Source organism: Tasmannia lanceolata, unplaced genomic scaffold, assembly GCF_043159265.1.
Source record: "Tasmannia lanceolata isolate RefF3 unplaced genomic scaffold, GAP_Taslan_0.1 ptg000008l, whole genome shotgun sequence".
In the NCBI taxonomy this organism is placed as follows: Eukaryota; Viridiplantae; Streptophyta; class Magnoliopsida; order Canellales; family Winteraceae; genus Tasmannia; species Tasmannia lanceolata.
The window spans coordinates 36,358,144-36,430,232 of record NW_027518685.1 but is presented as its reverse complement, the minus strand read 5'-3'; the positions used below and the strand labels follow the sequence as shown (position 1 = coordinate 36,430,232).

General features: G+C 39.8%; 1 protein-coding gene across 1 annotated transcript; it reads right to left on the bottom strand.

The window, feature by feature from the left end:
- Nucleotides 1–30,056: 30,056 nt before the first annotated feature.
- Nucleotides 30,057–56,720, bottom strand: LOC143885297 (D111/G-patch domain-containing protein). Its single transcript, XM_077389403.1, has 11 exons — nt 56,565–56,720; nt 55,143–55,227; nt 54,959–55,038; nt 54,742–54,766; nt 54,038–54,125; nt 53,852–53,918; nt 50,058–50,154; nt 41,706–41,875; nt 33,646–33,873; nt 33,450–33,566; nt 30,057–30,310 (listed from the first exon to the last, which is right to left on the bottom strand). The coding sequence occupies exons 1-11, from the start codon at nt 56,640–56,642 to the stop codon at nt 30,257–30,259; spliced, it is 1,089 nt and encodes a 362-aa protein (XP_077245518.1). The 5' UTR covers nt 56,643–56,720; the 3' UTR covers nt 30,057–30,256.
- Nucleotides 56,721–72,089: the final 15,369 nt, after the last annotated feature.

Sequence of the window (72,089 nt, the reverse complement as noted above, 5' to 3'; positions counted from 1 at the left end):
GGGAGCGTGTCCTCCAAATTGCGAAGAAAATTCAGAGTAAATCCTGGTTTAGGTATCAGAAGGGGCGGGAGACATCTTGTTCAAACCTACCCGAGACCTTAAGCCTCCAAAAGTGAGCCATGCGAAAGAAGAGATTTTCAGACTCAGCCATCATGGTTATTGTCCTATTCTCTCCATACAAAAAAAAAAAAAAAAACTTTGCATCCTCAAGCCTTCATGAAACGAAACATCTTTTCTTCAACCATCATTGTCTTGCCTTCTTAAAACTCCTGTCATGGAAACACAATATACTAGGGGCATCTTTTATGACTTGCGTCATAAAAGATGTCAAGCGCACAAAGGCAATCAGTAACAATGTCTCAAGCAAGTAAGGATAAGAGGGGTACAAGCACATCTCAAGCCTAACCTCTAAACTCCTCAGTTGAGTCCTCTCTTCAGAAGAGTCAATTCTCTAAGAAAATCAGTTTCCCAAGCGGAGTCTAGAATTTGCTCGCGCAGCCTTCAATCCCCGGCAAAATCAGAAAAAATGGTCAATATCCAAATCCCTGCAAGTTATCTGAGTCCAATTCTCAGCAAGGAACTCATACTCCCAATTTCCTCGGCAAGAGGCAATCAGTCTAAAAAAAAAAATCATCATTCGAAATCAATCAATTCTCAGCAATATCACTGTCCTTCCAAGGCTCTTCGTGGTTTGTCAGGCAGGCACATCATGGACCCTTGCTCCCTGAATGGCTCTTCGTGATCTGTCCTTTAGGATATATCATGGACCCGCTCTCCATGCTCATTTCATTCATCTCCATTACTTGTTATTCTTGTTGGGCTCTTCGTGGCTTATTGTCATGGACCCCAAATTTCATTCTAGGCTCTTCGTGGCTTATTGCCATGGACCTTAGATTCATTGCGTGGCTCTTCACGGTTTGTTGCCGTGGACCCTCGATTACTTCTTGGCTCTTCATGGTCTACCATTCAGGTATACTACGGACCCATGCTTCCCGATTGGCTCTTCGTGATATGTCCTTCCAGAAATATCATGGACCCACTATTCATAGTCATTCCATTCATATCTTTTACATGTCATTTGTTTCTGCATGTTGGGCTCTTCATGGCTTATTGTCATGGACCCCAAATTCAATGTTTGGCTCTTCACGGAGTATTGCCGTGGACCCTTGATTCCTTTCTGCTGGGCTCTTCATGGTTTCTTGCCATGGACCTTAGATTCATTGCGTGGCTCTTCACGGTTTGTTGCCGTGGACCCTCGATTACTTCTTGGCTCTTCATGGTCTACCATTCAGGTATACTATGGACCCATGCTCCCCGATTGGCTCTTCGTGATATGTCCTTCCAGAAATATCATGGACCCACTATTCATAGTCATTCCATTCATATCTTTTACATGTCATTTGTTTCTGCATGTTGGGCTCTTCATGGCTTATTGTCATGGACCCCAAATTCAATGTTTGGCTCTTCACGGAGTATTGCCGTGGACCCTTGATTCCTTTCTGCTGGGCTCTTCATGGTTTCTTGCCATGGACCTTAGATTCATTGCGTGGCTCTTCACGGTTTGTTGCCGTGGACCCTCGATTACTTCTTGGCTCTTCATGGTCTACCATTCAGGTATACTATGGACCCATGCTCCCCGATTGGCTCTTCGTGATATGTCCTTCCAGAAATATCATGGACCCACTATTCATAGTCATTCCATTCATATCTTTTACATATCATTTGTTTCTGCATGTTGGGCTCTTCATGGCTTATTGTCATGGACCCCAAATTCAATGTTTGGCTCTTCACGGAGTATTGCCGTGGACCCTAAATTCCTTTCTGCTGGGCTCTTCATGGTTTCTTGCCATGGACCCTAGATTCATTGCGTGGCTCTTCACGGCTGGTCACCGTGGACCCTCGATTACTTCTTGGCTCTTCATAGCTTATGGCTATGAACCCTTGATTCTCAGTTTTTCTAATCCATTAATCACTCAATATCTTTCTTGCAAGGTTCTTCGTGGCTTATTACCACGGACCCCGGATTATGGCTTGGCTCTTCGCGGTTTGTTGCCGTGGACCCTCGATTTCTAGTTTCCTAAAAATAAAAAATATAAATAAATTTCGTTCCGCGAGGCTCTTCGTGGCTTACTACCATGGACCCTCGATTCCCGTTTGCTTGGCTCTTCACGGTTCACCACCGTGGACCCTCGTTTTCTGCAAGGCTCTTCATGGCTTATTACCATGGACCCCTGATCAAAATTTTCATTCAACTGTTGTTCTTCCTTGTCTAATTTGGTGAAAAGCTGGACAACAACTCTCTCTAGTTATTTTGTTGTCAAGTCATGGTCCGTCGTTCCACAGTGTGCCGTCACCCAAGTGCGGAGTCAGGAATACCTGTGTGACCGATGTGTTACTCGAGTGTGACCGATGTGTTACTCGAGTTATTTCTCTGGTGGGAGGCTATCTCACCAATATGTTTTGAATGCTGAGTTATGTGTCCCGCCTTTTACCAAATTACTCATAAGTCATGTTGAGTGTTGAATTTCAAAACCAAAATCCATTTTATCCTTGTAAGTATCGTTCTTAGAACCGAAAAATCCCAAAAAAATTTCTTTTGTTTTCGGGTCGATCAAAATGCGTTGTCTGTTCAGCTTTGCCATTCGCGTGTTACACACGCTCTGCCAAAGAGGGGCATCTGTAGACACCCCATTTTGACCAGACCCAAGTTTGCGTTGTCTGTGCGAGTCTCGTCAAATCAGTGAGTTGGGGTCCCAAATTGCACCCTGAGCTAGCTTAGGGTCCCACTGAGGTCCCTGTGAAATTTCGTCAAGATCCGACCACGTTTGCCTAGCGAACGAGCTAAGTGTAGACACCCCATTTTGACTGGACCCAAGTTTGCTGTGCTTGGGCGAAGCCCCATCTAATCACCAAGTTAGGATCCCGAATTGCACCCTAAGCTAGGTTAGGGTCCCCCATAGGTCCCCGTAAAATTTCATCAAGATCCGAGCTGATTTGTCAAATAAGACGAGCCGGGAGAGGGTGCATAGTACAAATCCAAAGGGGGGTGAATTATCTGAAGAATGGGATATCCAGTTGAAGAGGGGGGTGAGTTATCCTGTGATGGTCACGCCCAGGCCGAATAAGACAAAAATGGCGGGCGCGACTCATCCATTTTTGTGCGCCCATCAAATGGGGGTGCGGATATCAACAGGTTATTTTAACATATAAAAAAAAAATCAAAAAATCAAAACGAAAGGGGGAGGGGAGGAGCTCATTGGTAAAAGACAAAAAAAGATAGAGAGAGAGAGCTTCTCCTCCGGCAACGGTGCCGGAGCTCCGATCGGATCGGCCACCACCTCATCTTTGCCTCCATCCTATTTCTGCAACCCAACTCCTCCGACCACATCCCACCGGAGCCGCCCATATTTTCCCTCATCACCACCTCCGATCGAGCTTTCACCCAATCACAACCACCAACAGCCACCACCTCCATTGATTCCGGCAAGCTTGCCGGAATCCGATCACCACCGTCGAACCATCTCCACCTTCTCCTTCATTTTCCCCTTTTCTCCTCTGCAAAACCCAAACCACCACTATTCGGCCATTTCCAGCCCTACCACCATCTCCTCCACCCCACTTCCAACTTCTTCTTCTTCATTTTATTTTATTTTATTTTTTTTTAAAAAAAAGAAAAAAAAAAAAAAAGAAGGAGAGATCTGCAGAGAGAAAAGAGAGAGAGAGAGAAGGATCTTCTTCTCCGACAGAAATTTCGTCGGAGTCCGATCATCACCACCTCCGACCGGCTGTGCCGGAATCCGGCCCCAACTCCGGCCACCCTTACGCTCAGGTATTTTCATTTTTTATGTTTACTTATTTATTTATTTTTAATTTTTTTTTTTTTTTGTCGTTTCATCATTGCATGTTTGACTGTTCGTTGATTATTAATATTAAATTATCGAGAATAGTAACAGCTGTTTGAATAGTAATAGGATTAAATTTTTATTTTCGTGAATAGTAAAGGTTGCGTGAACAGTACCAGGTCGATTAATATTATTAAATTATTATTTTCGTCGATTAATATTATTAAATTATTATTTTTGTCGGTGAGTAATTATTGTTTTTTTGACCGTAATGATTATTTTATTTAAATTATTATTTTTGTCGGTTATTAATATTATTAAATTATTAATTTTTTTGACCGAGATGATTACTATTAATTAAGTATTATTATTTTTCTTTCGGTGGAATATTTAATTGTTATTTCTTTTCCAATTACCGAGGGACCCGCTGATGTGGGACCCGCTGATGTGGGGCCCGCTGATGTGGGACCGCTTGTGTGGGGCCCGCTTGTGTGGGGCCCGCCGATGTGAGACCCGCCGATGTGGGACCCGCTTGTGTGGGACCCGCTTGTGTGGGACCCGCCGATGTGGGACCCGCTTGTGTGGGACCCGCTTGTGTGGGACCCGCTGATGTGGGACCCGCTTGTGTGGGGCCTGTTTGTGTGGGGCCCGCCGATGTATGAATAGTACTTGGTAGGTCCTACTGTGAATAGTAGTTTTGAATAGTAGTTTTGAATAGTAGTTTTGAATAGTAGTTTTGAATAGTAGCTTTGAATAGTAGCTTTGAATAGTAGCTTTGAATAGTAGCTTTGAATAGTAGCTTTGAATAGTACTTATAAATAGTAATTATGAATAGTATTTTTGAATAGTAATCTTGTATAGTAATTATAAATAGTAATTATAACAGTCTTCAGCACAGGAGTCAGTCCTTCAGTCAGTCCAGGAGTTTTTCCTATCATCATAGGGGTTAGGATTCTGTCCATCCTCTCATCAAGTCGTGATCTTTACCCGCTCCGGCAAGGTATAGGATGCTGTCCAACCCTTGCCGAGTTATTTTCCTGTTCGTTCCCCCGCAAAGTATAGGATGATGTCCAACCTTTGCGGGATTCCAGAAGTCTCCCTACCCTTATGATGATAGGATTTTATTCTCTGGTGTCAAAAAAACAATAAAAACATTTCAAAAATACTTGAAAACAACAAAAACATTCCAAAAAACAATTCAAAATCCAAAAACATTTTAAAAATCAAAATTTCAAAAAATCTTGAGTCATGTGCAGAGTAGTTAGGAATTCAGTCCGAACTACGTTGGCTTGATCCCTTTCAACAGGGTACGTAGTGCAGCTTAGGATCCACATCCCAGGTCCAGCCAAACCTTTAAAAATAAACATTTCAAATATTCCAAAAAAATACAAAAAAACTTCAAAACCTTTTCAAAAAAGATCTTCCCCTAGAGTTAGGAGTCTGTCCTAGATATTTAGGGTGTTTTAGAGTTAGGAGTCGGTCCTGATTTGTATTGATATGGTGTGTCCTGTCGTGTGAGTGTCCCTAGAGTTAGGAGGCCTCAAGTCGATCGGTTAGACATTTAGTCGAACCGATGGCTAGACTAGGAAGCATATAGTCAACCCATGGTTTTCCTTAGAATGCACAGCCTAGATACACATAGGATATAGGGCCCACCTGCATTAGCTTAAGGCTAATCAACTTGCATTAGTTAGGGCATATAGAGTCCTAAAAATTACAATCCACTTGAATTTAAGCAATCGCACAAAAAGCTTTAAACATCAGTCGAGTCTAGTGGATCGAGTCTAGGATAGCGGTCCTAGAGTTTTAGGCATCGTAGTTTAGAATAGGGCACCGAACTACGTTGGCTCTGATTCTTCCCGAGGCCGGGATACGTAGTGCAGCTAGGATGGATGGCCATCCTGGTCCGAGTCAAGTATTGCATTAGAGTCTAGGGTTTGTCGTGTCGGGTCGTGTGTCGAGTCGTGTTGTGTTGTGTGTTTTGCTGTGTTTTCTTATTTTTATGTACAGATCCTATACCTTTAGCTGTAACATGCATGTGCTTGTCCACCAGAACTTAGACACCAATCAGGCATGTCACTCATAACCTAGCTATTCTTAGGCGACATATCTTTCATTTCTTTTGTGTGTGCTTCTTATTCATCTCCGAGACATGCATGATTAGCTAGACGTTATCTCGGAGATATTCGTTCTCATTTCGCATGATTTTCGCCCAAAACTCTTCAAAATTAATAATAAATGGCATAAGAGACCAGGTGCTAGCACTTGGGCGAATTGGGGGCGCCTAATCCCTTCCCCATTCGTCATCAGGCACGAACCCTATTTTATATCTCTGGTTATCCGTTGCAACAGAGCACAGCATGGGATCCAGGGCCCACTTCCTTGGATGGCGACTCTTCTTTGTTTAAGGTACGCCTCGAATCTGGGCTAGTCCCCGAATCGAGAGGTATCTCACTTTACATCGCCGCTCATGCTGTGAGGGGCACTCTTTCGAGAGTTCCTTGGTGGGGCTCTCCTTCACGTGGACGATCTAGAGAGACTCGCGCGGGGGCCCGTCCTCCACGCCCGTCCCGGATCTGGTTCCACAGGTACTCGCTGCTTGGTTCGCCCCAGCTCGTCTCCACAAAGACCGGGAGCGCACTCCTGGTCAGGAACGGGCCCGGGCAGAAAAACCAAACCGTCTCAGAAACCCAGTTCACTAAAACTTGGGTACTCGCTGCTTGGTTCGCCCCGTCTCGTCTCCCAAAGACCGGGAGCACACTCCTAGTCAGGAACGGGCCCAGGCAGAAAAACCAAACCGTCTCAGAAACCCAGTTCACTAAAACTTGGGTACTTGCTGCTTGGTTCGCCCCGGCTCGTCTCCACAAAGACCAGGAGCGCACTCCTGGTCAAGAACGAGCCCGGGCAGAAAACGGTCTTTGTGGAGAGCACTCCTGGTCAGGAACAAGCCCGGGCAGAAAACCAAACCGTCTCAGAAACCCAATTCACTAAAACTTGGGTACTCGCTGCTTGGTTCGCCCCGGCTAGTCTCCACAAAGACCGGGAGCGCACTCCTGGTCAGGAACGGGCCCGGGAAGAAAAACCAAACCGTCTCAGAAACCCAGTTCACTAAAACTGGGGTACTCGCTGCTTGGTTCGCCCCTGCTCTTCTCCACAAAGACCGGGAGCGCACTCTTGGTCAGGAACGGGCCCAGGCAAAGGCACACAGTGTTGAGTTAATCGATACTAGGCAAAGGCACACAAGCGAAAACAGTAGACAGCAAAATGTAACTTCTATTCATAAAAAGTTGGGCCTCTAAGGACCATTACAAAAAGTTTGGCCTCTAGGGCCATTACAAAAAGTGGGGCCTCCAAGGGCCATTACAAAGAGAATTTTGAAACAGTGCCAAAATGGGAAAAGTGGTAAGCTCAAGACACCCAGTGACCCCCATCCCCCAGGGAGTCAGATGCTGCAGGGGCGTCCTGCTCGTCATCGTCCCTAGCCACCGGCGGATCAGGAAGGACAATGCCCATCAGAGCGACATTCGGGTTGGATCCCTTGACCTGCTCAAGGCAATCCATGAACCCCAATTTGTATGATTCGGTGGACAAACTGATGAGTTCGTCCTCTTTCCTCTGCTCGACCTCTGCCACGGCCCCTATCTGCCTCTCCTGGGCTCTCTCCCTCTGTGCATTGAGGGCTTCGGTGGCCCTCTGCTTCTGGGCGACCATCTCGGCCTTGAGCCTCTTTATCTCCTCGTTCCTCTCCCCGATGGACCTATGGAGCTCGGCAGCCTCCTGCATCAGTTTGCCGTTCTCCTCCTCGAACTGAGTGATTGCGGCAGAGAACTTCCGACTCTTCTTGCGGAAGTCATGATAATACAATCCGATCTGATAAAGTGAGGAGAAAATGGCCTCATCGGCCGCATCTGGAGGCTCATTCAAAACCCGGAGCTGGTCCTGGTTCACTAGGCCCTTGGTGACGATCTCCATAGCCACATGGCTGTCACCCAAGCCAGTGTCGCTCTTCTGAACGGCCCAGTTAGGCCTAAAAACGTTGTCCCCTGACCTCGCGGGGGTGGGACGGACTCCGGTAGCTGCGTCCCCTGGCTTAGATGTCCCCGCTCCCCGGCCGTAGGAGCCAACCAGCTTTACTGTGGGCTTGCCCTTGGGGGGCGGTGTGTCCTTAGTTGGTGCAGGACTTGAAACCTCGGGGGTTTTCCTTTTCTGGCCCTGGCCCCTGCCAAAGGCCCCTTGCCTCACCTTCTCCAGCTGGGACTGCGTCTGCATTTCTGACATTCAACAGGACAAACAAAAACCGGTCAAGGACAAAGAAGAGAAAAGAAGAGCTCAAAAGCAAGACTAGCCACATACATGCCGGGGTCGCAGTATTAATGCCGAGCCCAACCAGGACCTCTTCCCTAGAAAAGTCAACACAATGAATCAAGCCCTCCCGATGCAACTCCTCATAGACTAGAGCAAACGTTCTCATATCCTCGCCCTCCAATAGTGGCTTGCGGCTCAGCGCAAGTGTATTTGGGGTGTCCCACTTCAAAGGAACCGGCCAGGGCTCAGTGGGCTCGCCGTCCTCGACATAGAAGAACTTGTTCTTCCATAGATGTATGGAGGATGGAATGCTGGTAATCATTTTCACCTCAGGGTGTTGGCTGATGTAAATCCACCCTCCGTCCTTATGCCTCTTCAGGTGCGCACACATCCGAAACAGCGGTACCGACAAGCTTCTTTGGAGCCGGCCCTGGACAAGGTATATGAACCCGATCAACGTCCTCCATGAGTTCGGCGCAACCTGAGCCGGAGCCAGGCCGTAATATCGAAGGACTGCGACGAAGAACGGATGCAAAGGGAACCTGAGCCCGGCTCATAACGACTCATCATATATACAGATGTCGGTACTGTCGTTGCAAGCCCTATCTTCCTCTATCGCAGCCCTCAGCCTGAACCTTTGGGGAATACAATACATATCTCTAATGTCCCCTAATCTGGACTCATCAAGGATATTCTCCTCGTAAAGAGCCTGAATATTATATTTGGGATCGGCGCCCATGCGAGTCCTAGCAGTGACCTCGACGGCCCGGCCCAGAAGGAATGTGGTGGACACCTCGGCGGCGTCACTACCTGCACTCACCTCTGCCCGGAAGTAACTATCTGTTGGGGGCGGGGTGTTATTCAGATCCAAAATCACCTCGTCCCCACTATCTACTACGTCTACGCTAACATCAGGACTCGCCATATACAGGCCGGGAATCCTGGTCGGATTAGTATGGGTCCTCTCCGACGAACTAGACCCTGAGCTACTAGAAGATGCGGACTCCCCTGATGAGGACCTAGAACCGGACTCAGAACTTGAAGCACTACCGGACATAAAGAACGCTGAAAGAGAAATCAAATAGATACGCGCTAAAAGAAGATTACCGGCCTGAGGAGGAAGGCTCCTAAGCTTGCGGACGACCACAACCACAGGCTAGCAGAGCCGAACAGGCAGAGAAGGCAAAGTGAAAAGTGAAAGTAGAAGTGAATATGAGAGGTGAAAACCTCATTTTATAGCCTTGAGACTGAAGGCGGTTCGCATTCGTGAACCAGATTATGCCACGTGTCCCTCATTAATGAAGGGCACACACTTTGAGGCAAGGGCATGAGTAAATGCGCGCGTAAAGACTACGCGCGTACGATATGGATGCAGGAAAAATCTCCAAGAGGTTAAGAGTTGCCCAATGAAGTGCTTGAGTACGGGATACCTTCTAAGTGATTGTGCCCGTCTAGAAAATGTGTCCGTCCCAAGCCGGCCAGAATATGACGCATTCGCTACAAGACAAAAATGTGTCCGTCCCAAGCCGGCCAGAATATGACGCATTCGCTACAAACAAAAATGTGTCCGTCCCAAGCCGGCCAGAATATGACGCATTCGCTACAAACAAAAATGTGTCCGTCCCAAGCCGGCCAAAATATGACGCATTCGCTAGACGTCAAAAATATATTCGTCCCAGGCCGGACAGACGGCTTGACCGGACAGATTTCACAACTTCAGCTTCTTGTCGTCCCAGGCCGGACAGACGGCTTGGCCGGACAGATTTCACAACTTCAACTTCTGGCCGTTCCATGGCGGACAGATTTTACAACTTCAGCTTCTGGCCGTCCCAGGCCGGACAGATTTCACAACTTCAGCTTCTGGTCGTCCCAGGCCGGACAGGCGGTTTAGCCGGACAGATTTTACAACTTCAGCTTCTAGCCGTCCCAGGCCGTATAGATTTTACAACTTCAGCTTCTGCCCGTCCCAAGCCGGACAGATTTCACCCCGTTTATCCCGGTCAGCCCCAGCTGGACCTCTCCATTTTATCAAGTAATCCCGAACACTGACTGGCTCGCTCTACCGTTCAGGGGCATAACTCCTCGTACTTCCCCAAATCACTACAATGACTTGGAGAACTGGGGGGCAACTGATGGAGTATGAAAAGCAACGACCAATTGGCTGTCGACACGTGGCCCTTAAAGGGCCCACCACGAATTAATCCGGTAATTACCTGAGAGTAGGTAAACCTAAACCCACAAATGGGCCGACACCTGTCCTGGGGTAGGTAATCCAACCATCCCAGGCCTCCCTCTATAAAAGACCTCTCAAGGCTCAAAGCAGGGAGGAATAACTTCTAAGGGACCACTCTGAAAGCTTTTTGGCTCTGCACTCCTGCTCATACTGACTTGAGTGTCGAAGGGCCCGTCCGGAGCAACGACTCCGGGTTGGTCTTCTGACCTCGTGCGCTCTTGTGCAGGACTCAATTCCTTCACCTATTGTAGACACCCACATTTTGCTTTACTTTAACCAACAATAACCTAATATATGTTTTAGGTCATTAATATCTTGATCTGACTTTACGGATCATCAATCGGGACAAAATAAGATAGGGTCACTTCATAGCCCGAACCCTGATTCCATTCCGAGACCCGATTTCCGTAAATCGTTAGATCAATGGCAGATCTTGACCTGGGTCTAACCATCCAAAACCACCTAACCTCTCCTCTCATCCTAACCATCCAAACCTCACCTAACCTCACCTAACCTCTCCTCTCATCCTAACCATCCAAACCTCACCTAACCTCACCTAACCTCACCTAACCACCTAACCTCACCTAACCTTACCTAACCTCACCTAACCTCACCTAACCTCCTATCCCATTCTCCTATAAATACCCTCTCATCCCACCATCCAACAAAAAAAAGAAGAAAAGAGAACCCCTCTCTTAGAAAATTCATCTCTCTCCCTCATCTCTTCAAGGGTTCGGCCATCCTTGCCGGATCGGGTGATTTTATACGTTGGGTGATATATATCAAAAGCAGTCATTATCAAGCAAGGAATCATCTTCAAAGAATTAACATCAAAGAAAAATCAAACACAAAGTGGGTTTTCAAAGAGGTAGGCATTTATTTCAATTTTATGTAGGGTCTGTTTTCATGCATATCTTTTACTTTAAAAGAAAAACCATGTTAGGAAGCATCTAGGATCAATCTTTACTCATATTCTTCTTGATGGTAGACTTTGAAGTTATACATGTTTCCCTCTTCTCTTAACCCATCTGATCTTCATTTTTATTTTTCCCTAATGGTTCACACCCTGGTTCCCCCTGGTTAGCCTCTGGTTAGCTCCTGGTTGCACCCAGGTTCGCTGCTGGTTGCACCCAGGTTCGATACTGGTTGCACCCTGGTTCCCTGCTGGTTCGCACCCTGGTTCCCTGCTGGTTCGCACTCTGGTTCCCTACTAATTCGCACCCTGGTTCGCACCCTGGCCAGCCCCTGGTTGTACTCTGGTTCGTACCCTGGTTCACACCCTGGTTCCCCCTGGTTAGCCTCTGGTTAGACCCTGGTTGCACCCAGGTTCGTTGCTGGTTGCACCCAGGTTCGATACTGGTTCGCACCCTGGTTCCCTGCTGGTTCGCACTCTGGTTAGACCCTGGTTGCACCCAGATTCGCTGCTGGTTGCACCCAGGTTCCCTGCTGGTTGCACCCTGGTTCCCCTGCTGGTTCGCACCCTGGTTCCCTGCTGGTTCGCACCCTGGTGCACCCTGGTCCGCACCCTGGTTTGTACCCTGCTTCCTCCTGGTTAGACCATGGCTAGTCTCGGGTTTGCTCCTAACTTAGACCCAACTCACTAAACCCCATACCCATAAGCCTTAAACCCTATAACCGAGTCACATCAACCCAAGCCATACCTTTGTCCACTCACTGAGGCACACCATTTATCCATAAATCTGGTTACATTAAATCTAACCCAGCCAGGCCACCTGCAGCTTAAGTCAAATCGCCCCAATACAATCCAACCAAGTGGGATCCCAACCCAGCTCAACTGAGTCAACTCTAGCCAACCTCCCTAGTCGAGTTGACCCAACTCTCTAGTCGAGTATGCTCAACCTCTTTAACCGATTGGACTCTCCCCTTAGTTGACTCAATCCAATTCCTTAATCAACCCATCCCAATGCAACCGAGTCGCATTCGACCAAGTGGCGGCCTTCCATGTCACAACCGAGTCATTCCCCTATTCTACTAATGCCCGTTTACACCTAATAGAACTTCCTCCCTTTTGCCTAACCAAGTCATACCCCAACACAATCTGAGTCGCATGTCTGAATCCATTTGGCCGAATCTCATAAGCCCGCCCATTTTGAATTCCCAAAATTCAAACCCTTGATGATTCCTATATGCTCAATTCTTTGATGCAAATTCCCAATTCCAAAATCCCATTGCTAAATCAATGTTTCTGAATCTCAAGTCCAATGCTCAAATACAAACCCGATTCCTGATCCAAATACCAATTCTGTTTTCCAAAATCCAAGTAACCTCCCCAGCGGAACTACGTGTGGCTTGATCCCCATCGCGGGGTACGTAGGCAATTTGGCACTCCCAAGTTCAGTCGCACCTTTCTCTATCTTTCTCATTCCCTCACACTATTTCATCATCTCTTCCATCCCTTTTTTCACTAACCTCAAGAACTGAAATCGATTCACCTCGTGTCTCTCGGAACCGTTGGATTACGGTTTCCGTCGTAAGGACCCTTAGAGCCCAATTTAGGAACACCGGTGTCGTGTCGTGTCCTAAGTTTTAGGGAGTCTTAGGTTTTAGGGAGTCCTAGAGTTAGGAGTCCAGCCTCATCACGGACGTTTGCTATGTATAGCAACCGTGCCATAGGTCTAGTTACACTAGTCACCCAATCGTTCCCTAGGACAAGCCTAGTAAACTAGGATGTAGGCAAACCTGCATTAGTCTAAGGGACCATTTGCATTTAGATGAGAATCATATAGCATCTTAGATGAAATCTTAAGATAATAAAATCCTCAACTTGAATTAAATAACTTCTCCTAAAACTGTTGAAACAGTCAATCCCGTCTAGGTCGGTGTCCTAGTTGAGTTAGGCATAAGTAGCTTAGCTTAGGTGCACCGAACTACGTCGACTCTGATCCCAGTAAGGCTTGGGTACGTAGGCAGCTTGGATGTCTGATGGCATACCACCCGCGAGTCGGCACCACAAACAAATTGTGGTGTTTTGTATATTAATTTTCTTGTAAATGCTTAATCAAATCACTTAGGATTTTCCATGAAATTAGAATTCTAGGAGAACTTTCACTTAGAATGAATCCAGACAAATTAATAAATCAAGATACACATCTAGGATTCACATTAAAATTAGATCATAGGATGCATGTCACTTAGTTCGCACATTAACATAGAGTTGAATGAGCCATTTAAAATAAATTTAAAAGAATTAGCTTTTGGAATCGAAGACCGATTATCGGGCAGGAATGGTGCATGTGGCGGATAACTCCCCATACCTTCCATTCTCGTAACCAGGTAGCGAGTCTAGATTTCTGGTTAATTACGGGTCCTAGATCCCACATCTAGGTGGCGACTCTGTCAGTCTCTTTCGTGTGGAATTCGGATTGCCTTAGTGATCCCAAGTTCACAGGAAAGATTAATTCAAATCAACATTAAAATGCACACGCCAATCGCGTGGGTACGAGAGACCAAGAGAGAGAGCACGGCGGCTCGCGCCCCACCCCTCTCGCGGGATCATGTCCCACAGTCTGGCGACTCTGCTGGGGATCACCTAACTTCATTAAAATTCCAAAAGATAATTCATTTGAATTTAATTTAACTGGCTCATAAGAACTCTATCTCTTGTATACTTGTCAGATTAGTTTGTCTTGTTTTATTTTCTCATCACATTTTACTCAAACTTAATCTAACAAAACCTGAAGGCATCATAGATCGCGCGAACTTATTGCACACACTTACATCACTTGCATCTAAACTCTTGCATCTCACGTGCACACACGTCCTATTTTAGGAACCCGGAGTGTTATCTAGCATGGTTGACTGGGATTTCATCACCTGGTGCCTCTGTGCTAGAGAAGCATTCCACCCTTAGCCTGGTACCTTTATGGTACGTAAACGGATCTCTTGTTCACGTACTGATACGTCGGACACTGGTACAGTATATCGAGCAGGGATTCGCGCTAAGGGAACTCTTGGCCTTACCCCTAGATTAACCTACACATGCATGTAGTATACGAACACATGTGCATCACGTGTGTGAGCCTAGTTTAGGATATCCTACCCATTGGTGTCTAGATTAGGCCGTGGTCCATCTTCCAATGGTCACGATCGGTCCTTATATACACGAACAAAGTCATGAGTCGAGATTCTCTCTCCACTCCGATAGATTAGGATTAAGGTTGATGCCTTCAGGTAACACTGATAAAATGTGAAAAAAAAAATTCCCTTTGGGTTAGGATATAAATCCCATCATTTCCAAAGATCTCATAGGATTAGTCATTCATGATCTATCCGTTGAAAGCAATTTTATGCTATCTCATCTAACCTTTTGATCGTGCGCCTTTCGTTCTTCTGTCATACGATTCGATCGTATCTTCATGCCATCCCCTAACTGGCAGATGCAGAATCTCACAATCTTTCGATTATGCGTTCTCATGATCTGATCATGCCTGGTCCAGATAATCCAATCTTGCTTGTACCCCTGGTCTGTTCCTCCTCTAGGGGCTACCTTTTTCAAGATTATTTTGCTAAGTCCTTCAGAGTTCACTCTCAGAATCCTTGAGCTAGGGGCATTTCCCTATGCGAATCAGTCATCATTGTCCAAAATTGAAAGTATCAGCCATGATGATGTTCTGAACGAACCAGCCTTCGCCGAGCCTTCAACGCCAAACAGTTGCAGCAGTTAAAGTTTTAGTCACTTACTATTTTATGTTGAGTCAGTCATCATGGTCAGTATAATTGTTGAGTCCGGTCTTACAGTTAAAGGTCAATGCCTAGTCCAGGCAAGTTATCTTCTGTTTCCCTTTCTTATTTAGAGTTGTGAATCCTGAGCATGTTCAGGATAGGTCGTCTGATGTAATAGCTTTTCTTTAAATAAAATTTCAGTCAGTTCCAAAAAGTTCACTTGTGTCTGTTCTTAACTGTGCTTCTGATCTTAAAATAAGACTCCCTCTTCAAATGAGGACAAAATTGACGAAACTCCACTTGAGTCACAGCAATTACTTGAACGAGAGGAGGAGCGCCAATCCCAACCTTTCAAAGATGAAATTGAAATGATAAACACTGGCACTGAAACTTTGATTCAGTGAATGCCGATTGAAAATACATTACCCTCTAAAGAGTGTGAAGAATTGATAAAATTATTTCAAGAATAAGAAGATTGTCTAGAAAAGCTACAACCGATACCAGGGGCAAGACATAGATGGAAAGCTCAAAGAAAATGAAGAAAGTGAGAAGATATATGCTATACAAGGGGCATAGAGTGGAAACAACTTTCATATTTCCAATCAATGACCTTGGTTCTCAAATTCATAACATAAAGCCAACAAATTCAAGATGAAAAGTTCAAGAGCAAACAATGAAAAGTGATCATCAGATATCGAGAGTACGAATCCATAGATGGAGGATGTCAAAGAACAAGTTTCACTCTATGAAAATCAAAAGCACGTATTAGAATCTTGGAAGAAGAAGATCCATTATCTCTTACCTGGAAATGCCGTCAAATTCTGTGAAAAAAAAGAAAAGAAAAAATAAATAAATAATCAGTACCAGAGGGACCCTAGTAACCTAGATCGATTCCCAATTTGAACATCGGAAGGCCTCCTTTGGCCGAATAAATCCCAAAATCAGAACCCAACGTCAAAAGAATACCGGTTTGCAAACCCTTCGAGCCTGAATCAAATTTTCTTGAAAACCCATCAAACTAGGGGCATCCGCCCCGAACTACGCGAGACCTGATCCCTACACTGGGGTACGTAGGCAGCTCGGTTAAACCGAGTTCGGTCGATTCAAAAAAAAAAAAGAAAAAGAAAAATCAATCGTTCCAGAAAAAAAAAAGAGGGACAAGTTCCAAAAGAAGAGAAGTTAATTGTTCCAGAAAGAAAAGAAAAAAGGAAAAAAATCAATTAACCTTCAAACAATTGATCTTCAAACTAGGGGCATTCGCCTTGACCTACACACGACCTGATTCCTACCTTGGGATATGTAGGCAACCTGTTCACAGGTTCGGTCGAAATCTTTGTTGAACCTTAAGCCATTCTTTGAAAAGCCCTATCCTACCTATAAAGTCCTTCTGGTGTTCAGAACTAATGAGCTAGGTCCCGAGACACAATAAAAAAAAATGATGAATAAGAAAACGAACGGAGTTTGAAGATCTGCTAGACTGAAAACCTGAAAGGGCGGTCTAGGCAAAATTTAAGATCATTCCCCTGCTAAGTTGAAAACCCGAAAGGGCGGCTTAGGCAAAAGCTAAGGGGATAGCCTGCTGGATCGAAAACCTAGAATGGTGGTTCAGGCAAAAGTTAAGGCTAGCGCGGTCCGCCAAGTTAAAAACCCCGAAGAGGTGACTTGGTCACGGTAAGAGAATCATTATAAGAAGGCTACAGCTGGTATCAAGACTGAAGATCAACTGAAGTTCAAGCAAATTCAAGTGATATCCTCAAAACTGGGGGCATTGAAGCTAAGCAATCTTAGGGGGCGTAATTAAATCCTTGAGGCATTACTGTTTTAAGGAAAAAGTCCAGTGTTTACCAATTGAAAAACTATTCCTCGAAAGGATAGACTTACCAAACAAAATATTAACTAAGTCAGAAGCATCACTGTGTTTGTCAGTATAGTCAGTCAATCTTTGTTATTCTAAGTTCACTCCTTCAGGGCTGCTCAATCCTTTGAGTAGTGCCTTTCATCTAAGTTTTCTCTTTAGAAAGAGTCAATCGTCGTTCCTATGTCCAAATGATGTAACTGTCTTGGTGAAGGAGGCCCGGCCTAGGCAGCTCCCTGCAATTATACCTGAAAGGGTTCGAGAATCTAGTCAAACAGCTACATTTCAAAGAAGATCAACTCAGAAGAGTTCAGAAGTAGAAACATCAGAAAGCCCAGCTTCCGTAAAAAGATCATACCCCAGGAAGGCACCTTAAGCTTGGAAGAGCCCCAGATGCAATGGTGGTTGAGCCAATTTCTCAGAAAGATGAACCATTAAAATTCAGAATTTCCTTCCGGTTAGTTAAATACTATCCTGGTCAAGAAATGTTCATCTAAGCACCTGTCAAAAAACAGATCCCGCTTTTCCATGTTAGAGAGCCGTTGTTCTAAATTACCAATTTCAAGTATCTTGTTCAAGGTTTCAGTTATCAAAATCCCCAGAAGACAAGACCAACAGTCTCATTGAGAAAAATCTTGTTGAAGTTTCATAAAAGTGTTCCTAATCCATTCTTGTTACTAATGGTTCTTCGTTCATAAGGTTGGTCGTCTCATCATTCGTCAAAGTCTTGGTTTCCAATATCTTTACTGGGCACGATCTATAATGTCCCCGATTTCATTGAGTTCAAAAAAAAAAAAAAAAAAAAATCCAAAATTCATCAAATCCAATCCCCGATTCAAACAAATCCAATCTTACGTCAAATTCAAGTTCATGAAAAATCTCATGTCCTCTTTGAGCCCTTTTGTGAAAGGTGCCTCATTTCTCGAGTCCATTTGTGAATGGTCTCGTCTTCTCCTTGAACCCGTTTGTGAACAGGTTTCTCATTCTCTGAGTCCATTTGTGAATGCTCTAATGTCCTCTTTGAGCCCGTTTGTGAACGGTGCCTCTGTTCTCGAGGCCATTTGTGAATGGTCTCATCTTCTCCTTGAGCCCGTTTGCGGACGGTACCTCATTTTCCAAAAATAAAAAAATTTATCAAATCCAAATCCTTAATTAAAAAAAAAAATAAAAAAAAATCCAATCCTACGTCAAATTCAAGTTCATAAAAAATCTCTAAATTCTTCGAGCCCGTTTGTGAACGGGGCCTCATTTCTCAAGTCCATTTGTGAATGGTCTCGTCTTCTCCTTGAACCCGTTTGTGAACGGTGTCTCATTCTCTGAGTCCATTTGTGAATGGTCTCATCTTCTCCTTGAGCCCGTTTGTGAACGGTGCCTCATTTTCTGAGTCCATTTGTGAATGGTCTCGTGTCCTCTTTGAGCCCGTTTGTGAACGGTGCCTCATTTCTCGAGTCCATTTGTGAATGGTCTTGTCTTCTCCTTGAGCCCGTTTGTGAACGGTGCCTCATTTCTCGAATCCATTTGTGAATGGTCTCGTCTTCTCCTTGAGCCCGTTTGTGAATGGTGCCTCATTTCTCGAGTCCATTTGTGAATGGTCTTGTCTTATCCTTGAGCCCATTTGTGAATGGCGCCTCTTTTCTCGAATCCATTTGTGAATGGTATCGTCCTCCTTGAGCCCGTTTGTGAATGGTGCCTCATTTCTCGAGTCCATTTGTGAATGGTCTTGTCTTCTCCTTGAGCCCGTTTGTGAACGGTGCCTCTTTTCTTCGAGTCCATACAACTATGGTCTCTTATCCTCTTTGAACATCATACATCTATGATGTCTCATTTCCTTGGAATCCGTACAAATACGGTATTTCATTCTCTTCGAGTCCATACAACTATGGTCTCTTATCCCCTTTGAACATCATACAACTATGATGTCTCATTTCCTTGGAATCCTTACAAATACGGTATTTCATTCTCTTCGAGTCCATACAACTATGGTCTCTTATACCCTTTGAACATCATACAACTATGATGTCTCATTTCCTTGGAATCCGTACAAATACGGTATTTCATTCTCTTCGAGTCCATACAACTATGGTCTCTTATCCCCTTTGAACATCATACAACTATGATGTCTCATTTCCTTGGAATCCGTACAAATACGGTATTTCATTCTCTTCAAGTCCATACAACTATGGTCTCTTATCCTCTTTGAACATCATACAACTATGATGTCTCATTTCCTTGGAATCCGTACAAATACGGTATTTCATTCTCTTCGAGTCCATACAACTTTGATCTCTTATCCCCTTTGAACATCATACAACTATGATGTCTCATTTCCTTGGAATCCTTACAAATACGGTATTACATTCTCTTCGAGTCCATACAACTATGGTCTCTTATACCCTTTGAACATCATACAACTATGATGTCTCATTTCCTTGGAATCCGTACAAATACGGTATTTCATTCTCTTCGAGTCCATACAACTATGGTCTCTTATACCCTTTGAACATCATACAACTATGATGTCTCATTTCCTTGGAATCCGTACAAATACGGTATTTCATTCTCTTCGAGTCCATACAACTATGGTCTCTTATCCCCTTTGAACATCATACAACTATGATGTCTCATTTCCTTGGAATCCGTACAAATACGGTATTTCATTCTCTTCAAGTCCATACAACAATGATCTCTTATACCCTTTGAACATCATACAACTATGATGTCTCATTTCCTTGGAATCCGTATAAATACGGTATTTTATCTTGCCCAAGCCCATTCAAAAATGATGCTGCATTTTCATTAAGAATCTTTCAAAAGTCATCCATTATTCTCTCTGAGACCATTTGAAAATGACGTCTCATTTCCTCTGAAGCTGTTCAAAAGCGATATTCCTTTCCCTCCGAAAATCCATTTGAAAATGGTATCCCATTTCTCTCGTTGCCAGCGGCACCGCAGCGGGTTTGTTTTATTGCATTCCAATTCTAGGATTTCATCTAAGGTCTTGCATTATATTAGGTTGCATTGTGTTTAGGGGGTTCCTTTGTCGATTAAAGTTACGCAAAATGGTTCTGTCATTTTAACTTTGGTATTCGATGACTACGTCGTCTCTACCAAAGAGGGGCATCTGTAGACACCCACATTTTGCTTTACTTTAACCAACAATAACCTAATATATGTTTTAGGTCATTAATATCTTGATCTGACTTTACGGATCATCAATCGGGACAAAATAAGATAGGGTCACTTCATAGCCCGAACCCTGATTCCATTCCGAGACCCGATTTCCGTAAATCGTTAGATCAATGGCAGATCTTGACCTGGGTCTAACCATCCAAAACCACCTAACCTCTCCTCTCATCCTAACCATCCAAACCTCACCTAACCTCACCTAACCTCTCCTCTCATCCTAACCATCCAAACCTCACCTAACCTCACCTAACCTCACCTAACCACCTAACCTCACCTAACCTTACCTAACCTCACCTAACCTCACCTAACCTCCTATCCCATTCTCCTATAAATACCCTCTCATCCCACCATCCAACAAAAAAAAGAAGAAAAGAGAACCCCTCTCTTAGAAAATTCATCTCTCTCCCTCATCTCTTCAAGGGTTCGGCCATCCTTGCCGGATCGGGTGATTTTATACGTTGGGTGATATATATCAAAAGCAGTCATTATCAAGCAAGGAATCATCTTCAAAGAATTAACATCAAAGAAAAATCAAACACAAAGTGGGTTTTCAAAGAGGTAGGCATTTATTTCAATTTTATGTAGGGTCTGTTTTCATGCATATCTTTTACTTTAAAAGAAAAACCATGTTAGGAAGCATCTAGGATCAATCTTTACTCATATTCTTCTTGATGGTAGACTTTGAAGTTATACATGTTTCCCTCTTCTCTTAACCCATCTGATCTTCATTTTTATTTTTCCCTAATGGTTCACACCCTGGTTCCCCCTGGTTAGCCTCTGGTTAGCTCCTGGTTGCACCCAGGTTCGCTGCTGGTTGCACCCAGGTTCGATACTGGTTGCACCCTGGTTCCCTGCTGGTTCGCACCCTGGTTCCCTGCTGGTTCGCACTCTGGTTCCCTACTAATTCGCACCCTGGTTCGCACCCTGGCCAGCCCCTGGTTGTACTCTGGTTCGTACCCTGGTTCACACCCTGGTTCCCCCTGGTTAGCCTCTGGTTAGACCCTGGTTGCACCCAGGTTCGTTGCTGGTTGCACCCAGGTTCGATACTGGTTCGCACCCTGGTTCCCTGCTGGTTCGCACTCTGGTTAGACCCTGGTTGCACCCAGATTCGCTGCTGGTTGCACCCAGGTTCCCTGCTGGTTGCACCCTGGTTCCCCTGCTGGTTCGCACCCTGGTTCCCTGCTGGTTCGCACCCTGGTGCACCCTGGTCCGCACCCTGGTTTGTACCCTGCTTCCTCCTGGTTAGACCATGGCTAGTCTCGGGTTTGCTCCTAACTTAGACCCAACTCACTAAACCCCATACCCATAAGCCTTAAACCCTATAACCGAGTCACATCAACCCAAGCCATACCTTTGTCCACTCACTGAGGCACACCATTTATCCATAAATCTGGTTACATTAAATCTAACCCAGCCAGGCCACCTGCAGCTTAAGTCAAATCGCCCCAATACAATCCAACCAAGTGGGATCCCAACCCAGCTCAACTGAGTCAACTCTAGCCAACCTCCCTAGTCGAGTTGACCCAACTCTCTAGTCGAGTATGCTCAACCTCTTTAACCGATTGGACTCTCCCCTTAGTTGACTCAATCCAATTCCTTAATCAACCCATCCCAATGCAACCGAGTCGCATTCGACCAAGTGGCGGCCTTCCATGTCACAACCGAGTCATTCCCCTATTCTACTAATGCCCGTTTACACCTAATAGAACTTCCTCCCTTTTGCCTAACCAAGTCATACCCCAACACAATCTGAGTCGCATGTCTGAATCCATTTGGCCGAATCTCATAAGCCCGCCCATTTTGAATTCCCAAAATTCAAACCCTTGATGATTCCTATATGCTCAATTCTTTGATGCAAATTCCCAATTCCAAAATCCCATTGCTAAATCAATGTTTCTGAATCTCAAGTCCAATGCTCAAATACAAACCCGATTCCTGATCCAAATACCAATTCTGTTTTCCAAAATCCAAGTAACCTCCCCAGCGGAACTACGTGTGGCTTGATCCCCATCGCGGGGTACGTAGGCAATTTGGCACTCCCAAGTTCAGTCGCACCTTTCTCTATCTTTCTCATTCCCTCACACTATTTCATCATCTCTTCCATCCCTTTTTTCACTAACCTCAAGAACTGAAATCGATTCACCTCGTGTCTCTCGGAACCGTTGGATTACGGTTTCCGTCGTAAGGACCCTTAGAGCCCAATTTAGGAACACCGGTGTCGTGTCGTGTCCTAAGTTTTAGGGAGTCTTAGGTTTTAGGGAGTCCTAGAGTTAGGAGTCCAGCCTCATCACGGACGTTTGCTATGTATAGCAACCGTGCCATAGGTCTAGTTACACTAGTCACCCAATCGTTCCCTAGGACAAGCCTAGTAAACTAGGATGTAGGCAAACCTGCATTAGTCTAAGGGACCATTTGCATTTAGATGAGAATCATATAGCATCTTAGATGAAATCTTAAGATAATAAAATCCTCAACTTGAATTAAATAACTTCTCCTAAAACTGTTGAAACAGTCAATCCCGTCTAGGTCGGTGTCCTAGTTGAGTTAGGCATAAGTAGCTTAGCTTAGGTGCACCGAACTACGTCGACTCTGATCCCAGTAAGGCTTGGGTACGTAGGCAGCTTGGATGTCTGATGGCATACCACCCGCGAGTCGGCACCACAAACAAATTGTGGTGTTTTGTATATTAATTTTCTTGTAAATGCTTAATCAAATCACTTAGGATTTTCCATGAAATTAGAATTCTAGGAGAACTTTCACTTAGAATGAATCCAGACAAATTAATAAATCAAGATACACATCTAGGATTCACATTAAAATTAGATCATAGGATGCATGTCACTTAGTTCGCACATTAACATAGAGTTGAATGAGCCATTTAAAATAAATTTAAAAGAATTAGCTTTTGGAATCGAAGACCGATTATCGGGCAGGAATGGTGCATGTGGCGGATAACTCCCCATACCTTCCATTCTCGTAACCAGGTAGCGAGTCTAGATTTCTGGTTAATTACGGGTCCTAGATCCCACATCTAGGTGGCGACTCTGTCAGTCTCTTTCGTGTGGAATTCGGATTGCCTTAGTGATCCCAAGTTCACAGGAAAGATTAATTCAAATCAACATTAAAATGCACACGCCAATCGCGTGGGTACGAGAGACCAAGAGAGAGAGCACGGCGGCTCGCGCCCCACCCCTCTCGCGGGATCGGGTCCCACACCTATGCTCCTCGGGTCCGCCAGCTCAGCTCACACGTCACTGCCGTATCTGTTATCGATTTTAGGCCTAACACCGTCCATTACTAACACTAAGATGTCAATGTGGGTCACCCTTATGAAAAGTGTTTCCAGCAGAATAATCTACCCAAATTGCAGTTTGGGTGCTTTTTGGAGTTTTAAGTGTTCACCGTGGGGATAGAATTCCTTGGATAAAGTTAAGTTGTTCCTGCGATTTATTATCTAGCCTAGGTAGGTTTATTTTGAAATTATATGCTAATATAATGTCTGATGTGATTTGACGTCAAAAAGCGTTAAAGTCTGCCAACGGTTCACGTTACAAGGGGGGCTCATAATCCTACAGTGGGATGAAAATAATAACCTCCCTTTTTTTTATTGTAACACTCTATACTCAAGAACACAGATTGACATGAAGAGAAAATAGCAAGTCCATCCAAGGATAACTTAATTAAATCTCTGCTTGCTATCCCACAAGGGTCGAGGGTATACTAATATTAGACATGATATGATTGGGCACATGAATCTCAAATCAAATGACATTCCATGAATCCATTGAGATTTACAAATTCTAATGTTTATCTATGGATTATAGGGTTTAATAATTATTGGATTAAGCATATGTACCAATGCATTACTTTATATTCTGTTTGGATTTGCAATCTACTCTCATTTTGGAATCAGTGTTAAATGAAATCTAAAATGACTTTTCAAAGTTTTGACATCGCACTATACACAAATTCCACCCTAGTTTGGACTGGAATCTATACTGAAATTGGTTATTAAGTACATTTGTTTATGGGGCTTTGCTAGGGACCATCGCAAAGGCATTTCACCGACCGACTGTTGCATGAGAGAGCAGCCAAATAAGCTCACTTTTCAACAGATTTTGTATTATTCATTAATTCATCTGAGGTGGCTGCTCTCTTATGCAACAGCCGGTCCGCGAAATGCCTTTTGAGATGATCCTTAGCAAATCCCTTGTTTATGTGTTGTTTTATCCCCTCCAACAATCAAGCAAGGCAACCCTATCTTTGTTATTGCCATCGCTTGTGATCGACTTGTACACAGACGGTGGGTCTGGACCGAACCTATGCATGCTTATGGTGTAAGAACCATAGGCATGCAAGTTGGCACCACATCTGAACCATCAACCCTCGATCGTGTGGCGCGCCATGAGGTGTAAAATGGTGGGCCCCACCCAAATGGGTAGAGATGGTGTACCCCAATTCAGTAATTACATTAGGGTAAAAATAGTCGGCCAAATGCTATGTATAAGTTTTGATGGAAGGGATTGAGCCTCTAGCTCAATGGTAAAAGCTTTGGCCTTCAACCTTGAGGTAGAGGTTGGGTAGAGATGGTGGGCTTCAAAACCTGAGGTGCAAAATGGTTGCCCCCAGTCCATAAAAATCATGAGGCGTAAAGCGATGGCCTAATTGCATCGATAACATGTGTAAAATGGTGGCCCCATCCTATGCTTGGGTTTGCACTTTGCGCAGATATGATGGCTCATCTATCAAAACAGGAGGTGTAAAAAGGTGGGCCCCACCTGTTATAAAATGTTGGTCCCCTCCCATCATAGCTTGAGGTGTAAAATAGTGGTTCCCCACCATATGCATAGGTTTTGGCAGTTATGGTAGGCCCACCTGATTAATTAACTGTAAAATGGTGTCCCACCCATGCTATGATTGGGTATAAAATGTTAGGCCACCCTATAAAAATTATTGAGATGTAAGGAAAAGTAACGAATGGCATTGGAAAGAAACATGGTTAGCAAATCCCTTTCACTTAGGATTCTGGCAATTTCCCAGGAAGCCATTTTGCGAATGGCTTTTGCATCATAGAGCAGCCACCTCAGATGAATTAAATGAATAAGACATGATATGCCAACAAGTCAACTGTGTGGCAGTTCTCACATGCAAAAGCCACCTGCAAAATGGTTTTCCGTGAAATCGCATAGCAAATCCCATTTCTCTACACATAGATAGATAGTACAGGTTTTTTTTATGTGAATAATCAAACTTTTTCTAAGTTGACATGTGAAGAATTGCAAAATGGGAAATGATTTCTGGGCTCCACTGAGCTCCGAGGATTATTACGGTTCTCAAAAAGCTCTTAAAGCCCTTTAAATACTACATGACAAACATGTAGAGCGCATGTTTATCCAAAACATTGGAGCGCTGAAATCATTTCCCTTCCAGAATTTGAAACCGAACTTTTGACATTGAAAATGCCTCTTACCGAGTTGTTAGCGAGTCAACTCATTCTGCTGTGTATGGAGTCAATTTGAACAAGCTTTCAGTTACTTCTTAGTTCTTGCAAAACTATAAAACTGATAATTCGCCAGAAAGAGAACGTGGCATTCTAGTGATTATTGCAAACTACAAGGATATTTTATGGTTTGTGAGCTGCAACATTTAAAGACAATTCATATGTCTCGAAACTCGACGAAATATACATGACAACAGTCCACGTGCGCGCTACATGGCTCCCTTCCCGAGGTCGGACATGCAGCCTCTCTGGCCCCACATCTGAGCAGTCTTATTTGAATTCGAGATAAAACAAATCAAAGAAAATTTCTGAAATCGACAAAAGTTTACGGGCCAATAAATGACAAAATCTGCCAGAAAACTTCATATCGGCCGATTCGGAATTATTGGGTAATAAAATTTCAAGGAAAAATTACATTTACACCCATATGTTTCCTCTCTCAACGATCCATCAGTTTAACTTCATGGAAAGACTGAAACTTACCATAGTTAATATTTTGAGAACAGAAATACCCTCATTTGTAGAGCGGTTAGGGTTACGCCATTTTCCACCGCCGCCGTCGCACCTCCGGTCACCTCCACCATCGCCACCTTCGGCCACCGTTGTTGTCGTCATCTCCGGCCACCGCCGTCACCTCCACCACAGACAATGAAGCCACAACACATGACTACATCAAACCCACATTTCAAGAAAAAAACATTGATAAAAATCTAAATATTAGGGTTTATGTGCAAATCATGATAATTATGTGAATAAAGATAAATAAAACTCTTAAATCGAGGGTTTATGTTGATAAATAAACAAGGGTTTTAATCAAACCCTAATTTTTAGTTTTCAAGTCTTAAAACCCTAATTTTCAGTTGGGGAAGATGAGGGCATTTTGGTCATTTCCACCTAGCCGTCTGGTCCGTCCAGTTAAAAAAAAAACCCAATAAAACCACAAGGGGTGTAGTTGTCACATTTAGAGCAACAGGGGTAGAAGTGTATGTGTCAGAAACTAGAAGGGGCGTAAATGTAATTTTCCCAAATTTCAGATCTAGTGTATTAGTAACTTTCTATTCAACTTTCGAGCCAACAGAACACCCAAGTAGGCTTTCCTTTCCCTTCCTTTCCAACTCATTTATATTTACCACCTCACTTTCCTTTTTATTCCTTCCCTTTCTCAGTCGATTTAGCAACTAATTGGAGCCTAAAAAAAAGTTATCTCCCGCCAACAGAATTTATATGGTGGACTACCGTGCATGTAAGTGCAGCCCAAAAATACAAGGGGGGGGGGGGGATACATTATTTGGTTGATTAAACCATTAATTTGTTTCGCCCGGACATAAATAAGGTGTGCCCAGAAAACCTTAGATGATCCTAACCCTCTGATCCATAGAGATGTTCAAAATGTGCCGTCAATATTAATCCTCTGCAGACAAGAAGGTTAGGATCATCCTATGGAGAATATTTTCTAGACAAAACCTATCTATATCACGGTCCAACAAATAAATAGTTTGGATCACCTAAAACAATGTGGGTTCCACTTATTTACGTTGTGGCCCAACAAATGGACAGTTTGGATGATCCTATGGAGTGGACCATACAGTACTTTTCACAAAATAATGTTCGTTAATTAACAATGATTAATAAAGTGCATCCAATAATCAGTTTTTGAATTAAAATCGGTTCTCAAAATCCAAAGCAAACAGGGCCTCATACTAAAAAGAAATACCCGAAGACTTGAATTGTGAAATGTTTTTACCAAATTCTTTTTGAAGTGATTATCAAAGAATGATTTTGGTTGGCTCTTGATGACTCATTTTGATCAGACTTTGCTTCTTAATCTTTGTATTCTTTTTCATTTTCCTTTCTCTTGATGCCGCAATAATTTTTTGTAGGGATTTGCTAGGGACTTTCGTAGAAAGGCATTTCGTGACTCGCTGTTGCATGAATAAGTGAGCCTGTGTAGTTGCTCTCTCATGCAACAGCCGACACAAAATGCCTTTCTGCGAAAGTCCCTAGTAGTATTTTTCATTTTCCTTTCTCTTGATTTTATTTTTCTGTCCAATGCTGCACAGAGTGAGATGCAATCTCATATGATATTTTTCTCTTCTTTCCTCCTTTTATGTTTTTTCCCCCTGGCTCCGATAGCCTAAAATTTGTTTCACCCCCATTTTACACAGAAAGAAAGTGATTTTCTTTATTTTCATGTGCATGCCCACTTGGGGTTTCCCTTTCAAAAATTCTCTTGCAAAGAAGTTTTTTTTGTAATGGAATTTCGCCTCTTTGCAGGGACTTTTCTTCGGATTAGTCTACCTTTCAAAAAAAAAAAAAATCCATTTTTGAGAGATTTTTCTGCATTTTCATTTAGATGGTGCAATTTGATGCATGCACACCCTTCATCAACTAGGAGATATACCGACATTGTAGAGGTTTACATTAAGGATGTGTTTGGATCTCAGGAATCAGAAAGAAGGAACGGTATCCTATTCCGATTTAGGGGGTTCATTTTTAAAAATAGAATGGGTTATCAGTTTGGACTAGACCTGGCAAGAAGTGACCCGGCCCGCCCCAATATAGTGACCCGTTTAAATTTGACCTATAGGTCCACCCGGCCAGTCAAAACTGGTCCGGGCCGGGTTGACCCGTGGGTGCCCATTAAAAAGTGAGATAGAGATTGAGAACTGTGGTGCTGCTTTTTCTTCAGTGAAAAAGTGGGATAGATGTGACGGTAAATTTGTGAGGGTGTTTTCATCAACAAAGAAAGTGGTGCTCCTTTTTCTACCATGGTCATTCCATGCTAATAAAGTCCCCTTATCCCGAGGCAAAGGTGTTCATTACGAGAAACCACCAAAACAGAAAGAAGGTTATTTATAAAGCGTTGGAAAACGTTGAAGTGGTGGATTTATCCTTGAGTAGTGGTCCACTCTCAGGAAAATACGTGCCAAACAGGTTATTTATTTAGAAAAAAAAAAACCAACCAAAATTCTTTCAAAAAAAAAAAAAACAGGTGACCCGTTGGTCAACCCGGCCCGTACGGGCCGGGTGCGGGTCTAAGATCAATGACTCGTATATTTTGCGATCCGTTTTGACCCCGCCCGTATGACCAGCCCAGCCCACCTGTTTGCCAGGTCTAGTTTGGACACCGAACGGAAATAAAGTGGGTGTGAAAATGGTAATGTGAGAATGGTTCACTGCTTGAGGTTAAATTCACCCTATGTAACGTTTTTCTTTGTCTTTAAAACTTAACGAATAACATTAAAAAGGAGGGGTGGTGATTTTATCTGTTAGAGGGGGGGAAATATCATTTCCCTTACATTAATCCACCAAGTCTTCTCCTCTTTCTTTCTTTCTTCCACTCAAAAATTAGGACTTCTACGAAATGTATTCGTAGTCAAAAGGTGCGACCTGATGATCTGTTTCAGGTGGCATTGTAACTTTGCTCAAAAGGCAGAATTATCCTTAGTGGCAAGGATCTTGGGGACTACCTCTGTTTGAGTCTACCCCATTTGCTAATGGTTCACAGAATTCAACAAGGGGAGAAAGATATGGTTATGATTTTAGGGTCTAGTTTACATCAACCATATAACACGTTCAACATATATTGAACCAATGATTCAAGAGTGAAGTACCTCTTGTCATTAGACCAAAGGATTTTGTGCATTCCCAGTGCAATAACTTTAAGAAGAAACAGATTAGTAGCCCACAAGCTGTTATACAAGAAGATTTCTAGAAAGAAAACTATGGGAATTTGGAGAAAAGCACCAAATGCGACCTCAGGAGATGAAGATAACCCCTAATGGGTTCTTAAAAATGATTCCAAGTAGTTTCTGTTTTCTTTCCCAATGTCAGATGAGTTTTCAATCTTGTCCCTCGCCATTTAGTTTTACCGATAGTGTTACTAAAACGGTGGTAATCAAATGCCTGAAAATGCCTCAAAATTCAGCAACATGATAAAACTCTTTCACGGGCCATCTCGCAAATCATGTGCTCCTACTCAAGGTTTCAAATTTTTGGCTTGGGTGGAAATTTCGCCTAAATCTTATAAAAATAAGTGAAATTTTTCAAAAAAACCATAAAATTTTGGTGGAAACCCCTGAAATTCAGTGGAAATTCAAAAAAATCGGTGGAAAATATGAAAATCCCTAAAATTTTGGTATAAATCTTATACAGAGCTGAGAAAATAAAATTTAGCCGAAATCTAGTAAAAAAATTGATTCAATGTGAATTTCGTTTCGGCCTTGGCCAAAACCAAAATATTTCGGCTGAAATGTTCCGAAATTTAAAACATTGCTCCTAGTTATCCAGGTTGCACAGCTAGCTTTTTCAAAGTAGAATTCTCAGCTCTACCTTGCTGGTTCATTTCAGCAACTCTGAAAAGTCATATGGACAGATACCTGTAAACCCTCTCATTAGTGGAGCAGCAAGAGCTTTTTCATTCATGGAGGATAAACCCCTCTCGAGTTCAAGTCACTCAAACAGGTGGGATATATTTCCATTGCCAAGTTGTTTGATATAATAAATTCAATGTGGGAACAATAATAATTGTTACTCATTTTCGAAAAAAAAATAACCAATAATAATTGTTACTGGTTCAGTCTCAGCAGAGAACTACAAACCGTTACAGGGTCCTCAATGTACTGTTCCTACCAAAACTTTCAGTCTCCCTTTCATGAGAGACTCACCGTCTTCCCCTGCAAATGAAACTTACTGCTTTTTTCTAGCTGCACCCACAAACAAACCGAGGATATGTCAAAGTGGCGGTATTGGATAACTTTTCACATGTATAATCTCATACTATTTATAAAGAGTTAAATGTGAGCATCTATGTGAAATGTCATAATCCCCTGTTCTCTTTACAATTCCGAGTGAAAATAGGTGCATACCCCTCAATTGAAAAGGAAAAATAGATAATGATCCAACATCTTTCAAAAAAATAATTTTTCGCAATACTAAGAGCATTGTAGATGTCCGAATTTGGATTTTGGGTCTTCTTGTGGTGAGGAATCAGAGCTTTGAATAGTAGACAGATAATAAATAAAAAAGTAAATGTTAAATAGGCAGAATTCAAGAGATTGAGGATGGTGTCTTCGAATGAAAGCTTACAATACGGTGAATTAGAACCCAACAAATATACGAGCCCTTGAATGTATAAAAAGCTTACAATAGTAAAGATGGTCTATACAATCTAGCAATCAAAACAACAAAAAGAAAACTTCAACAGTTCCCATCAATTTGGTACAAAAGATATCAACAACGCCAGAATGCATAGGAGATTGAACGTTTAATGCTTACTAATGCTTCAGTGAATAAATGCACAATTTGATCACCATTTCTTAGGAAAGGTGTATCCGTTACTTATTATGAAAAAAGGTGGCAAGAAAACTTCGACAGAAACCATCAATTTGGTAGACAGAGATATCAACAATGCCAGATTGCATAGGAGATTATGAAGTTTAATGCTTCCTAGTGCTTAGTGAACAAATTCACAATTTCTTCTCCATTTCTTAGGAAAGGTGTATCCATTACTTGTTATAAAAAAAAGGATGCCAATGCATACTGGTGATTGATTGTTACAATAGAAATGCATGTACCCAAACACTAGCTTATCACAAAACCACTCGAGAATCTAATTCTTTCTAATTCTGTATGTTTAGATGCTTGAGTGACCGAATGCGCCATGCCCAACATGAATAAGATACCAATACTCATAGCAAATACTTACTCGTAGCAGATACTGCAGGGATACTTAAAGGAAAATGATATCAACGCTCCAATGTTTTGATATTTCCGCTCAATTTACTTGTCTTTTAGTATTTATAGGGCTTGTGAGAGCTTTTTGGGAACTGTAATGAGCTTTTTGGGAACTGTAATAACCTTTTGACAGCCCTTTAAAAACTTAAAGACAACAAAGTTGAGAGGAAATATCAAAACATTGGAGTGCTGAAATCATTTCTCTACTTATATTTATGCTTATCATATTTCAAACATATGTCACTCTTTGAATTAACTAATTTTTTTTGCCTGTTTGTATTGCATATTTGCAATTACAATTCAAGTGTGTGACTAATAGATGACATAATCAATATATTATTAATCCCATCTTCTATGTTAAAATTTAGTTAAGTGCTCATATTTGTGATGTGTTGCAAAAGAGAGGTGCCTTTCAAAAAGGTGCATTCTATGCAGATATGAGGACGAATCAGGTAACCATATATTTGTCCAATGAAAATGACCTCTTAAGTGTGGTAATTTGTGCTCAGATGCTTTTTGTTGAAATGGGTGCTTACTAGATCTCTTGCAGAAGTGACACTAACATTTAGTTCACTCGGTGAGGCAAAATCTGTGGAGAACTACTACCTTGGCTTTAATGTGGGCTACCTAGAAAGAACATGATGGTAGGATCTTTGAAGAGTAGTATCCCTTGGATGTTGCGACATCCAATATACAAGAATCTATTACTAGATGGGCTTTATTTAATAAAGATACTTGTGGGTAGGGAGATGTTTGAGAAAGAAGAAGGAGAGAGCATGGAGTAGAAAATCAAAGGTAAAATTTCTTGTTAGGTGGAAATCCACTTCCCCTAATTCAGTGCAGCTTAACTTCAATGGAAACTCCCAGGGAATCCTGGTCCTATGGGCATGGGTAGAGTGCTGGGAGACAAGGTTGGTGCCATTATGTTCTTTTTTGAACCCATTGGGGTAGATGATTTTATTGAAGTGAAAGCCGTGTTATTAAAAGGTCTTAAGCCTGTTATGAATAGGCAAGATAGACAAATTTGCGATGAAGGGGACTTTGCAGATGTCATCAAATGGGCCTCAAATGGGTGCTGTGGGGTGTGGAGATTGGCTAATTTCATCTCGCACATCAGAGATTTCTGCAATCAAGCTTTCATCTCCGCCCGCATTCCTACCTCCAACAGTGAGGTGGCGGACAACCATGCTAAAAGTGGCACTAGTAGGGTTTCCCTAATTGCATTGAATATAGCTCCCACGGTATAGTTGGGGTTTTATCCTTTTCAGAAGAAGAAAAATATGGATGTGAGTCACCAATTTCTGGTTTCCACATTTAATCTTCGGACATCGCAGGAGATTGATAGACAACAACATAGTTAAGCCAGCAGTGGACAGCTTATGACAACATTTCTGTATACATATGAATTCTTATAATCATTCATAGAACTAAAGCAAGGGATTTTTGCAGAACAAATTTTCCCTTGTCCTATACTGCAATCTTAGCCAGCAACAACAGGCACGAATATCTGTCAGAGGTTTCCAACTATGTCACAAATATCTCCAAGATTTTCAAAATATAGCGATTTTATCGCGACATTTTGATAAAACAACAAAATCCCGAAATAATCTCGAGAATTTAAAAAATAAAGTGGTATTTTCATGCAACGCGAATATATCATGATATTTTTACGAAATTTTTTATTTTACATATTTTTTCTTAATTTATATACTTTTATTTATTTTTAAATATTTTTATTTTTATCGGTTTTTTCCCGATAGAAACCCAAAAAAAACAGAGGTATGCTAAACCAAAGGGCGCCCTTGCATAAATCAGCTAAAAGGGTGCCCCCATTAGTGCAACATCACCAACTGCATTTATAATGGCTACAAGTCAAACGAGACCTAAATGCACTTTGGTGACGTTGCACCAATGACAACGCCCTTTTAGCTGGTTTATACAAGGGAACCCCTGAGTTTAGCATTCCTCAAAAAATTAATACATCCCGAGATTTTCCTTTCCCGAGAAATTCCCGAGAACGATATTTGTGACTTCGATTTCCAACAGTCCCCAAATCATTTGCCATGGACTCAAATTATCATTTCAGAGTAAAGATCATCATATATATACCTTTTGTTTCAAGTGTGAGAGAGCATCACGTTTTGAGGAGAAGTTGGAGAAGACAGAAGGCAATTGTTCCTCAATAAGTACTTTCAGCTGTTTTATTTTAAGCGACTGACCGGGAACCTGCAATAAGCACAACATGTTAGTTGTCAAAAGCAATCTTTCAAACTAATTAGAAGCCTTGCATGTTTACAGCCAGCACCTGACTAAGAAGTCGTTTACATAGTCTTTTCAGATTCAACTTTTGTTCATCATTCTTTCCCACTTCCAATCCCTCATTGTGTTTTCGTTTAACAGAACCACCGGGATCTGCAGAATTTTCCCCATCACTGTCATCAAAAGATGTTTTCTTTCCTTTCCAATGGCATCCAGCAACCTTCTTGGGTCGATCCTTGATGCCAAGCCCCTGCTTTCCTGTTGTGGCTTTATCCTGCAGAGTGAAAAAAAAAACACTACTGGTGAAATATGATTCTGGCCGTTAAACAAAATGAAAGCTAATCTGAGACTGAATACGTGAAAAGAGAAGATTCAATATATATATATATATATATACACACACACACACACTAGTAAAAACCCCGTGCGATGCACGGGCAAACAAAGAACTGTACGGACCACATCATAGGTTGATCCAAACCGTCCATGTGATGGAACACAACATCAATAGGTTGTGCCCGTAAAATCATTTCCATAGGCTGATATATATATATATACACACACTAGTAAAAAACCCCGTGCGATACACGAGCCGACATAGAACTGTACGGACCACATCATAGGTTGATCCAAACCGTCCATATGATGGAACACAACATCAATAGTTTGTGCCCGTAAAATCATTTCCATAGGCTGATCCTAGCCCTCCAATCTATAGAGGTTTCTATAATATGTTGTTCCTCTTAAGGTGCCCGGAATTCATCAATATTTTGAAAGGTGTCCTGAATCCGTAGTATTATGTAATATGTTAACAAAAATCCGTAGTATTATGTAACATGTGCACTCACTCCGTAATTTTGCAAAAACAAAAACGCCACCATGTTTGTCCGCCTTTTTTTATTAAAAAAGCATAAAGGAGGGGGTAGGATTGAAATTATGTGGCTTTAATGGGTGCCTTCATTAAAAAGCATAAAGGAGGGGGTAGGATTGAAAATATGTGGGTTGAATGGGTGCCTTTGTTAAAAAAAGTAAAAAAAAGTGATGTGTAATTCTATTAGAATTTTGGGAGAAATTCAAATAATTCTCTCCTTTTCTCTTCTGCTATATATATATATATATATATATCTCCCAAATGGATTATAAATTTGTATTTTGTGCAAATACTATCCCATGATCCATTACACATGTCCCCTCCATAGCTAAAGAATAGAGACAAGACATGGAGGCGTAAGTGGTCATCAACTTTACTATTGTCTCACCAAGAGTGGAGCTTTGGGGAAATAATATTCACTGAGATGGATGGCTGTGAGAAGGATAACATAAAATTGCCTCAACCTAATCTGGGAAATGGGAAGATAATTCCAGGTCCCTAAAACTTACAAAAGCCAAGCTCTGGTGGTGATAATAGCATTTGATTAGAATAATAGATACAAAGAGAAACCAAAGGAAATTATAAGTTGAGAAAAAAAAAATTTCTTTTTGAAATGGTAAGTTTACAAAATAATTAATTAGTAGAAATTGACAAACAATTTCAAATGCATGATTCCATCGAATGCAGTACACAACTGCGCATTTAGAAATGATTAACATTTAGACTGACATTTCACCTCTTAAGCTATCCACCAACTTCATTTTTCCAATTCCATCTCAAAAAGCGATCACAAACAATTTGAAATTCATGATCCCATCTATTATAGTACACCACTACAATAAGGATTAAATACTTCGTTACTTTAAAAAAAAAAAAAGGATTGAATGCTTAATGCTTAATATACATAGGCTGATATTTCACCTCTTTATTAAGCTATCCATCCCCTTTAGTTGTTAAATTCCCTCTTAAAAGATGCTTTTTTGAAATGGCATAAATGCCTTTTGGGGGGTTTTATCATACTAGAAATGGGGAGAAGAGGAAGATTAAGACGACGATGATGAGCGCACACACACACACACACACATATATATAGGGAAATTATTTCCACACTCCAATGTTTTGATAAAGATGCGCGAAGCATCTTGTTGTGTAGTATTTAAAGGGCTTAAAAAGCTTTTTGAGAACTGTAATATTCTACTGACCACCCCTTAAATGTTACACGACAAGATGCCTCGTGCATCTTTATCAAACATGGAAGCACTAAAATCATTTCCATAAATATATATATATATATATATATATATATAACTAAAATCATTTCCATATATATATATATATATATAGAGAGAGAGAGAGAGAGAGCATGTTCATTGCCAAACATTTCCCCATAACTACGATCTCAATGGGGGCGTGGGTTTTCTTCTATTTGTAGATGACTCACATTTTTCCCCTTTGGCCTCTTTTGAGAGAGCTCATCCCAAAATGTTCTCTTCTCCCTAACCATAATCTTAACCAGGATGTGTTTTCTTTCTCTATTGTGGATGTGGGTTTTCTTCGTCTTGCATACCCTTTTTCCTATTCCTAATACCCTTTTTGAGAGGACTCATCATCATACCCTCCTAGAAAACCACCATCATTTGGGGAGATGTGGGTTATCTTCCTCTAATATGGGGATGTGGGTTATGGGAATTTAAAAACTAATGGGGATGGATAGCTTACGAAAGGGGTAAAATATTGGCCCACGTGTATTAAACATAACCATTTAATATGTAATGGAGTAGTGTTCTACATTAGATGGTATCATACCTGCTTTTTGAGATGGCTCATCGTCATGCCCTTCTCCCTAACCACCATCATTTTGGGGGATGTGGGTTTTCTTCCTCTAATAGGGATGTAGGTTATCTGCTTTGCAAAGGAATTCATTTTTTTCCCTTTTGGTTAAACTTTTTGTTGGGAAAAATTAGGTTACCAATGGTCAATGTGATGGGACCCACCTCAAGCCTTCAAAGCCATATGCACCTCCCACAAAACAGGTATGATACCATCTAATGTAGAACACACTCCATTACATATTAAATGGTTATGTTTAATACACGTGGGCCAATATTTCACCCCTTTCGTAAGCTATCCATCCCCATTAGTTTTTAAATTCCCACTTAAAAGATGATTTTTTTTAAATGGCATAAATGGCTTTTTTTGGTTTTTATTGTACTAGGTAAAGGGCAGAAAGAGGAGGAAGATGATGATGGCGATATATATATATATATATATATATATATATATATATATATATATATATATATATATAGAGAGAGAGAGAGAGAGAGAGAGAGAGAGAGAGGACAAGTTCATTGTCAAACCCTTCTCCCTAACCACCATCTCAATGGGGTGTGGGTTTTCTTTGATTTGCAAAGGAATCCCATTTCCCCCTTTTACCTATTTTGAGATAACTCATCCAGACATTGTTATCCTTAACCACCATCTTAACGAGGATGTGAGTTTAGCTCATCCCGACATTGTTTTCCCTAACCACCATCTTAAGGAGGATGTAAGGTTTCTTTCCCTAATGGGCAAGTGGGTTTTCTTCGCCTTTCATACGCTTTTTCTATTCCTAATACCCTTTTTGAGAGAGATCATTGCCAAACCCTTCTACCTAACCATCATCGCATTAAGGATGTGGGTTTTCTTCCTCTAATAGGGATGTTGTTTTCTCTTCATCAAAAGACAATAATAATAAGGATGCGGTTTTTTTTATTTGCAAGGGACTTTATTTTTTTCCCTTTTGGTTAAAGTTTCTTATTGGTAAAATTAGGCCAGCGACATTCAATATTAAGAGACCCATCTCAACTCTTCAAAGGCAGCATGTTATATACACCTCCCGCAAGCATGCATGACAGCGAGACGAAGAAAAAATGAATGGTGAGAGAGAGAGAGAGAGAGAGCGAGAGAAAAGTGTAGTTTAGTCACTTTAGAAAAGCTTTTACAGGCATTGTTTTGAAAATCTTATGATTTATGGTTCGATTTACGATTTTTAGGCAAAACGATTTGAATCCCATGATTGAATCTTAATTTGTATGAATCTTACGATTTTTTATTGAATCTTACGATTCGATTGTAAATCATACGATTCATACGGATTATGCAATATATCCAAATTAAGTTTTGTATAAAAGAAAATATGTCTTTCTTTCAAAAGACCTCATTTCCTTTCTACATTACAAGAAGCCTTTGAAATCCCTCTCATTAGAAGGAAGAAGACAGAGGAGGAGTAGGACTTAGAACCAGTCGAGCACAAAGCATTTGTTGAGGGCATTACTCACATCGAGGTGGGAGTTGAGGTGGAGACTACCATAATAAGGACAACATCGATCCCGTCTTTTATGATTGATATTTGTCATTTGATGTTTGAGATTTTGAGAATTGATATGAACATGTGTCTTTTTTTTAAGATTATTAACCAAGATGCATGGGTTTGGATAGATGATTAGTATGTGTCAAGTTTATCAGTAAACAATTCCTATACGATATTGAATGCTAATCATGGTAGTTTATGTTTGAATTAATGAATTCGGATGAAAAATGAATAATTGGCTCTTTTTATTCTTTAATTTTTTTATAATTTTTTATTATACATATTATTTTATATTTTTGAATGAATCTTACGATTTACAATCCGATACGATTCAACCCCCCGATTACGATTTATGATTCGATTCCGATTTTCAAAACATTGTTTACAGGAATAAAACAAGAAAGGTGATAAAAATGACTAGAAAAGGGGTTGGAAAAATAATTCACTTTAATACACATTTAGTATCTCGTGCTCTGATTCATACATTAGAAGTTAGAAGTTACTCTATGATATGTTGATATTTAAGATAATATATACAAAACACCCCTCATTAATTTAAAAAAAAAAAGATAAATTGAATTTGGATTAAAAGAAACCAAAAACTCCTTATTAACAAAAAAAAAGACTAAGAAGGGGGCCTTGTCTAACCCCAGCTTAATCATCATAAAAAAAAAAGATAAATTGAATTTGGATTAAAAGAAAATCAAAAAATAATATTAATTATATGATGATAAACAAGAAGCTTTGATGTTAATCAACTAACATTTTGACATTCTTATCAATTATTATATCTCGAGTCTCCATCAATGACACACGCTAGCTTCTAGGGACGATACTTACCTTTTAATGCACAATTAATAGCGTTAGAGGTGTCCCCTTCCAACAATCAACTTCCCATATAATCCTGAATTGAAGATGCTTAACTATTGCACAACAACAACAAACAAACAAAATAAATTAATTAATCAATTAAAATAATTGAAGATCCTAAATCCAAGAGAGCTCCAACCATTTGGCTAAAAAAACAAGTAAAAGCCCTCCTTTATTGTCCCTAAACACCCTCCAAGCTGTACAAGTACTAGTTATCTATCAAACTCCCATCAAAGTAGAGTTTAATAGAGTCCTGCAAGGACGGTTCTAACGAACAGCTAATACTTCCTTTCTTGGTCGTTTATATACTTTCATCCAATTACTATCTAGTTGCTAAGATTTGACACCCAAAAGCTATGTACTCACTAAAGCCCACTATATCACCATTTTCTTGGCCTTCCTTGCTAATCTCTCTACCAATGATGCACCTCACAAAAAATTGTCATTTCTTTCATTATTAACATCCACCTTTATCCTGCAAAAAACGGCAACCCTATGGCAAAATGGGAGCACCCCACACCTAGCGGCTCAGCCAAATTTGAAGCTGTTAACTCTAAAAAATATCCATGTGGTGACCTTTAACCCACAATGCAACTCCTCGGTCCTACAATCGACCTAAATATCCACTTGGTGACCTTTAATCCACGATGCAACTCCTCTGGCCTATAAATCTCATCCTCATTTATATTCCTTTAAAGACTTAAGGACTATGACTCTCCCACCCCCCACCTCCCAAAACTTTGTCATAGCAATTACTAACTACTTGCCCTATTCCAAAACCACACCTAAAGGCCCAGGTAAACAAATATCCTCTAAAACCCACTCAATCACCGATCCCAACTTCAATCTAACACCTTAAACATATCTAATAATTCACCCACGAGCTTTCAAACACCCAAGCCATTACTGCTGACTATGTCGCCCAATTCCAATCCTAACCCCCCCCCCCCCCCCCCCCCCCAAAACAGCGCGTGCCGCGAGATAACTTAGTCTTCCTTGAATCTCCATAAGCATTTACAGTGAAGAGCCACATGTCTTTCTTCGATTTTGCCTTCCCAATGTTTGCCTCGCAAAACAATTGCTAATTGGATACAATTTAGATCAAAACCCCTCCCATTTTTGAGAAATCATTTGGATCCCTCCAATCTATTCATAACTGAATAAATAGGAAGATCAGATAAAATCACCATGATGAGCATAAGGGAACCACCTAAAGATAAAGAACTACTTCCATGTAGTCAGTTTTTTCTCCACCCTTACTAAATCCAGGCCCCACAATCATTTGAAAGGAATCTAAAAACCCAACATGAACCCCACAAACGAGATAAGCAAGGTTTCTATTTGGTACCCAACACCACTGCAAAGCTTCTACTCCACGCCCACTAATAAAATATTGCTTTGCTAAACCTTACAGAAGACACCAACTTGAACCATCTCAATATGTAATTCAAGTTTATTGATTGTCCAATCTAACCAATCATAAAGATCAAAGCATCATCAGCAAATTAGAAATGCGAAATTAATGGCAAAACATTTCGAATTTTAAAAACTTCAATAAGACCTAATGGCACCACTCCCCTAAACAATGCTTGAAGCCTCAACCATTATCATAAATAGAGAAGAGAACAATTCCCTTGCTTCAAAAGTTCAACCCTCAAGTGCTTACAGAATAACCTATAGGACACACATTGAAAATATTTGAGAACCATCCACTGAAATACATGATTTTATCCAACTCCTCCACCTTTCAATGAAGCCCATTATTCCATGGAAATAACCCATGAAGGTTCAATCAATGTGCTCTTATTCTTTCTCCATATTGGAATTAATAGATGTTCTTAATATTAATGTATTATCTAGTTATGGATACACTACAACTGACATACTCTTAACTCCCTGTACACCTTAGCCTCCAGCATTTGCAACACTCTGGCTGAGTATAATCTGCTGCACATGTAAAATCTTTGGACAAATATATACAGGTGAGGGTAAATACTGAACTTATCATAATCAAGGCAAATACCAGCTGAATCAATCTAATCAATAAACAAGATGAATTGAGGGTTCGACCCTCTCACCGCAAATACGATTTTCCCTCTCAAAAAAGTAATTTGTAAGATTTTTTCCCTTTCAACAAGAAGAAAAATAATACATGAATGCTGACCTGACCCATTACCATGCTTAGCCAACTAGTGTATCATGCATGTGCATCATATCAACCATAAAATTTACACTTAGGCTCATTTTGCAAATAAAATATACAAGTAAATGCAGGGCCCTAAACTGTCGTCTGTGAGAGAATGCATGTGGTCTCAACACACCATGTTCTCCTAAGGATCTAAATTTCAGTTTCGGTACAAAATTACGACTGAAATATTGTAACATCACTGAAAAATTTTGGTATTTTTGTTGATATTTTAGAAATATCTTTAAAAAACCCGTTCTTTTCTTTTCTGCAAGTGGAGTTGATTTTTGTTAGGCTTTCTGTCGAAAAAGTTCCATGTTTCGCATATTTAGACCAAAAGATAAAAAAAATCCCAAAATTTCAAGTGAAATCTAGTATTTTTCCGAATTCAAGTGGATTTTGTTTCAGCAACAACCGAAATTTAAAATATGTGTTCTCCTAAACTGGAGCAGTGGAATAATGGATGAAGCCACTAATATCTCCATATATGACTCACATATAAGACATGGAATGAACAAGGAAAAAGAAAAGGTAGGGAGAGATATAAAACCCCTATGACAAAAAGTGATGATAACTTGATAAGTAAATACGGCCAAAGGTATTAACATTGAATTACAGGAAACTGAAAGAATTAATTTCAGCAAATTTGAGTTACACAAATACAGAGTTTTCTCACTCTGTACTCCAAAGAAGCATATATTCTAGATAGAAAGTTTGCTCATTTTTTATTTGAAAAGGTAACTGATTTATTGAGTAAAAGAGTTTGCTCAATTTGTACTCCAAAAAAGCGTCTTCATCATAATTTTTAACAAGAAAAGGAATGACTACCTGGACAAGGTTATAAAGATTTTCTTGATCTTCTTCAGCAAATGTAACCCTCTCGTCTAATGCATGCACTGTGGGCATGAGCGATTTTGCTCGTAGAGATTGTGCTCCAAGAAAACCTCCCGATATAAAGCCCTGTTTTTGGCCCCACCATTGGACTGAAACATCTGTATCTGCAATTGTCAAGACATACACAGATTTCATTTCAAAAACCACGAAGTAGATACAAAGTATGCTATACTGTCTGGAGGCGGCATGAAAATTAGATGTTACGAAGTAAATTTCATGACTACTTGAAAATAAAAATCGTACAATTTACTAGAAACAAAGAAAACCCAATAAAAAGACCCACAAATCATACAACTCAATAGATGAGAATGTACAATACAAACACCACACAAAATGATACAATGCGGGTGCAAGAACTAAAATTTTTTATATGTAACCAAACAAAAAAAAAAATCAGTTCCTGCACCCGCAAAATAGATGTGAAAATCGCCATTCAAAAAAATAATAATAATATATATATATATATAGTAAAAAACCCCGTGCGATGCACGGGCCAACAAAGAACTCTACAGACCACATCATAGGTTGATCGAAACCGTCCATGTGAGGGAACACAACATAAATAGGTTGTGACCGTAAAATCATTTCCATAGGCTGATCCTAGCCCTCCAATCTATAGAGGTTTCCATAATTAAAAAAGCATAAAGGAGAGGGGGTAGGATTGAAATTATGTGGCTTTAATGGGTGCCTTTGTTAAAAAGCATAAAGGAGGGGGTAGGATTGAAAATATGTGGGTTGAATGGGTGCCTTTGTTTAAAAAAGTCAAAAAAAGTGATGTGTAAATTCTCAAATAATTCTCTCCTTTTCTCTTCTGCTATATATATATATATATATATATATAGAGAGAGAGAGAGAGAGAGAGAGAGAGAGAAGGGTTCCTGAGGTGGAAGTGGCGCTACCTTATATGAGGTGGCGCTCGCAAAACATAAGGGGTCCACTTTGTTTGGATGATCCAAAGCATTCATTTGATAGGCCCTCACATAGATAGGGTGCCCACAAAAAATCAACTTCATAGGATCATCCTAACCCTTCCATTTGTGGAGGTTAAAATGGATGGGTATAAACCTCCATAAATCTAAACCTCCACAAATGGAAGGGTTAGGATAATCCTATGGACCTGAATTTTTGTGGGCATCCTATCTATGTGAGGGCCTATCAAATGAATGCTTTGGATCATCCAAACAAAGTGGCCCCCCCCTTACAAATGAATGCTTTGGATCATCCAAACAAAGTGGCCCCCCCTTACGTTTTGTGAGAGCCACCTCATATAAGGTAGCAACACCGCCACCGCCACCTCAGGAACTGTTTACTTATATATATATATATATATATATATATATATATATATATATATATATATATATATATGAGTTAAGTGAAGCTACACATACGTGTAGCTAACTTAGCTACACCAACGGCTTAAAATACAATGGGCCCACATTGTTTGGGTGATCCAAACCATTCATTTGATAGACCCTCACATTGATAGGGTGTGCCCAAAAAATCAGCTCCATTGGATCATCCCCACCCTTCAAACTGTGGAGGCAAAAATGGACAGATTTGTGAAGGTTTTTACGCGTCCATTTTTGCCTCCACAAATCGTAGGGTTGGGATGATCCTATAGAGCTGATTTTTTGGGCACACCCTATCTATATGAGGACCCATCAAATGAATGGTTTGCATCACCCAAACAATGTGGAGCCCACTGTATTTTAAGCCGTTGGTGTAGCTAAGTTAGCTACACGTATGTGTAGCTACACTTTTCTCTATATATAAAGAAAAGTGTAGCTACACATACGCTGTCCATTTTGCCTCCATAGTTTGAAGGGTGGGGATGATCCTATGGAGCTGATTTTTTGGGCACACCCTATCAATGTGAGGGTCTATCAAATGAATGGTTTGGATCATCCAAACAATGTGGGCCCACTGTATTTTAAGCCGTTGGTGTAGCTAAGTTAGCTACACTTATGTGTAGCTTCACTTAACTCTCTCTCTCTCTCTCTCTCTCTCTATATATATATATATATATATATATATATATATATGAGGAAACTGTTGGTGAGCTTAAGCTCACCAAACTTATGGTGAGCTAGCTTGCCCAATCACATGGGGGCCCACTTTGTTAGGATGATCCAAACCATTCATTTGAAAGTCCCTTACATAGATGGGGGGTGTACCAAAAATCAGCTCCATAGGATCATCCTAACCCCTCCATTTGTGGAGGACAAAAATGGACAGACACAAATTTGCCCCATTTTTGTCCTCCACAAATGGAGGGGTTAGGATGATCCTATGGAGCTGATTTTTGGCACACCCCCTATCTATGATAAGGCCTTGCAAATGAATGGTTTGGATCACTCCCCAAAATGTGGGACCCATGTGATTGGGCAAGCTAGCTCACCATAAGTTTGGTGAGCTTAAGCTCACCAACAGTTTCCTCATATATATATATATATATATATATATATATATATATATATATATATATATATATATATATATATATATAATGGGTTATGTTAGATATTGGTTGTATAAGACCTAACATAGATAGGGTCTTCTCCCTAAGAAATCATCTCCATAGGATCATGGTAAGCGTTGATTTGTGGAGGTTTAAAATGGACGGCTAGAATGGGTCCATTTTGTGCCTGTACAGATCGAATGGTTAGGATGATTGTATGGAGATGGTTTCTTAGGAACACCATATCTATGTTAGGTGCTATGGAATTAATGGGTTGGATGAGTCAAACAACATGGTAGATGGTGTATTTATAGTGGGTAGCTCAGATAGATTATCTGAGATACCGTGCCCCCTATATAGAGTCTCTAAATAGGATGGGTGCCTATGTTGTTTGTTTGGGTTCGGTTAGATATTGGTTGTATAGGACCTAACATAGATAGGGTCTCCCTAAGAAATCATCTCCACAGGATCATGGTAAGCGTTGATTTGTGGAGGTTTAAAATGGATGGCTAGAAAATGGGTCCATTTTGTGCCTATACAGATCGAATGGTTAGGATGATTGTATGGAGATGGTTTCTTAGGGACATGCTATCTATCTCAGGTGCTATGGAATTAATGGGTTGGATGAGTCAAACAACATGGTAGATGGTGTATTTACAGTGGCTAGCTCAGATAATCTATCTGAGCTTGAGCTTAGATACCGCGCCCCCTGCATAGGTAAATGGTATCTGAGCTAGAGTCTCTAAATAGGATGGGTGCCTATGTTGTTTGGGTTATGTTAGATATTGGTTGTATAGGACCTAACATAGATAGGGTCTCCCTAAGAATTCATCTCCATAGGATCATGGTAAGCGTTGATTTGTGGAGGTTTAAAATGCACGGCTAGAAAATGGGTCCATTTTGTGCCTGTACAGATCGAATGGTTAGGATGATTGTATGAAGATGGTTTCTTAGGAACACCCTATCTATGTCAGGTGCTATGGAATCATGGTTTAAAATTCCGGTTTCAATACCGGTTTCGGTCCTTGGGAAAACCGAAATTCCAAAATTTCGGTCAAAATTTGGTAAGAAATTAAAAAGAGTACTTAATTAATTTCGAAATTTCGGACCGAAATTCTAAAATTTTCTAACAATTTTTATTTTTTTTTAAATGTCCCAAAAACCATGTATGGAATCAATGGGTTGGATGAGTCAAACAACATGGTAGATGGTGTATTTATAGTGGCTAGCTCAGATACCACGCCCCCCGCCCCCTGCATAGGTAAATGGAAACTAAGCTCAAGTCTCTAAATAGGATGGGTGCCTATGTTGTTTGGGTTATGTTAGATATTGGTTGTATAGGACCTAACATAGATAGGGTCTCCCTAAGAAATCATCTCCATAGGATCACGGTAAGCGTTGATTTGTGGAGGTTTAAAATGGACGGCTAGAAAATGGGTCCATTTTGTGCCTGTACAGATCGAATTGTTAGGATGATTGTATGGAGAAGGTTTCTTAGGAACACCCTATCTATGTCAGGTGTTATGGAATTAATGGGTTGGATGAGTCAAACAAAATGGTAGATGGTGTATTTATAGTGGCTAGCTCAGATAGATAGCTTGAGCTCAGATATCACGCCCCCTATATAGGTAAATGGTATCTAAGCTAGAGTTACTAAATAGGTGGGTGCCTATGTTGTCGGGTTATGTTAGAAATTGGTTGTATAGGACCAAACATAGATGGGGTCTCCCTAAGAAATCATCTCCATAGGATCATGGTACGCGTTGATTTATGGAGGTTTAAAATGGACTCCTAGAAAATGGGTACATTTTGTGCCTGTACAGATCGAATGGTTAAGATGATTGTATGTAGATGGTTTCTTAGGAACACCCTATCTATGTCAGGTGCTATGGAATTAATGGGTTGGGTGAGTCAAACAACATGGTAGATGGTGTATTTATAGTGGCTAGCTCAGATAATCTATCTGAGCTTGAGCTTAGATACCACGCCCCCTATATAGGTAAATGGTATTTGAGCTCAAGCTCAGATAGGTTATCTGAGCTAGAGTCTCTAAATAGGATGGGTGCCTATGTTGTTTGGGTTATGTTAGATATTGGTTGTATAGGACCTAACATAGATAGGGTCTCCCTAGGAAATTATCTCCATAGGATCATGGTAAGCGTTGATTTGTGGAGGTTTAAAATGGACGGCTAGAAAGACGGCTAGAAAATGGGTCCATTTTGTGCCTGTACAGATCGAATTGTTAGGATGATTGTATGGAGATGGCTTCTTAGGAACACCCTATCTATTTCAGGTGCTATGGAATTAATGGGTTGGATGAGTCAAACAACATGGTAGATGGTGTATTTATAGTGGCTAGCTCAGATAATCTATCTGAGCTTGAGCTTAGATACCACGCCCCCTATATAGGTAAATGGTATCTGAGCTAGAGTCTCTAAATAGGATGGGTGCCTATGTTGTTTGGGTTATGTTAGATATTGGTTGTATAGGACCTAACATAGATAGGATCTCCCTAAGAAATTATCTCCATAGGATCATGGTAAGCGTTGATTTGTGGAGGTTTAAAATGGACGGCTAGAAAATGGGTCCATTTTGTGCCTATACAGATCAAATGGTTAAAATGATTGTATGGAGATGGTTTCTTAGGAACAGCCTATCTATGTCAGGTGCTATGGAATTAATGGGTTGGATGAGTCAAACAACATGGTAGATGGTGTATTATAGTGGCTAGTGGTTTCTTAGGAACAGCCTATCTATGTCAGGTGCTATGGAATTAATGGGTTGGATGAGTCAAACAACATGGTAGATGGTGTATTATAGTGGCTAGCTCAGATAATCTATCTGAGCTTGAGCTCATATACCGCGCCCCCATGTCCTCAGAAACCATTTTCTAATATATATATATATATATATATATATATATATATAGAGAGAGAGAGAGAGAGAGATGGGGGGTCTACCAAAAATCAGCTCCATTGGATCACCATAGGGTGTCCATTTGTGGGGCCAAAAATGGACAGATACTATTTGTCCACAAATCTGTCCATTTTTTGTCCCACAAATGGACACCCTAAGGTGATCCAATGGAGCTGATTTTTGGTGGACACCCTATCCATGAAAGGGCCCATCAAATGAATGCTTGGGATCCCATCAAAAATGTGGCCCCATCCTGTTTATGTGCTCGAGCGCAGAAACCATATATATATATATATATATATATATATATAGAGAGAGAGAGAGAGAGAGAGAATAGAGTTCCTGCGCTCGAGCACAGAAACAGGGGGATGGGGCCATTGGGGGGTGGGGGGGGGGGGGGGGGGGGGTGATCCTAACCATTCATTTGAAAGGCCCCATCATGGATGGGGGGCCTACCCAAAATCAGCTCCATTGGATCACCAAGGGGTGTCCATTTGTGGGGCCAAAAATTGACAGATACTGGTTGTCCACAAATCTGTCCATTTTTTTGCCCCACAAATGGACACCCTAAGGTGATCCAATAGAGTTGATTTTTGGTGGACACCCTACCCATGAAAGGGCCCATCAAATGAATGCTTTGGATCCCACCCAAAATGTGGCCCCACCCTGTTTCTGTGCTCGAGCGCAGGAACTCTATTCTCATATATATATATATATATATATATATATATATATATATATATATATATATATATATATATATATATATATGCGAAAATCAGAAGACTAAGGATGCAAAAAAATAAGAATTAAGAACTCTAAGCTCTACAAAAGTCATGCTGGAACATAAAACGAGAATATGTTTTAGAGAAATGCAGCTTGTAATTGCTAGTTTGTAGCAAAACATCACAAAACACATTGTGGTCTGTAAAGCTTCATTGCATCTGTACTAGTTACAAAAGAAGCGGTACTTGGTACTGAAGGATTGGAGGAAGAAGAGGCATAGAAAGAACCAAAGTATCACTTGCAATCACCAAACCCTATCACCTTTCACTTAATATTTCAATCACACACAACTTTGTCAAGGCTTTTATTTTAATAAAAAATAGGTGCATAGACCAATACAAATGTAGATCATGTTCATAACATGTATATCTATATCTATAACAATCAAAGATTAGCATGTGTTAAATAAAATAAAAACTTTAAATCAAAATGAATATTAAAATAAATAAAAAAACAAAAGCATACATAACTTCATAGAGCTAGCCTAGTAGAGGCATAAAACAATCAAACATACATTACATATTTAAATTTATCATTAAAAGATGAAATATTGTGAGAGAAAAAAAAAACATACATATCAAATGAATCATGCATGATTTTGATGTATTACAACTAATTTATAAATAAGAGAGAGAGATAGAGAGATAAATCACAAATTTTGTGAATCCGATTTTGATCCATGGAATTGGTTGAATCTAGTATATTTATATTAATTTAGGTCATACAACCTTAAACCAAATAGACTAAAATACCTTTTAAATGGCAAAAAGAAGAGAAGAAAATGAAGCTCAGTGTATTCAGTAAACGGACCCCATATCGGTCCCATATTAGTCATATCAGCACTGTTTCGATCGATAAACCTTGTAATTTTTGTAAGCAACAATGAAGGTTATAAATTTCGGTTTCGGTTTCGGTTTCGGTCATCAGCGAAAGGGAAAACATTTCGGTTTCAGTACGAAATTTCAGTCGAAATCTTGTAAAATCACGAAAACATTTCAGTACGAAATCACAGCCAAAGTCCAGGCAAAATTTATCGCCACTGGTTTTTATTTTGGGATTTGCTAGGGTCCATCACAAAAGGCATTTCGCGGCTGGTCTGTCGCATTTCAGACCAGCCACCTTGTGAATGGAGACGAAAGCTTTTGTCTCCATTCACGAGGTGGCTGGTCTGAAATGCGACAGACCAGCCACAAAATGCCTTTTGCGACGGACCCAAGCAATTCCCTTTTATTTTTTATATTTTGTCGTGTTTTTAGAAATATCTTAAAGGACTCATGTGGTTCTTCTCTTTTCTGCGAGTCGAGTTGATTTTGTCGAGGCTTCAGTTGAAATATCAAAATTTTGACAGAAACATTGCTTTTTATATGAAAAGTTGCATGTTTCATATATTTCGATCGAAACATTAACGAAATAACGATTTCGGACAAAATCTCAAAATTTCATGTGAAATCCCAAAATTTTGTAATTTTCCAAATCAAAGTGGATTTTGTTTTGGTGAAGCCGAAATCGAAATATTTCGGTCGTTTCATTTCGTTTTAGTTGAAAGTTAAAACCATGGCAATGATACAAGCGAGTCCATATTGTATCAAACCCCGCTGATACAAATATTTTGTTTTGGTGAAGCCGAAATCGAAATATTTCGGTCGTTTCATTTCGTTTTAGTTGAAAGTTAAAACCATGGCAATGATACAAGCGAGTCCATATTGTATCAAACCCCGCTGATACAAATATGTATAGGTCGATACATATGCCGGATGATATTTCGAATCATGCTTCCATATCACCCTAGCCCTGTTCAGATAAAAAAATTAAGGCTATGAGAGCATCCTATAATGCTTCTAACTCAAACAGTTGGCTTGTATGAAGAATACATTGGCATAAAGAGCATCACAATGTATCATATTTGCAAATAGGCACGGCAGAAAGTAGTAACGCAGCTTGAAAATGAACCTCTGTGCAGTGTGGTTACTGCAATTGTAATAATACATATTACTCTAGGCAACCAAAGCCACATAAAGTAATGTATAAATATAACAACAGTAGACGTACATTGGAAAGAATTACTATATCAAAGATAAAATATACATATCAACATGGTCATAATGTTATATTTCACAAGTTACCTTTCACATGGCAGATATGAGACTCTGGTGCCTCTGGCAACTCCAATTCAATGACCTGATCAAGATTTGTTTGTATATCCTCCTCAAGCTTATTGCCCTGATAATGACATACCAGCAATAACTAAGAGCTAACAAAAGTTACGGCAGTGAATAGTTCCACACAATCCTAAAATGACAATTAGCTCTCCAATCTACGAGGAATGGGAATTTTTTCAGTATAATAAAAATAACATGTTTGGATGCAGTAACTCTTAATATAAAATTTCTAAAAGCAAAAAGGTAACATAAATGGGAGAGAATCAATATTTTAGGTCATATTACATACTTAGAAAATGATTACTGAATATTACTATCAAAACAACTAGGTGAAGAATCAATCATGATTTCATGTATTATTACCAATAACAACATTCTTCTTTTTTTCTGTTTGCTTGTAGAATAACAACTATATCAGGGAGCATGAAAGGCGTCTAGAAGATATTGTCAGATTGAAAAGTCCTTACTCCCATAAGCATATTTATCTCATTCTTGGTCAGAAAATATAACAGTTGATCCACGGAGCACCAAAACAGAAACGACAAGGTGTGTTCGGCCCATTAACAAAAAATAGTAGTGCCAATATCAGTAGCCTACATATACGGTATACAATAAAGTGTCATAGCCAAATGATTAGTAATGTTGCTTTAAGATATATATTCATAACCACATGTCATATAGTTCTAACTTTATCTTTAAGCAATAATAACATATTGTATGGTTATTTATCTTCGGCTACATTTGAAAAAATTGGAACGAAACATGTCATAGGGTTATGATTATATAAACAAATAAATCATATATGCTAATAAGTTGTCAGTTATTTATATTATACAGGTATATAGCATTAGATAATAGTAAAATGGCACGTACAATGCACAAACACATGGACGGATGAATCCTCAATCTGCAATATCATCAGCTGAACCGCACTATGGATTGCTAACGGCTAAGCTTGTCATGATTGGATAATCATAACCCTCTTTGACGTCAATTAGAGACAGCTTTAATTATGAAAATTCTAGCAGTCTCTTGGCACATTCCCAAAAAAATTCCTAGGATAGATAAGACCAAAGTAACATAATATCTAGAAACATAATTTGGACTTTTGAGAATCCTTTTGATGCTCTTAATAAAAAAATATTTCATATGTTTATCTGGGAAATTTGCTCCTGCCATTTCCTGCAAACCACTAATTTGCTCTCTGTACAACTCCAGCACTACTTTATCTCCATTATTTTGCACGAGTTGTGCCTTGCTTCTAGGGATCCAATTCCACCTGCGCACATTGCTTTTCCTCATAATTTCATAGGGCCGATATTGCATGCCTCACTAACTAGAACCTAAATAATTCCAAAGACGATTACATCCCATCAGGTCTCATAACACTTCACAGCCACTAGAAACACAGAAATGACTCAAGCTGACACATATGATATGAGTAGATACAAAATTATGTGACTGATACATAGACATATACTAAATATTGACTGAAGAAAGAAACTCCATTGTGCACCCAAGTGTCAACCCAGTCTAGTATATGACAGGCCCAAGAAACCCAGAAAGCATATTTATAAGAAGGGAAATGATAAATGCGCCCCTTTTCATCAGTTGGGACACCCAGCTGCTAAGTTGTAAAATCCGTTTCATTCGCCGTTTCGTTTTGGCACCCGGAACGGAATGCTTTAGTGTTTCGGCCGTTTCGTTCTGGTTTTTGGTCGAAACTTTTCGTTATGCTTTCCAAAGGGAATTTTTTTTTTAAATAGTTTAAAATATGAAAAAATGCAAAAAAAATCAGAAATTGTTAGAAAATTACAGAAGTTTGAAAAGCTTAAAAGAAGATAAGAGTAGATCTTAGTTGGTGGGAAAGTGTGTAAATGAAGTTTGTAAGAGAATGGTGAAAGAGAAGAGTGTGGAAAAACAATGGTTAATGGGGTATATATAGTGGTGTGAATGCTTGTGGATGTGAAAAGACGGAAAATACCCTTCCAACAGCTATAAAACAGTCATAAACAGTAATAAAATGAGGGTAGAATGGTCAAAAATCAGTCCCAACGGCTATAATGGCATTCCTGTAATTTTTTTATTTTTTCCTCATTTTCAAACAATTTCGGTCGAAACGGAAAGAAATCCGGAACGAAATGAATTCGAAATCCGGTTTCCAGACCGAAACCGAAATTTCGGCCCATTTCGGCCGAAACGAAACGAAATATACAACTCAGCCCAACTGCATTGTACATGGCAATCAGGTCACTTCTTTCCTTCAAATGTGAAGTACATCAGCACCTTTGCAATCATAGAGACACTGTAGCTGGGTGTCCCAAATAATGAAAAGGGGTGCATCTTTCATTTCCCTTATACGAATAATACCCAAAAATGTGATACACTGATGCATCAACAGAAACACTATAAAAATCTATTCTTAGTACATTCATAGTCCGGAAAAACAAGATAATCACATAAAGTGCAGTTACTTTTTGAGCAATAACAAATTTTATTTAAAACCAAAGCTCCAGGGATTAAAAACTTGATTGAATAAAAGAAGTTCATTGCATTGACCATACTCAATCAAGACTATAATCAAGGGGCTCAATGTCACAAAACCTGATCAAGTTCTCAAAAAACTTAATTCAGTAAATGAAAAAGTCGATCAAGTAGTCAATTGATATTCAAGTTGACTCTGACTCAGACCACATCATGTCCGACTAGTATTCAAGTTTTTAAACCTTGGTCCTAATATGCTTCTCCCTGAGTGTACTACAATGGTCTCCAATATGGTACTGTTTAAGAAATGAATTGTCCTTGCACATGGCTAGACAACGAGTCCCATGTAACCATAGCAAGAAGCAAGTTACACCAGTGAAATTTCACAAAGTCTCCTCCAAAATTAATCAAGAACAAATGGACAAGAGGGGAAATAACCTCCAAATCAAATCAAAGAGACAGCATCCATGTTCCATAAGTGATAATTTCTAGTGTTCCAAAGAAAATCACAAGACATTAGAAAGACTGATAGTTCAAAAGATTGAAAATGATTTGTCTAACCTTAAATTGGAAATGTGTACAAAAACACACATTTTTGCTTATCAAAGCATACGATTCAACATTCTGAATAAGTTGATAGTTTAAACAATTGTTGAAAAAGGTATATGTGTACGCCTCGAGACCATGTGTAGGAAAAGCAAATCTGATGAATATGCCTAAAAGCCCAGTGCTCATGAGGTATACATTTTTTCTAGTGAGGCATATATGAGACAAAGACTCTCAATCAAGAAAATAGAGCCTCATTTCGTTTCTTAAGCCCTAATAACTGTTATTAAGGTCAAATGGGTAGGATGAAAAATTTTAAAAGACTTATTCAGCCCCCTTTGAGACTTTTACCCTATCTATGCTCACTGTTTGTTGAAGGAGGTTTTTTATTTTTTTTGCAACTACCGCAAGTTGTAATGGACTTTTCTCATCAGGTGTTATTTGATGCATTTTTATTAGAAAACAGCCATATCGAGTGAGACGCAAATAGAAGCCCCATTTGCCGCCATTCTTTCTAAATGGGTCATGACTTGTGAGATTCATGCCGCCAAGTTTATGCGTTGCCTCATGAGAGGTCCAGAGTCCAAAAATGTTGCCACACATCTAACATAGTGAGGCGTTATGCATCAATGAGTTGGCAAAAGCTACATAAATGATAAAATGACTTTTAAAGCAACCGACCAAACTATAAAGAAAGTATCCAATCGATTAGAGAGTCAGAAAATTACAAGAATCTCTTGAAGATCCTTCGTCGAATATGCATTGACAAGCTTCCCTCTCTCCCTCTTCTTGTATCTAGTAAACATCTCAAGTATATCAAAATACACACATGATAAAAAAGAATAACTGCTAGAAAAAACATCATGCGCAAAGTAAGTAAGAAAAAAAAAGCAACTAGAAGAAATTTTACTGACCTCCCCTGTGGACGAGTTGGTTTAACTGCTGATTCCTCTTTAGATATATCGTTTGAGGTATCTACTTGAACACCATCCGTCTCTGCAACTGGTAAGAATGAACTCTATCCACATGAGACGGAATAATAAAGAAACCATAACCATGGTTTTAAATTTCAGCCGAAATACAAAAATTTCGGATTTCGGTTGGGACCGAAACCAAAATCACCAAAATATGAAGTTTCGGCCAGAATCCAATTTCAGCTGAAATTTCGGGAAAATGTGATTTTTTAAGTTTTTTTCGAAATTTCGGTACATTAATGAAATTTGCTTTTTTTTACCGAATTTCGGCCGAAATTTCGGTTTTGACTATGTTCAAAACCCAAAACTGAAATTTAAATCCTTGACCATAACCATGGTTTTAAATTTCGGACCGAAATTTCGGATTTTGGTGGAGACCGACACCGAAATCACGAAAACCCGAAACGGTATTTTACTTCGGCTGAAATTTCAGAATTTCAATCGAAATTTCACCCAAAAAACATGTTTTTTTTAATTAATTTAATATTTCACTGATATTTCGGTCAAAATTTAATATTGAATAAAATATATTTTTCTTTGTTTCCCCGGATTTCGACCGAAATTTCGAAATTTCAGGGATCCGAAACCAGTACCGAAACCGAAATTTTAAACCATGACCATAACATCAGCCTCTTTTACCTTACCTTCATTATCAGGTTCCGCCACTTGCTGACAATTAGGAAAAGGCATGCATAAAAAAATACAAACTAGTCAAGCAGTTGCAATATGCCTCAAAACAACTCCAAGACTAAGTGAAAATAGCATTTTCCTGAAGATGCTAACAAGTAAATCCTATCTGGCTATTTGCATAGTTTATACATTTCAGAAGAACACCAAAGAGAATGTTGAATATGGCATTACCACTTTCAATCTTTTGAGAATATTGTCAAATTGAGAGGTATCAAATGTCCAGTTGTTAGCAACCTTATCTAAACCCACGCCTGTCAAAATTCAAACAAAATAGCATGATAAGTGACATTCATGCAAAGAAAATACCTCAAAATTTAACGATTAGCTAGCGTGAAAAACAAATACTGATAAAAACCTGCAGTGTCTTGCTTGTTTTTCACTTTGACATATCCCTTAATTCCTTGCTTGTCTTTCCCAAGGCCTTCACCTTCTTCCCATCCCTAAAGAAGATCATGTAATGCATGAAACATCTAAAATGATTATAGTAATTTCTTCTTTTTTCGTATAACAACTACAGTATCCTGATTGAGGGAAAAAGTTAAACAGTAAACAAATACGGGTTCTCTCAGTAAGAGATTTCTTACTAGAGCATAGCTAGCATTTATATGCAATGGTAATATGTATCAATACTAAAGAGTATGTTACATTGAAGACTATCAAAAACTATATTTATAATGTATGTGCACTAAGTTTAACTTGATTTTCTAGTGTATGAAATTTCAACACATTGATGGATAGCTTAATTTGTAGACCCATTCCCCAAGGAACCATGGAGAATGCTGCCTGGTCGAAGATAAAGGATTCTAAGCATCACTTTTGATGCTCGTATCAACTTCACATTGAAAGTTAATGATTAAAGGTGATCCAACAAATGCTACATAACAGTTTAATCACATCTCCAGGAGCTTCACGGGTATGACAGAGAAGTACTCCTTTAGATATGTAATAAATGACCTATCACATCCTACCACCACATTTCAAAGGCTTGTGTGCACCCATGTGGTAACTATAATCTAGATTGGTAACTAAACCTTGGAATCTTGCTTCAACATTTCCGCTGCATATTTTGGCAATTCAAGCCAGCTTCACCTTGTGTCGTTCTCAAGGTTTTTACTCATTTCAATTCAAATGATGGAACAGATCATTATTAATAAAAAAAATTACCAGTTAAAGACACTCAATTAGCAATCACAACACCAACATCAGCCATGGATGAGTACGCCACAGAATTCTCCACATAACAAAGTTGAAATTTTAGAATTATTCATTTCAATTGGTTGTTCACAATTTGCTACGTAGTGATGGTCATGCAGGCAATCCCAACTTTCAAATATGTTGCAAGAATTCAAAAGCAACCAAAAGATATAAATTAACTCCATGCCGATAGGAGCCATGTTAACATACATATAGGGAGCCATTTGTATACAAGGAATTTATAATCTAGGATTGTAGAATCCTGAATTTTACAAGCTAAATCTTGGATTTTACAAGTTAAAACCTGGATTTTAAATCTGTAAATAAGGTGTGTCACCACTCAATCTCTTAAAATCCAGGTTTTCACATTTTATTTTGACCTAATGGAGAGAAAAATCTCTGAAACTGCACACGCCTAAATCATGACAACAAAAACCCTTTCTTTCCGACCCCGTGACAGATTTCGAATGCAAAGTTGAAATTATGATAGCTCAAGGGTATGAAGGGCTTGATGGCCAGAAAAAAAAAAAAAAAAAAGATGCGCAAACAGAAACTTAGGGATGGCAAAGTGGTAGATTTTTACCATTTGTTTCATGAGGCGAAAAGCAGCGGACTGCTTTGCGACTCCAACGTAGCATAGGGGAGGTTCTGGTGCGGCCATGGCTGAGGATCTTCTCCTCTCTTCCAACTGCGAGAGGAGAAAAAACGAGGGCTAACAAAAGAAGGGGTTAGGGGTTTTATGACACATTTTTCAGTTTTTGTGACTCTCACCGTCATGGTGCTAAATTGAGGATATGTGATCAAGACCGTTGATTTGATGGACTACCATCAAACTCACATGTTATCTATCATGGTCCCACTCTTAATGGCCAGATCGTTTTGGATTTTGAGTCAATATCAATCAGCTTCGGACTCAAAATCCATAACGAACAGATCACTTCTTTCTTTGTCACAAAATAAAGTGGGGCCCACCTATATGGATGATCTAATCCGTACATTAGTTGGGCCCTGACATCGATTCGAATTGCCTCAGAAATCTTCTCCATATATGATGATTCTGACCATCTGATATACACGGTTTTAAAAAAGAAGTACTAGGATCATCCCATGGGTTGGTCCATTGTAATTTTTTTAGTCAATGGGTGCAACCCTCTAGGGCAATGTTTATATTTCTTCCTAACAGTCACTTTTGGGTCCCACCTGTGTCATGTGAACATGATAGTCTCCATTGATTTAGCTCTTTTTCTCTTTCAACAATGTTGCTTAAGAATTATCTTGTTTAGGTTCGAATTTGAAGACTGATATGTTCTAATTACAAGGTTTTTTTTGGTTTTTTTTACTTGGGCTCCGTTTCTTTCGACGTAAAATGAGACTAAAAAAATATTTTACTAGCATAAAATTTGTTTGATACCTATTTTACATCGGAAGAAACATAGTCTTTTAAATGAAGTTTTTTTTTCTTGAAAAATGGAACTTTCCAAGAAAGTGTTTTAATGGATTTTTTTTCTGTTGTTGTTTGGTTCTCATAATTAGATTTTCTATAATTTCAAAGTCTATTGCTTGGTTTACATCCTTCGATTTTCTGGAATGTTTACATGTAGGGCATGTTTGGCAACCGTGAAAATGACTCGATAGAGTATTTGTGGGACCTGAGAGGGGAGTTGAGAAGGACGACAGAGACTTAGATGGCAAGGGTAGATAGTCAATAGCGCGTGTATTCAAATTGGGTTTTTCCAGTTTTCCAGGGACTTTTCATGCTCCCCTCACCCACCCTCTTAAGCCTCTCCCTCTCCTCCGCCCATGTCTCACAAGTCACAACTGGCCTCCCTAATATATAATGCAAGGAATATGTGTTTTTTTTCATGGTTGCCAAAACTTTGACTGAGCGAAAAATGTAATGAATTGGAAGTGTCAATGAAGTGGAGGTGGAACGGAGTGGGATTGAAATGTAGCTCAAAGGAGAATTCCTTTATTTGATTCGAATACTGAAAACTAGGAAAATGGAAATCAGAATTCAATTTCCACTGCTATTTGATTGACCAAAAAGCAATGTAAAAAGAAATCTAGACCTTAACTACATCTAGCAATGAGTTATATACAAATTTATGTAGAACCTGCATACATGTTTGACTTAGTATTGTTGTAGGACTCGCATCGAACAAACACAATATGTGGCACCCGTTAGAGTGAAACAACACGATTTTTATTTTTATTTCAATTGAAAAAACAACAGATTCCTTAAATAATTTTGACTTAAAAGCATCAGTGAAGATTCCATAGGATCCCAACTTGCAGAAATTGACATGCACTCACAGAAAAAATAAAAACAAACAGACAATAAACTCAGATTTGTGAATTTTTATATGATATGTGCATGAAGTCCAATATTTTTTAAAAAGTATAGTAGGGCCCACTTCATAGGATGATCTTGACCATTCACTTATTGGCCTAAAACCTAAAACGGCTGTACCCTATCGATCATTTCCATAGGATGATCCAAACCCACAAATATGTTGTACCACCATGTAAATAGGCTGTACACTGTAAATTGGAGGGTTGGGACCATCCTACGGAATTGATCTATAGGATACAGCCTATTTAGGTTGTGGACCAACAAGTGAACGGTCTGGATCATTCTATGAAGTGGGCCACACAGTGCCTTTTTGAAAAAATAATGAACTCCACACACATGCAGCATATAATTTCTCAAAGTTTAGTAACTTCGCGTTTAAGAACTAAAGAATACCCATATTTAAGTACATGTCTGATCATGACCAAAACACCCAACTCACACGAGCCATGATGATTAATTTCCAATAATCGAAATTCTAAAAATTACAGATCACAGATCGAAGATTTGCCTTAAGATTGTTAGAAAAATTGATGTGCAAATCTGTAATTTAGGATTCGAGAATACCTTATAACAAATTAATCTCACAACTTGAAAACAGAGATCAATAATACTATTTTCTGCAATAATAATCTGTAAAGGAAAAAGAAATCGTTAGATCACTTATCGAGTTGAGGCACGAAGAATCTTCGATGTCCTTAAGGCAAATCTCGCCCCCACTATGACGAATCAACGGTGCAGATGGGCGTCTCGGCGTATGCCTCCAGGATACAACAACTCTCGCTCCAGGGGTGTGCACTCACGCAGCCCGGATGCCAAAGAACTCGATTATATTTGCCAAAAGCCTTGAGCAGAAAACCAGAGAGAAAACCAGAGAAGAGAAAGAGCAGAAGAAGAATCCGTCAAGGATGTCCTTCTGTTTTCTCTAAAACTGATTTATATAGAAAGGTAATCAACACGTTAGGGTGAAACGTCGCACTCTTTTAGTGCGTGAGAGACGTTTTTCAAACGGTCACTAAACCATGATTAAGGAATCTCAAACGGTAAAAAAAGAGTTAAAACAAAAATAAATAAATTCTTGACCGTTAAAAGGAAAAATTAAATAAATAAAAAGAAAAGCCTTAAGTCTACGCGCGCGGCCGGCCGACTGCGCCGGGCCAGACGGCGCGCGTGTGTGGTAAGATCAAAAGCCCACCGGACCCAAGTGGGCGATCCGTGCGCGTAGGATCCCCATGACCTCTTGCTTATTCACAAGGTTAAGAGAGTGAAAGTATATATATGGCCACTCTCATCCTCTTACACTTCCCATCTAGGACTAAAGTTTTCTCATGACTTTAGTCTTTTTGGAGGGAAGCCCAAAAGCATACATATATTACTAAAAACACCCAATTGTAAGTTTGAATTACAAAAAGACTTTTTTAACATAAAGTCAACAATCCCCCACTAGTTCAAAATTACAAGAAATAAATAAATCATAAATGTAAATAGATTTGATCAAGGCAAGATGTTTTATGCATCAGTAGAGGTGTCTTTTGGACTTGAACCTTTACTTAGTGTAGGTATATCGAGTTTATCAAGTACTCGGTGAACATACGTCTTGAACCAAGCACTTTTAGTAATTGTAAGCCCAATGGTTTCCACCTTAGCATTCCCATCTTATTTTGATGATTCCAATACACAAGTGATTTATGATCACTAATGTGTTTGATTGTCTAAGTTGTAGATCACATTGGTGCTAAGACAACATTGCTTGGATTGAGGCCAAGAAGCACTCATTGGATCAAATCATGAAGGCCAAAGACAACGAAGTCCAAGACAAATGAAGATTTGAAGAATCCATTGAAGACCAAAGTCTTATTTAGATTGTAAACGATCCAATCTTAGTTTTAGATTTTAGAGGCATAATTAAGCAAATAAACAAACACCCTAAATAACTAAGTGATTGTCCTTGTGGAATTCCAACACCTTGGAACCCTCATAGCAATCCCAACTTGGTGTTAAGTTGGAAGCCTAAAAACATGAAGTGAAAATCTGCTCTTCATAGGCTTCTCGGAACTCCGAGAAATGGTCCAGTAGCTTTTTTTCAACTTATGTTTGTATTCCCGGAACTCCGAGATTTTTTTTCGGAACTCCGAGAACACTACAACGGTCGAAAAAAGAGCCGTTTAGAATTTCGCAGGAATTACCACAATGCCATTGAATGGTCATATTTTGGTTTTCCTATATATATGGGCATTCCAAACATTACAATGATCAATCCTAACACTCTTAAACTTCATTTGAACATCCAAAGAGTGAATCAAACTTGAATATGCCTCTCATCCTCTAAGATTAGGATTTGGATCTTTAGGCTATATTTGTACATCTTCTACAAAGTTGTAAACCCTTGTGAGGGATTTTTGTTCTTTCTTTCTTATTCAAGAAATTGTATTCGGGCGAGTGTTCGGAGAAGCGTAGGCCACTCTCCGTGGTGAAGATTGCTGCCAAGATTAAAGGTGATCGGAATTTGTAATCGGCACCGATCTTCGCCGAAGTTAAGAAGATCACATAGTGAAGCCATCAACGGGTCTTTGTTGGTGGAGTGGAGTAGGCCTCGCGTTTTGAGGACCGAACCACTTTAAATCTCGGGTGCATTCTCTCTTGAACTCTAGCTCTTTATTTTGCATTGCACCTCTAGATTTAACTTGTGTGCTTGAATTTCATTTTGATCTCTTAATTTCCAATTTAGGTTTGAGTTTTCAAAAGATTAAAACTTGTTAGAAACCTAATTAATTTTCACTCATCATAGTTGCCGTACTCGGGACCACCCTTGGAATTTCACTTGGTATAAGAGCAAAGGCTCTTAAAAGATTTTCTTTTTTATAAATCTTTGGAAAAATTTAAAAAAAAAATTTCAACAAGGGAAAGATCATAAGATCTTTGCCAACTTTCTAATTGTGAAATGGCGGATAGAAATGGAACCGGACTTCCGGAGGGCCATTCCACAACTAGACCTCCCTTCTTTAATGGGTCAAACTATGGACATTGGAAGACAAGGATGCGCATCTATCTTCTTTCGATAGATGTGGAACTTTGGCATATTGTTGAAAATGGATACATTTTGCCTTCCACACCATTTGAAGAATGGAATGCGGTAGAAAAAATGCATGCAAATTTAAATTACAAAGCTATAAATTCTTTGTTTTGCGCCTTATCTACGGAGGAGTTTAATCGAGTTGCTCTTTTTGATTCCGCCAAGATTATTTTGGATACACTTGCCGTTACCCATGAGGGAACATCACAAGTCAAGGATTCCAAAATAAACTTGTTAAAGAGCAAATATGAAATGTTTAGAATGGATCAAAACGAAAGCATTTCCGAAATGTATACCCGTTTTTCTAAAATTTCTAATGAATTAGCAAATCTTGGTAAATCTTATCCTACTGATGAGCTTGTGAGTAAGTTGCTTAGGTCTCTTCCTCCATATTGGGATCCAAAGGTAACCACCATACAAGAATCAAAGAATCTCAAGACGCTAACCATGGAGGAGCTTGTAGGATCTCTCATCACCCATGAGATGCTCCTCACTAGCCGACAAGAGGAGAAGAAGCCGAAAGAGAAAGAGAAAGAGAGTCGATCTCTAGCTCTAAAAGCCTTCAAAGCAAACTCATCATCCTCTAGCGAGGCGGATAGCGATGAAGAAGAAGCTTTAAGGAAATTTAAAAGCTTATGGAGAAAGAAACATAAAAAGGATAAAACGAAGAAGAAAGTGAAGTAGAAGGAGGAATAAGGTGCTATAATTGCAAGAAGGCCGGACACAAAAGACGGGATTGTCCACTTCTCAAGTCATCTTCCTCAAAATACAAGGGAAAGAAGGAATGGAAGAAACATAAAGCTCTTGCCGCCGGATGGGATGCTACTAGCACCTCGGAAAAGAGTTCAAGCGAAGGGGAAGAAAAGAAAGACGATCTTTGCTTCATGGCACTCACCAATGAAGACGAGGTAAACTCTAACCCTTCATGTTATTCATCTAGTAGTGATAGTGAAAAAATATCATATGATGAATTGTGCTCAACCTTGCACTCTCAAATTTCTAAAAATAAAGTTCAAAAGAAATCTATTTCAAAATTAGAAAATGATTAATTTTTTGAAAAATGAATTTTCTTCCAAATCTCAAATACAACTTGAAAATTTTAAACTTGAGATTGAAACCCTTAACGGTTGTTTGGATGAGAAAACTTGCCAGATTGCAAAACTCCAAAATGTGGCAAGCTCTTCCAAGTCTTATGAAGATGAATCTAATGATTTTCTAAATCAAATAACCCATCTTCATAATGAAAATGAAAGGTTAAGATTATATCTTCATGGATTCTTAAATGGTGACAAAATTATTGACATAATCTTAAAGAAGACTAGTCAAAGACCTAAACATGCATATGAATATATTTTTCAAAGTTAATTAAATATCCCCTCTTATGTTGAATAAAAATTCTAAATAGGAGGAGTTCTATGTTTGTCTTTTTCCTTGAAAAATGGGGAGCTTTAAATTGAATATTTCATCCATTTGTTTCTCTTTTACCCCAATCTTTTTTATTGATGCCAAAGGGGGAGAGAATTCTAGTGTAAGGAAAATATGAATGCTTTTATTGGAAAATCTCTTGTGCTTATCATCATAAAAAAGGGGGAGATTGTAAGCCCAATGGTTTCCACCTTGGCATTCCCATCTTATTTTGATGATTCCAATACACAAGTGATTTATGATCACTAATGTGTTTGATTGTCTAAGTTGTAGATCACATTGGTGCTAAGATAACATTGCTTGGACTGAGGCCAAGTGTAGACCCCGATCCGAGGACGAGTGAGGGAACGAGTCCCTAACACCCTCATGATCTCCACAACGTGAGAAGGAGAGCTCTACCAAGAAACTCTCGAAACAGGTGCCACCCTCACAGCATAGCATGAGTGGCGATATAAAATGAAAGAGAAACATCCTGATCCGGAGCCAGGGCTCAAAACCAAGATATATCTGAAAATAACTCAGAGTCGCCATCCATGGATGTGCCATGGAACCAAAACAAATGCTCTGTTTGCAATGGATAACCAGAGATACAAAAGGTCCATGCCTGATGACGAATGGAGAAGGTTCGAAGAGCGCCTCCAATTCGCCCGAGTGCGAACACTTGGTCTCTTATGCCATTTTTCATTAACTTCGAAGAAGTTTGGGTAAAAATCATGTGAAATGGGAACAAATATCCCCGAGTGAACGTCTACCTAATCATGCATGACTCGGGGATGAAATAATAAACACACATAAAGTAAGATAAAAGATGTGTCACCTAATGACAGCTAGGTTATGAGTGACATGCCTACCTGGTGTCTAAGTTCTGGTGAACAAACACATACATGCTACAGCTAAAGGTATAGGTCTGTACAAGAAAGTAAGAAAACACATCAAAAGAAATATAATAATTACACAACAAATCCTAAGACTCTAAATGATTAGCCCGAGTCCTCGGATGGTCTGGTATTCATCCAAAGAAGCCTACGTATCCCCGCCTCCACGAGAATCAAGGCAACGTAGTTCTTCGTACCTATTCTAAACTATGATGCCTAAGACACCTAGACCTCTATCTTAGACTCGATTTAAAAGACCGGACTAATTATTAAAGCTTCTTGAACGATTATTTAAATTCCAGTGAATTGTAGATTTTAGGACACCCTATATGCCCTAACTAAATGCAGGTTAGCCCTAAGCTAATGCAGGTGGTTCCTACAACCTATGTGTAACTAGGCTGTATTTCCTAAGGAAAACAATGAGATCACTAACGCATCTTAGACCTAGTCATCAGTCGGCAATGTGAATCGCCAACTGACCGGACGGAGGCGTAACAAACCCCTAACTCTAACACAAACACAAACAAGCACACAACAAAAGACAAACTCTAACTCTAAAACTCTCTATCTAGGACAAAGTCCTAACTCTAGAGGAAGATCTTTTCGAAAACAATATTTTGGAAGATTTTTATTTTTTTTAAAAGGGTTAAAAGATTTATTTACAAAGGTTTGGCTGGACCTGGGATAAGAATCCCAAGCTGCACTACGTACCTCGTGTAAGAGGATCAAGCCAACGTAGTTCGAAACGAACTCTCAAACTACGCTTCTAAAAGAAACACTCAACACTTTAGATTTTTTTAAAGGTTTTTTATGTTTCTAAATGTTTTTTGAAGTGCTTTTATATTTTTGACGATTAAAAGTATGTTAACACCCTTTCGGCTAAAGGGGATCCGATAGAAGAGCCTCCTTACCCACCATATCGCGGTAGAGTAATTTAGAGGGAAACGGGATCCCTAAAGCCTAAGGGGGAAGAAACCAAAACAGGGGGGACTAAAATCCCAAAGAAAAGAACAATCTCGAAGAGACGAAAACAAAACTAACGAGTCTTAATCAATCTCCAAAGGAGACGATATCTAACCCGCGAAGGAAAACCCTAAACTAACGATAGATGAAAAGCTTCCTAAACAAAAAGGGACCGACAAAAACTCTATAAGAAAATCTATTAAACGATCAGCCACTTAGGAAGGGTCCTAACTGGCTAAACACTCTAAGAGGAGAGAATCATTTAACCTGCGAAAACTCTAAGGCAGGAAAGGAAGAGGCTGGCTCAAGAAACGTTCCATCGTCGCCTCCTAAACCCGAGAGAAGTGTTCCCAAAATCGAGAGAATCCTGAAAGTTGAAAAGGATCCCGAGGAACGTGCAAAGAAAAACGAGGGCAGCAACCAGGACTAGCATCATGACAAAACATGGGCAGCAACATGGACTGGTACTGTGCTGAAACAGGGGCTGATTTTAATCCAAAACAATGGTAGATTTTGCGGACAAAACCTGTGTAGGAATTGGGACAGATTTCAGATATTTCAAGACAATTTAGACGAGAGAATAGATTGATGAAGGATACACAAATTTTCAAACATATAAACCCAAACAGGTACAAGGATATACACGTATACTCCAATCCCATAAGATAAACAAAACCTTCTTCGTACATCATGGCAATTGTATTCAATTTATATCCCAAACTCAGCTCAATATCTTTCAAATTCTTTATGACTAAAAACGGTTTGGAAAAGCACAGATCATGAACAAAATTGAGTCTCAAAAAAGCATTTACAAATGTACAGCTCACATTACACAGTATGAGACAATTAGAGCATTTTAAAGCTGAAATTCATCCACACAGACTAAGACAATTAGAGCATATTAAAGCTGAAATTCACCTCCACAGTACGAGAGAATTGGAGCATTTTAAAGCTCAAATACATCAACACATACCGAGACAATTAGAGCATATTAAAGTTGAACTCCATCAACACAGTGTGAGACTATTATAACCTTTTAAAACTGAAATCCATTTACACAGTATGAAGCAATTAGAGCATTTTAAAGCTGAAATCCATCAACACAGTGTGAGACCATTGGAACATGGCAAACAGTGAAAGTTCAAAATCCAAAGGGACACCAATTAAATTCAAGAAAATTCATTGAAATATGGTGTCCGAGCTCACAGAACGAAGTAAAAATATGTAAGTGAAATCATTAAAAATTTCAACCTTCCATTAAACAAACCAAAAAGAGCATGACTAAACTCATTCTTCTACCAGAATCATAGAAGCAGTGCAAGAGAAAATACCTAAATCAAGGAGATCAGATTGTAGAAAATTTGGGGGAATTTACCGGAAGTGAAGCGCACGATGTTCGGGTCTGTCAGAGTGATGGCTGCTATGGTGATGGTTGGATTTGGGTTTCAACGACCTGAAATTAAAAGGAGAAATGAAGAGGGTTTCAATGGAAGAAGAGTGGAGAGGTGGCTGAGGTGGTTGTAGAGGGGAAGATGATGGTGGATCTTAGTGTTAGGGGAGAAGATGGAGGAGAATTGGGAAGATGGCCGGCGGGTCCCTCTTTTTCTCTCAATCTTCTCTAACTCTCTCCCTATCTCTGCTTGTCCCTCTCTCAGATTTTTGCAGAAGCCCTCCTCTCTGCTTTTCTTTTTCTGCTAAATAAAAACCCCTTTTCTATTTTTGCAGCCCATTAACACATAAATTTCCTTCTCTTCCCTCTGCAAACGGTCTTCTTTTCTATTAATCAAAACCCTCTCTGCAAAAACCTAGGAAACATCTTCTTTCCTAATTTCGCAAGACCCGAACTCTAATGGCAGCCTTCCTCAAGCTATTCTCGCAGACTCCTTCTCCAAGACAGAGGAGAATTCTCCTTTTCTATGAATCCTTGTATTGAGGGATGGTGGTCGAAGTTGCAAATAGAGATGGGTTTCCGGAGGTGGGTGTGGGAAGAAATGAGGGGTTGGGGGAGGGAATGGTGGCTGCAAATGGGAAAATAAAATCAAAATGGGTTTGATGGTGGTCGATTGGAGGAGAAGAGATGGCTGAGATTTTGGGTGACGAAAAATGGGTTTAGATATTAGGGGTGAAAGTAGAGGAGGTGGCTTAACCGGATTCCGGCAATCCGGTCGGAGAAGATGGCGGCTGTAGTTGTAGAAATGGGTTTGGATAAATGAGAAGAGGGGTTGGTGGGGATGGGTTGAATGGGGTTGATTGGCTTGGAGATGGGGAGATGATTGGGCGGAGTTGGGGTTTGCCGGATTCCGATGAGAGTTACCAGAGAAGATGGGTTTTGGCCGCGGATTTGATGGAGATGGTGGCTGCTAGGGGTGGAGATGATGGAGTTAGTGGTGGTGGTGATTGGGTATGGGGTGGCTGTGGTAGTGGTGGAGGGAGATTCCAGAGATAAAAATGAGATGGGTTTGGAAGAAAAAAAAATAAAAATGAAATGGGTTCGGCAGAATCTGTGATGGAGAGGGTATGGAGAAGATGATGGAAAGGGGTTTAAGAAGAAGGTGCCGGTGCCGGATTTAATGGAGATGGGTTTGTGATGGGTGGAGCAGGTGGGAAAAGGTGGTGGTGGCTGGCCGGTGGGGACGGATTCCGGTCGGAGCTGGTGGTCGGAGATGGAGGTGGTGGTGTTAGAGCTTATGGGTGGAGAAGATCGGCGAAGATGGAGATGAGGCCGTGAAGATGGTGGCTCCTCCCCTTCTCTCCCTCTTTTAGAAAATCCGTCCCCTCTCTCTCTCTGTTTATGGGTTTATTCCTCTCTCTCTGTTAGGAGCGAAAATGAGGCTCTCCCTCTAAAATGAAGAAACCCACCCCTTTTTCTCTAAAAATGAGAAGAGCCCCCTTTAAACCCTAATTCGTTGGGCCTTTTAACCTAAGAGAAATGAAATATTAGTACCCCCATTTTCCCCTTGGACAGCCCCCTAATGGTGTATGCAAGGCTACTCTTTTGCTCTGCAGGGGTGTCTCAGGCAGAAAACAGGGGTAAATATTTGCTTTTTCTCCACAAATCCTAGGCCTTCATTTTACCTCTTGCATTGGATGGCTAGGATCAAAAGAAGACTAACCACCTAGGAAGCTTCCTAAGATTCCCTCTAACTGATTTTGTTACACACTAATCCGTATACCCCCGTATCTCCCTGGACAACCCATTATGGCAAATTTGAACTGGCTTTTTAGGTTCCAGAGCACCCCCTTTTCAGGCTAAATCGCTACCTTCTGAACTTGTACCACGAAACTTTCTGAGGTTTGCTCGCTGGGCAAATTAGCTCGAATTTCGATGAAATTTTACAGGGACCTCGGTGGGACCCTGAGCTAGCCTAGGGTGTAATTTGGGGTCCATACACACTGATTTGAAAAGGTTATGCACAAAACAAGGAGGTGCAGGGCACAGTCAAAATAGGGTGTCTACACCAAGAAGCACTCATTGGATCAAATCATGAAGGTCAAAGACAACGAAGTCCAAGACAAATGAAGACTTGAAGAATCCATTGAAGACCAAAGTCTTATTTAGATTGTAAACGATCCAATCTTAGTTTTAGATTTTAGAGGCATAATTAAGCAAATAAACAAACACCCTAAATAACTAAGTGATTGTTCTTGTGGAGTTCCAACACCTTGGAACCCTCATAGCAATCCCAACTTGATGTTAAGTTGGAAGCCTAAAAACATGAAGTGAAAATCTGCTCTTCATAGGCTTCTCGGAACTCCGAGAGAAATTCTCGGAACTCCGAGAATTCTCGGAACTCCGAGAAATGGTCCAGTAGCTTTTTTTCAACTTATGTTTGTATTCTCGGAACTCCGAGAACATTACAACGGTCGGAAAAAGAGCCGTTTAGAATTTCGCAGGAATTACCACAATGCCATTGAACGGTCATATTTTGGTTTTCCTATATATATGGGCATTCCAAACATTACAATGATCAATCCTAACACTCTTAAACTTCATTTGAACATCCAAAGAGTGAATCAAACTTGATTATGCCTCTCATCCTCTAAGATTAGGATTTGGATCTTTAGGCTATATTTGTACATCTTCTACAAAGTTGTAAACCCTTGTGAGGGATTTTTGTTCTTTCTTTCTTATTCAAGAAATTGTATTCGGGCGAGTGTTCGGAGAAGCGTAGCCCACTCTCCGTGGTGAAGATTGCCACCAAGGTTAAAGGTGGTCGGAATTTGTAATCGGCACCGATCTTCGCCGAAGTTAAGAATATCACATAGTGAAGCCATCAACGGGTCTTTGTTGGTGGAGTGGAGTAGGCCTCGCGTTTTGAGGACCGAACCATTTTACATCTCGGGTGCACTCTCTCTTGAACTCTAGCTCTTTATTTTGCATTGCACCTCTAGATTTAACTTGTGTGCTTGAATTTCATTTTGATCTCTTAATTTCCAATTTAGGTTTGAGTTTTCAAAAGATTAAAACTTGTTAGAAACCTAATTAATTTTCACTCCTCATAGTTGCCGTACTCGGGACCACCCTTGGAATTTCAGTAATAAACTGAGACAACATACCACACACACAACGCAGAAGGCATAAGCAAGTTCATACGGTGTTGTACTTTTCAGCCATGTGCTATGTCCTGTTTTCATGAGCGCTCTAGAGAAATTAGCCCATTCTCATAGGAAGCGGCCACACTTCCACACTCATATAGGTGTATCTATCAGGAGTGCCCTGTAACTACGCACCCCACTGACAATCGGCTAGTCAGCTAGTCAGCTATAGATAACATTAAGAGTCTTACAACTCATCCTCTTTTTGTTACAGGTTGCACCCACATCATAGGGATAGGCTTAGTGAACTTAATTCACATACAACTTGGTGCAAAACAGATCACTCAAATAACTTATTTTTTCCATTGAACCTACTTCTTGGGATCTCCAGTCAGATAGGTTGGGTTCCTGTTATAGGTGATCTAAAGAGTGGGCTTCAGCCCCATCCCCCTCGATGTGCTTTTGACTAAATTTTTATTTAGTCATTTTGTAAGACAATCTGATATATTATCACTTGATCTTACATAATCAATGGTTATCATTCCATTCTTTAACAACTGTCTTATGGAGTTATGCCTCCGACGAATGTGTCGGGATTTACCATTATATACATTATTACCTGCTCTTCCAATAGCAGCTTGACAATCACAGTGGATTGTAATACCCGGTACTGGCGTATTCCAAAATGGAATATCAGTCAGAAGTTTTCTAAGCCATTCAGCTTCCTCACTTGCTTTCTCTAAAGCAATAAACTCAGACTCCATAGTCGATCTGGCTATACACGTTTGCTTGGTTGATTTCCAAGAAACTGCTGCACTTCCTAGAGTGAAAACATATCCACTCCTTGATTTGGTCTCAAATCCAGATACCCAATTTGCATCGCTATACCCTTCTAGTACAACAAGATATTTAGTGAAATGCAAACCATAATCTATGGTTCCTTTAAGATATTTCAATACTCTAATTAGAGCTTCCCAATGATCACTACCAGGATTACTGGTATAGCTGCTGAGTCTTCCTACTGCATAGGCTATGTCTGGCCTAGTGCAGTTCATCAAATACATTAGACTCCCTATAACTCTAGAGTATTCAAGTGGATTTACTCCACTTCCTTTATTCTTACATAATCTTATACTAGAATCATATGGGGTAGCCACAGGTTTACAATCAAATTGATTAAACCTTCTAAGAATTTTTTCTACATAATGAGACTGAGATAGAATTATTTCTTCTGGGTTTCTTTTACTTTTGATACCCAGGATTACATCTGCCTTTCCCAGATCTTTCATATCAAATTATTTGATAAAAAAATTTTAGTGCCTTTAATTACACTAATGTCTGTTCCGATAATTAACATATCATCTACATACAGACAAACAATAACACCACTATCCCCACTAAATTTGCTGTATACACACTTATCTGATTCATTTATTATGAATCCATTTGATAGCATCACACTATCAAACTTCTCATGCCATTGTTTTGGGGCTTGTTTCAAACCATATAGAGATTTTATAAGTTTACACACCTTTCGCTCTTGGCCTTGGATTACAAAGCCTTCAGGTTGATCCATACAGATGTCCTCATCTAATTCACCATTCAAAAATGCAGTTTTGACATCTATTTGATGGATTTTCAGGTTATAGATTGCAGCTATGGCAATTAAAATTCTTATTGTAGTTATTCTGGTTACAGGTGAATAGGTGTCAAAGAAGTCAATTCCTTCTTTTTGCTTGAACCCTTTAGCTACTAATCTAGCTTTATATTTATCTATAGTTCCATCAGTTTTTAATTTCTTCCTAAAGATCCACTTACAACCAATAGGTTTGTAACCAGGAGGTAGGTCTGTCAAGATCCATGTCCCATTACTCAAAATGGAGTCTATTTCACTCTTGACAGCTTCTTTCCAGAATGAAGAATCTGGAAGGTACATTGCCTCTTTATATGTCTTTGGATCTCCTTCTAGAAGATAGGCATTGAACTCTGGACCAAAGTTTTTCTCTACTCTTGCCCTTTTACTTATTCTAGGCTCTACTGATTCTTCAGACACTAGATGGTCTTTATTTATAGATTCAAAGGGTCTTTTAATTGTGTTCTTACTTAGAATAGACTTATAAGAGAATAAGGTTTCAAAGAATTCAGCATCTCTGGATTCTATTATGGTGTTAGGTTGCATATCAACATGATCTGACCTATAAATCAAGAACCTATATGCACTACTGTTTTGTGCATATCTAATGAATGCACAATCAACAGTCTTAGGACCTAACTTAGTACTCTTAGGATCTGGAATCCTAACTTTAGCTAAGCAACCCCACACTTTAAGATATTTAAAATGTGATTTTCTATTCTTCCATAACTCGTAAGGAGTTTTGTCAGAATCTTTAAAAGATATCTTGTTCAGAATATAACAAGCAGAGAGAAGTGCCTCTCCTCATAAATTTTGAGGTAATCCTGAACTTCCTAACATAGAATTTACCATGTTCATTAGAGTTCTGTTTTTACGTTCAGCAACTCCATTTTGCTGTGGAGAGTATGGTGCAGTAACTTGATGTATTATGCCTTGGTTTTCACAAAATTCACTAAAAGCATTAGAAGTGTATTCACCACCTCTATCAGATCTTAAAATTTTGATCTTCTTTTCTAACTGATTTTCTACTTCAGTTTTATATGTAATGAATTTATCAAAAGATTCATCTTTATTTCTAATAAGATAAACAGTACAATATCTAGAGAAATCATCTATAAATGTAATAAAATACTTTTTACCTCCTCTAGCTAAAACATTGTTTAAGTCACATACATCACTGTGAATTAAATTTAATAGTTCTATTTTTCTTTCTTCTACTTTGTGAAAAGGCTTCTTAGAGTACTTTGATTGCA

Coding starts and splice junctions, on each gene's coding strand:
- LOC143885297 (XM_077389403.1), bottom strand. CDS start 56,642: ATGGCCGCACCAGAACCTCCCCTATGCTACGTTGGAGTCGCAAAGCAG. Junction 55,039..55,142: donor AAACAAGCAAGACACTGCAG/GTTTTTATCAGT, acceptor GAATTTTGACAG/GCGTGGGTTTAGATAAGGTT. Junction 41,876..50,057: donor TCATATCTGCCATGTGAAAG/GTAACTTGTGAA, acceptor TGACAATTGCAG/ATACAGATGTTTCAGTCCAA.